Here is a 72,089-nt window from a genome sequence, read left to right on the forward strand (position 1 = left end):
TTTGACATGCAAATCAAAGTAGGAGGCAGTTGCTGAGTTGTTCATTTTTTTTTTTTTTTTTTAAATTTTTTTTTTTTCAACGTTTATTTATTTTTGGGACAGAGAGAGACAGAGCATGAACGGGGGAGGGGCAGAGAGAGAGGGAGACACAGAATCGGAAACAGGCTCCAGGCTCTGAGCCATCAGCCCAGAGCCTGACGCGGGGCTCGAACTCACGGACCGCGAGATCGTGACCTGGCTGAAGTCGGACGCTTAACCGACTGCGCCACCCAGGCGCCCCGAGTTGTTCATTTTTAATTTTTCTTGGCTTTGCTCTATCAGACCTACATGTTATAATGACTTTGACTTAAAATTTTTTTTTTTTAAGTTTGTTGAGAGAGAGAGAGAGAGAGCATGAGCACGTGGGGGAGGGGCAGGGAGAAAGAGCGAGAGAGGGAATCCCAAATAGGTTCCACACTGTCAGCGTGGAGCCAATTGTGGGGCTCAAACTCACAAACCATGAGATTAGGACTTGAGCTGAAACCAAGAGTCAGAGGCTTAACCAGCTGAGCCACCCAGGTGCCCCAGACTGACTTTTTTCCTTTTTTTTTTTTTTTTTTTTTTGGTTAAGAAAAAGAAAAGCATGAGCAATCTAATAAACAGATTGTGCTCCCTACTTGGGATTTTTTAAAAATAATTTTATCAGCTCATATTGTGTTTTGAATTAAAAATGAAGCAGTTAATTTATTTTATTTGTCTTACAATAAAATATGTCTTGTATGCTAAATTCTCCAAACTGTCTTTTTATAAACAAATTTGCTTTGGAGTTGACATGTAAGAGGAAATCATCACATACTAAATACTATGCTTTCAGGGTCCTCATAACATCCTTGAAAAGATTAGATAAGATGTTAGATGGTATTACATGCTGATTATCTTCACCCCATCCAAGTAGGTACTCCAAAATTCTTTGGGCCAGATTTTTTTAACACATGATACCAGGAATATTAAAAAAAAATAATGCTTTTTGAAAAAAAATAAATAATGCTTTTTGAATTCAATAGATACTTATATCTTGTTTCTCTTTTAATTGACTTCGAAATTGCATAAGTGATATTTAAGTGCTCTAAAAGAGCATGCAGTGAGGTTTTTGTTTTTTGTTTTTTTCTCCACTCCCCATGCCCCCACCCCTGCCCCAATCCTACTAGCTTTTTGTTTCTAATAAGAATGAGAAATAGATCAACTAATCCAACACACAAAACCATTTAGGGAAGTTAAAGAAAAAAATACTAGAAATGTCAATAAACTTGGACATGTTCATGTAAATAATGTACCTCTGAAAAAAATCATGGTAGACTACAATCCATTGAAAGGCATTTGTAAGATGGTCCTTGGGATATTTTCTTTAGTAACTAAAAAGTAAGCAAAGACAACTCAACTAGTTCTCACTCCACTGATTGTTTGTTCTGATCTACTGTAACTCAGATAATGGCTCCAATTCAAGTATTCTACATTGTTTTCTGAGTTTACTAATCTTGGTTGCATTAGCTTAAAAAAAATACTGAGAGGGATGCCTGGGTGCCTCGGTTGAATATCCGACTCTTGATTTTGGCTCAGGTCATGATCCCAGGGTCATGGGATCAAGCCCCTCGTGGAGCTCCATCCGCACTGTGCATGGAACCTGCTTAAGTCTCTCTCCCTCTCTCCCTCTCTCCCTCTCTCCCTCTCTCCCTCTCTCCCTCTCCCCCTCTCCCTCTCTCCCTCTCCCTCTACCTCCCTCTGGCCCTCTCCCCCACTCACATTCTCATGTGCTCTTTCTCTCCCTCTAAAATAAAATAAAAAACAAAACATAACATAACAAAACAACAAAACAAAAACCCCTGAGAATAAACATGTTCCCATACATGGTTTTTAACAGTCTTCCACCATGTCTGGTTCTCTTTGAGTCTTTATCTCTAAGTTTCTCCATCAGCTGTCTTTAGCCCTTATCTCTCAGTTTCAGTGTCTCCTACCCCACTCCTACTCCTTTTTTTTTTTTTTAATTTTTATTTTCTCTTTCTCAATCCATCTCTTCTCTTTCTCTCTCTCTGTAGCAAGCTATATTCAAATATCACAGTTCAGTGAATGTCTCCTAGTACCATTTATGACTCTCATTACCCACATACTCCTAAAAAAAAATCTGATCTAACTACCACTCTAATTAGCAACAATAAAAAAGAAGGAAATGTTTTTATGCCACAAAATCCAAGATTTCTTTGAAAAGCTCTTCAAATTAGTTTCTCTTTCCTTTTTCGTCAAATATGTATTGAAAATTAGAGTTCAAAGTGTTGTGAACTTCTTATTTATGTTTAAAAAAACTGCAGTGAAATACAGTTTCATTTCTCCTGTGTGACGTAGTAAAGAAGTTAAAAATGAATTACCAATGGGTTAAAGGTTATAATGAAATAATTTGGAGTTTTAGGAGTTCTGTTTGATTTAGCTTCTTGTTTTGCTAATGTATTTGATGGAGTGCGGGTTAAACTGATATCAACCAAAGACCCCAAAATATATCCTGTAAAAAGACAGACCTTTGTCTCTTTGTCATATTCCCAACCAGATATAAGCAGTCACAGTTGGTTGCATAATTTTGCTCACTTTGATGTGCTACTTCCATCTCTGTTCCAGTTCTCATTGGCTCGTGGGCAGCCAGAAGAGGGAAAGAGCCAAAATAGCAGATGTTTTCTCTCTTAGGACCTAGAGTTGGCACCTATATCTTTTGCTTGCCTCCCATTAGCCAGTACTTAGTCCCAAGGCCTATAGGCGTTCTGTTATGAACCAAAGGGAAGATGGACATTGGAGAACTGATAGCAGTTTCTGTCGCAGTTTGAAAAATTTAACTGAAGACAAATTATTTTAGTAAAATTCCCTCCATCCTTCAAATGCATTTAATTTTAAGATCTGGTTTATTTCAGCTTTATTATTGATCAGCTGGTGACAACTGAGAATTGTTTTGGAGGTTGGAGTTCAACCATGAGCCTTTTAGTGTACCATCGAATGAACATTTTTATAGGAAACAGAAGATGATTAAGATGTGTCTCCAGACATAACGAAGAAGTGGGTCACACCCTATGTCACTCGGTTCCAAAGAAAAAGTCCTTACTTTTTTCAAGGCTTTACTAGATCTGACATCTGGAACTTTTATATCGCCATCTCTCACTTCTTTCTTCCTCTCTAATGACACTCCATCCATATTGTCATTCTTGATTTTCCTCCTAAAAAGGAAAATTCTTCTAGGATTCCTTTTCCCCCCAAATTTATGTAAGGTGTGCCCCATTGTCTCCTTTAGGTCTTTATTTAAATGTCACCTAGTCAATAAGACCTATTTTAACTAACTTCCTCTTTAAAATTTCAAATCCATTCGTGGATTTTCTATTCCCCTTTCCTGTTTTATTTATTCTACTGGAGTTCTCATCCAAGATTCTAAAGATCTGCTTATTTATTTTGTAATTTGACCATCTTCCATAACCAACTAGAATGGATGCTTTCTGAGGACATTAATTTTTGTTTATTTTATGTTTGTTTCCCATGGCTGTAATAGTGCCTGGAACATAATATGATCATCAGTAAATATGCAATCACTAAATGAATGATGCACGAATGAATGGGTGATTGAGTAAATGAATCACAAACCTAGAGGGGCATTAAATCCAGTAGTCATTTTGGAAAAATTTAAATCATGCGTTGACATTTTTTGATATTCTGTCTTTACTTAGGCAATCATAGTATGTTTTGCCCCTTGAAAATAACTCAATTTAATTTTTATTAGTTTTATGCACCAAAAATATCCAAGGAAAATAAAGTCTTCTGTAGGAAAGAATATTGCCTAAAATTATGAATGCTTATCTTGCACAGAAGCTATACCTGTGGTTAAAAATATCCAAGCATTGATTTTAATCATCCCATCTACATTAAAATCTCCTTAAAAGCAATAAAACTATGTTTTTGCAGTATCATTGTAATACTAAAACTGTTATTTATGGTTTTCTTACATAATGAAGAGAATTCTTAAGGCTAATAGCAAAGCTCTAGATTTCATGACCTCTTATAGGCTTATTTTTCATGTAGTAAATATAGTTCAAATGATAATTTCAATCATTAGCATCATTCTGTATTGAAACATAAGCCATTGGAGCTAGTTATGTAGCAGAACTTATTTTTATATTAAATCATGCCATGCAATGTTCTTCAATATATATTATCTGAGTGCCAATTAATACTCAAGCAGTAGTTAAGCACCCAGATTAATGTTTCTACTTTACCACATGAAGTGATTCTAAAAATCCCTGTGGAGGTAATTGCAAATTTGTTTTAGGTACCAATGCGCTGATTTAGTTATATAGTCAGAAGAGTTGAATCTGAATATAGCCCAAACAAGGTGTGGTTGAACAAACTGTTCTGAGCATAATTGTCCAGAATGCTTCAAAGTGATAATTAGGATGATGACAAATGATATCTCCAGGGGAGGGAATTGTCAGGTAGCATATAATAAAATTGGAACTTTTTTTTGTGGAACTTAAGCAAGTACTTAGCATATATTTAAAACAACCTCACAGAAATCAAAGTGAAATTGTAAGATTTTTTTTGATGACCATAAACTTAAAAATTCCACTACATTTATAAAATGGAAAAGATTTATCATACACTATCAAAAGACATTTTGTAAGAGTAAAGATTTTTTTCAATCTTGATGAATAGAGATGCAAATATGCTATTTCAGAGTACTTCTCACACAGAGGAGAGACGGCCGCCATAGCATACTTGTAAGGAATGACCTCATCTTCTGTCAACACATAGGATCAAGCCTGTAAACTTTCAGGGACGAGTGCTAAAATTTCTGGTCTTGCAGTGGCAACTCAAGCTAGAGATAATAATAGCATTAATGATAATTACCATAATAAAAATTAGTATTTATTGAATCCTTACTATGTGTCAGATGTTTGCACTAACTAATTTAAATGCATAATTTAGTTTTCACACCAGTGTTGGGAGATGAGATTGTTATGTTTATTTGACAGTTGGGAAAATGAGTCAAAATTAGCCAATAATAGAGCATGGATGAAAACTCAAGTCTGTCTTAGTCTAGGGTTTTTATCTTAACTACAATATCATACTGGTATAGTTACATGTTGAGCTGATATCCTTTATTGGCATTCATATCCTATGTTTCCAAAATTCTGTGAATCACACAGCTCACATGCTCTTAGATGTGAGGCCTTCTGTGACCTGTATTTACTTAAAGGGATGGCCCTAACCATTGATACTTTGTCTTCATCATTCTGTATTACCTGAACTTGCTAAAGAATCAAGCTACTGAAAGTGCGCCCTTTAAAATGATCCTTATATAACTTGTTATCTCATAATGATGAGATCCTATTGGGACTGCTCATATAATTTCTTATTTGGACATTGGCATATCTAAACATTTTGGGCAAAACATATAACTATTGTTCATTCAGTTTTCTTCTCTGTAAAATGGGTATAATATGACATACTTCCATTGCTGTGTTTATTATTAAATGAGAAAGTATATTTCAAGGTCATGGCCCAGTAGTGGGGAAACCTGGGTGGTTCAGGTTACAGTGGGGAGAAGGGAGAAATTTGTTAAGAAGTTTTTTTTTATATAATAGACATTTAATGAAAAGAGCTCTATTAAAATAGGGTGTTGTTTATAAAAGGCAACTTTGACCCTGGGCCAGGTACTGACTATACTAGGTATTGATACAATGGTGAAGAAAATAGATTTTTTTTCCTTAATGTTTGTGAACGACTGAGTGGAAAAAGACAAATTATGACAAAGAAGGACCAAACCAGGAAGTGATGAGGGGTGGTGGTGGGCTGAGGGCCTAATTTGGATCCACATTTGGAGAAGTCTTCTCTTGAAAAGGGTTATGTTTATGATGAGACTCAATTGGTGAGAAGGAGCCAGGCCAAGGAAGGCAATAGGAACAATGTATGCTCAAGCTTTGAAATGGAAAGTCTGGCAAGCTGAAGGAATTGAGAAGACAGTCACAAAGTGCGGGCACTGGCCCCCGTGGATGGGAATGAGAAAAATATGTAGAGAGAGGATGTGGCCTAGAAGGGGTGGCAGAGATCACTGAATAGGTGCCCAAAGGTGCCAAAGAGTAGGGGGAACAGTGCTGAAGACAACTTAGCAGCACTCCCAGTTCTTCTCATATGTAGTGCCTTGTGGGGCCATGTTGACCTGTGGCCCAAGAAGCATTTGCAGGAGAGAAGCCTGCACTAGCCCACAGCTCCAAATCGCCCACCTACCCCCTTCCCAGTCCCTCCTGTTTCCAGTGAACCCCGGGCAAGCATTTCTATTCTCCAGCCACCAAAGCAGACACCAAGAAAACAGCTTTGTGAAGTGCTCTCTCTTGGAACATTTTCCCCTCACAGGCTGTTGCTGCCTGACAAGCTTATCTGTTCTTGGCCTTGCAGCCCTCCAAGGTTGCTTTGCTCAGTCAGTTTTGGTTTAAGTCTCTTAAAATGGATCAGCCAGGTCAATGGAAAGTCATATTTGTAGTCTTTGGTGTTTAGAGGTGAAAGTAAACATGCTGATAGCTAGGGAAAGAGCATTTTCGGCTGTATGTTGAACTATGTGCTGACTTGGAGGAACTTGGACAATTAAGGTAATTAGGCAGAGCCAAATGAAGGCCCCTAATGAAAGCCCCACAGAGTTGATTCTGTCATCCTTCTGACCTCTGCTAGTGACAGAATTTAAAACATTTGTTGTTCCATTTTGCCTGAATAACACAGTATCATGACCCAGATAAGTACTTTGGCTCCTTGTTTATCTTCTGGGAGATGCAAGGGTGCTGAGTGTGGGGGGGAGGGGGTGTTGGAGGGGTAGAGGGAGAAGGTGAGTGGGAAGTGGGAAGGGGAGGGAGGGGAAAAGTAGAAGGGGGGAGAGGGAGAGGAAGAGATAGGGTATACATGAGTATATAAAAACAAATCTACCGGTAGTTTTCAGAATAAAAGTACCGTATTTTTCTCATTACATTTGCAACTAAGTATTTTTCATTTCAGTGATTCTATATGGTGTTATATTTCAATTTGTTTCCATGTGTTCATTGCTAGTGGAAATAAATACAATTAATGTTGTTGTTAAAAAAAAAAAATCAAGATGATTCAACAGATTACAGATGTGGTTTTCTATTTCCTAAGATGCTACTGGTCCTTGCTACCTATAACCAAACTGAACGCCAGAAATTTATTTTAAACAAATGCCGTTAATTGGGAAGATATCTAGCTGCCAGCCTGTAAAAAAGCTGCCAATGAAATGGTGCTAACCGCTGTGGTTTCGACAAGTGATAGTGGAAGATGCATCTCGCTGGAAGGGCTGTATCAACGCGAAAAGGAACTACCTTTGATCTGAAGCATTGTTTCTGTGTCCTTTACCCAGAGCTTCTAGAAATGTCTTATTTGTATTCAGCCACGTGGCAGCCTGCTTTGCGGAATCACAGACACCCTGATTGCCTCAGGCACACCACGCGGCACTGGACAGTTTCATGTGCTGTCCTCTGTGGCCACAAGGGGCAGAACGTGCTCACGATGGCCATTGAGATACTTTGCCTCAGACTCCTTGTGTGGGAGGAGTCACAAAGCTCCTAGGTTTTAACACCCCAGCCAAGTGAGTCCGTCAGAATGATGGAAATTCCCATAGAGGCTCTTAACCAGACTTGTCTTTCCCTGTGCGATAGGCAGGTCTGACAGATGGAAAAATAGCCATGGTTTATCAGAATGCCTGAGTAGGATAAGGTACGATGTTTTATAAAACAGAGTCAAAGGCCTACAGATATTTAAATGGTTGGAGAAAATGAGGTACAGTGACCAAGAAGGCTGACTAGAGATAGTTCAAACCCTCCTTGGAGAAAAGGCAGCATCGAACGTTGAGTGCCAGCACGGGAACAGACATGGAATCATTACTGTGTTTACACCCGGGGTGTTGGTTAATAGTGAAGATAAATAGGATTGACTCTCTCGGTATAATTTGAGGCCTCCTGCCATATTTGCATTTACAAAACATCTACTGGCTACGATGTGCCTTACATTTCTGAAAACAAGATCAAATTGCTTTCCCAAACGCTAGATGTTTTTTTTCCTCGTATTTTTCTGATTTCTCTTCTGCCTACCTTAACTCATTATTCCTCCTGCATTCTCTGCACCTGCATCTCTGCAGCTGAACGAGGCTGGAGGAAAACACAGAGCCACGTCGCTTGCTTTGGCTTTAAATTCACAGCTATTAGCTTTGTGGGTCTTTCGTGCTGCGGCATAACATCCTGCCTCTCTCTGCTCTCCACTCTCCCAGATGCGTGGTGAATACATTCTTTTTCTCCTCAATCCTGTGACAACTTTACCACTACTTTTTACTTTCAACTGATGACCTCGCTTGCTTATTTATTTGGGAAGTGGAAGCAGTCAGAAGAGAGCTTGCACAAGCTCTCACCACCACATCCATTTGCTTGCATGTTTGCTTGTGGAGGATTTCATTAGCTTTACATTGGATGAATGTACACGGTCTCCACTTGAGCTCTGTGTGCTCAGCCAAGGACATGGCTCCGTTAATCTCACACTCTTCTGCATCACCACGGTCCTCCTCTTTCACTGGATAGTTTCCTTAACATAAGACATCTTTGAAATATCTTCCAGTCCATAAAAGGTTAAACAACTGTGGTACTTCCATACCACGGAGCACTACTCAGAAATAAAATGGAACGACTGATTGAACTATGTAGAAACTTGGATGGGTCTCAAGGGTATTATGTTGGGTGAAAACAAAAAAGCCAATATCAAGAGGTCATATACTATATAATTCCATTTATATAACATTCTAGAAAATACAATATTAGAGAAGTGGAGAACAAACTAGTGGTTGCCAGTGGCTAGGAATGGTAGTAAGGAGGAGAAAGGGACTATAAAAATGTGGCAAAAGGGAGATCTTTGTGGTGATGGAATAGTTCTGTATTTTGAATATGGTAGTGGTTTCATGAACGTACACGAGTGATAACATGATGGAGAATTGTATACACACATTACACCAGTCACTTTCCTGGTTTTGATATTGTACAATAGTTGCACACAGGAAAAGTTTTACATAGGAAAAAGCTAGGTAAAAAGTATAAGGACCCCTCTGCACTATTTTTGCAATTTTATGTAAATTTAGAATCATTTCAAAATAAAAAGTTAAAAACATACACACAATAAATGTCATATGTCAAACTTTAACATATCAACGACCACCAAATATATTCTTGTAATTCCAGGCTAACAAAAACAACAAAAACAAAACCCCACAAAACAAAACAAAATAAACAATAAAAACAAAATAAAAATAAAAATACCTCTCTTGATTTTGCATCCTTCTCCAACTACCAATTCATTTCTCTGCATTCCTTCACAGAAAATCTGGAAAGATTCATGTATACTGCCTGTCTCCAAACTCCTTTCTCCCCATTCTCTGTTGAACATACCTAATAAATAGTTAATGCTCATTATTCCAATTTTATTGATCTTATCAAAGCCACCATTGGCTATATTGCTAACTTGAATGTCTCACCTTCTCTTTTTGTATTAGTAAACCTACCCGCACCATCTGAGGGGGTGTATTACTCCCTCCTCCTTTAAATAGTCTTTAAAAAGTGTTCTCCAGGATATCACACTCTCCTGTCTTTCCTCCTTGTGCCTCGCTATTCCTTCTCAATCCGTGTGGCTTGTTCTTTCTTATCTGTTACACATATCCATGGATAGTCCTAGAACTCAGAGTTTAGACTACATCTTTTCTATTCCTACATTCACTTCCATATCGAAACACCATCTGTTTACTAATAACTTCCCAAGATTTTATATCCAGCCCTGACCTCTCAGTTCGGGTCTGGACTTACACATTCAACAGCCTTCTTAACGTCTCCCCCCTGCACATTTATCAGTTAGCTCAATATTAACATATCTCAACCAACCTCTGATCTCTCCTTCCTCTAGTCTGTTCCTCCTGATTCTTTACCTGTTTCAGTTAATAGCGGCTGCATTTTTCCAATTACTTAGGCTAACTGCCTAGAAGACATCCTTGATACGTCTCCATTTCCTACAGCATACATCCAGTGTATCAGGAAATACACTGATGTCTCCCAAAAGTTTATATAGCTCTGCCTACTTGTCATTACTTTATCAACACACCATACTGGTGAAACCACGATCATCCCAATCCACATTGTTGTAATAGCTTACTAATTGGTCTCCCTCCTTCTGCTCTTCACATTTCTGGAGTCTAGTCCACATTCAGCATTCAGAAAGATCGCTTTGAAACATAAGCCATATCACATGTCACATAAAAGTTCTATGAACATTCACGTGCATGTCTTTCTAGGGACATATGCTTTTATTTAACTTGGATAAATGCCGATGAGTAAAATGTCTAGGTTGCAGTGTAGGTGTGTGTTTAATTTTTGAAGTAACTGCCAAACTATTTTCCAAAGTGTGTGTACCATTTTACATTCCTACCAGCAGTGTATGAGAATTCTAGTTCCTTCACATTTTAATCTATAGTAAAGAAAGATCAGTGGTTGCCTGATAGGAAGAAAGAAGTTAGAGGAGAGGTGGGAAGGGAGGGATGGATTACACATGAGTGCTAGGAAACTTTGGTGGATGATAGATGGGTGTCCATTATCTTTATTCTGGTGATGGTTTCACAGGTACATACGTAAGTCAAAATGTATTAAAATTTATGCTTTAAATGTATAGTTTGTTGCATATAAATTATACCTCATAAAATAGGGTTATGGGAATGATACTGTTTCATCTAGTTACCATGAGTATTAAATGAGGTAATACATATACTAAGCATAAGCCTAGCTTTTGTTAAGTGGTCAATAAATGGTGACTATTACAACTTTATTGGTAATAAAAGAACTAATCTTGTACTTTGCTATTCTGTAGAAATATGGCATCAATTCAGAGTAGGAGAAGAAAATAATCTTTATTCAAGTATAGTTGACATAATTGCACTTTTAAGGAAAATGCTTGGCGTTTCTTAATGGATATGGAGTTCTAAAGCATTTCCTCCAATATGAATGAACACCTTTAACCCATCAAAAGGAAAATGTGAAATTAGAGTAAATTTTACAAAACATGATAAATATGTATGCAACTTCCTTGCTCAATCCTCTAATCTGGCCCATAGGTTAGAATCATGGAACGTTAACCAGGATATGAAGCAATGGCCATAGAACAGTGAAACTAAGTGGTCAGCTCTGATCTTCCTTAATAGGTAGTTTGCACTAAATCGATGCTGTTTCATTTAATAACACTACTGAAAAAAAAAAAAACCTCTTATTTTTCTTTACTTGATGCCCTTCTCTTATTGCCTTCTTGTTAAATTTCATTGTCATTCCATGATTCAGAATACACTGTGATTAAATTATTGTTTGGCACTTTGGGTTTCCATTTTGAGGAAAAGCATCTCTGGCCTCTGTGTTTGTCATATTGCTTCATTTATAAAAACATGGTTAATTTAAGGGAAAAAATTAAAAAGAAAAAAAGCCAAAACAACAAAAATCTGGGTCTGAATTCTTCTGACCCTTTCCTTAGCAGCTAGATCAGATAATGCTACATTTAATGGAAATAAATGTGTTAAAAATAATCAAGGTTGCTCTGGTGCAACGGAGAAAAATACGATTAGACTTCACATGATAGAAATGGAACATCATTAAAGATGTTGATTTTCAAAGAATTAAAAAGGTATTTTTTTTTTTTTCTTTAAATTTGTCATTCCGGTTTTTTATGGCTAAGTTACCTAGTTAAACTTCTCCCACCTCCTTTTTGAACTTACAAATGAAACAAGGAAAACAGATATAGCACACAGTCCTTACACTGACTATAATAATGACCACTGAGTTTATTAAGAACCTTTGCTGTGGTGGTTTCTTAAGGAGGTTTTCTTTCTGCAAGAGCACAACAGTTTGTGCTATAACTGTCTACTACTGACAACTATATTAATGGCATTTGGGGTGCTAAATATGAGGACAATTTTGGGAAGTATCTGCTTATTATCAGGGTTGGGTTGGCCAATCTCTATGTCTAGGCAAGATCCCTTTTAATTTAAGAATTTCACGGATATATAGTTTACCTAGCAGGGTATTTGTTGCTATTGTTGCTTTTAATTCTCCAAATATTTATAGGATAGTCTGTAGGTGTTGACTGCAAGAATTTTTGCTGCTAGAGCCAGAATTATAAAACTTCAATCTAGTCTGCTTAGTAACGAAGAGATAAATCTAGTGAACACCATACAAATTCATAGAAGGTATCTAAGAGCATGGCTATCATACTGAAAACAAACATCCAAGCTTCCTTATCCAGACCAAATGAGAGGTTTCTCATATATTATAAATGTGAACTCACCTCAATGGCTGCTCAGACCAATGGATTTGTGTCTTCCTGTAGTGAAATCATGAATACTAATTGACAGGACACATGTGGCAAGGCACTGGTGGGCTGTATGAGTAACAGAGAGGAGACACAGTGTATTAATTGCATTTCTTAGTGTGTAGTTTGCCTTTGATGCTTCACAGCTTTGGCCAAATGGAAAGATAATGCCAGATGCGCCTATTAAAAAGTGCTTTGGGTTGCCTGACATGATCAACTTTCACATGGCCTCTGCCTGAAGAGAAACTCAGTGTGGTGAAAGTGTTTGGCTAGATTACATAGTAAGCAATCTTTATTGGCCTATTTGAGATTGAAACAGTGAATATAAATGATATATTTCTATCTTAGTGGTACTGTTTGGATTCAGCATAGGAGTAAGAAAGGCAAAGAGAATTATAGTTCCAGGACAGATATTTTGTGATGCGGTAATTCATCGTGCAACTTTTACCTCGGAATTTGTAGTGGACAATACTGAGGGATCAAATTGTAAATATCTTGCAATGAGTTTGCACTAATGGTATTACTGTTATCTTCACTTTTGGGGAAATAACAACAATTCTTGGACTAATCTGCTTTAGTACAAACATATTTTTGGAGAACAATAGAAACAAACTTGGGCTAATGGAATCCACACATTTTGTGTGTGTGTGTGTCTCTCCTTTATAGTTGTAATTTCTTTAGGAAGCAGAAAGTATAGGCAATGACCAGGCCAAATCTTTAGTATACTTTATTACTTCTACCTTCCAAACTTCCCATATGCTTCTTCTTCCTTAGCCACTCTCTATTGTAGTGATGATTGTTGGTGACACTGAGATTACTTTCAGGTATTCTATGCTTTCTATTCATTGGAGAATGATGTTAATGTTTTCAGTGTGTGTGTGTGTGTGTGTGTGTGTGTGTGTGTGTGTTTCCCTTGGGGAAGGGGGAGGGGAGTGTATTTAATTTGCACAAAAGAAAAAAGGTTTTATTATTTTAAAATCAGATTTTAACTTCTAGTTCTGTCATGAAGTAGGGATATTTTCTTGCTCGGAGGGAGGATTTTTTTCTATTTCTTCTAAGCCATAAAGTACCATAAGGAAAGAGAATAGATCATTTCATCTTTTGTATTCCTAGAGCTTGGCATAGAAGTTGTCAGTCTATGCTTATTGATTAAAAGGAAGGAAGAAAGGAAGGATAGTAATAATTTTATTATTGGCTTCTAAAATCAGTTGGTTACATATTTCTTAAGTGGTTTATAGATCATAAATTTGAGAACTGTGTTCTACTTTTTGTGAAAAATATAAATAAAATGAGGGACAAGTCTTTGAACAAGGACAGTTTTATCTCTCTATTCTCTAGTATTCACTGAAAAAGAACTGTGTGGTGGACCCTAAGTGCTTAATTGCCATAGAATTTTCTTTGGTCAGTGAAATGTGAACGCAAGTGGAGTGTATCACATTTCCTGTGATTGTATGCTTTTCCGCTTTTCTTCTGTCATGTTATCCTGTGATGTTCCATAGGAGGGAGGCTAGGTCTCTAAATGAGAGTGACACGGAGCTGTTCTGTCATGTATCATAGTAGCCACCTATCACAGACATATCACAAGAAATAATTCTTTTATTTTAAGTCGCTGAACTGTATTTTTGGCTACCAAGAGAGTTCATTTTCTAGTCACTGCTCTTATTTACCTTATTATTTTTCTGCCATTAATTTTGCAAGCGTATTTTTATACCTAATACTCTAGGAGTTTTCCTGTGGCAAAAAGTATTATAAAATACATTTCTTTTGGTTTCACAGAGAATACAGCCTTTTTGATAAAAATGTGAGATAACTTTTTAGCACTATCCCCAAAATTTATAATTTCACTTTTCAAAGTAAACCAGTGTTAAAATTTATGTATTTAGAGAGGCCTGGGTGACTCAGTCTGTTGAGTGTTTGACTTCGGCTCAGTTCATGATCTCACAGTTCGTGAGTTCAAGCCCTGTATTGGGCTTACGACTGTCAGTGCAGATTTCGCTTTGTATCCTCTGCCCCCCTCTCTGTCTGCCTCTTCCCTGCTTGTGCTCTCTCTCTCTCTCTCAAAAATAAACAAACATAAAAAAAAACTTGTTTATTTATTTTTGAGCCTTATTTCTAAAAAAAACATTCTTAAATAATGTATTTTTATTGTATGTATATGTATATATATGTATACTTTTTATATGTATATACCCACATATTTTACTACATAAAGTAATTTTAAAAGTACATAATGGAAATCAGTGGAACAAATAGTCACACATATTAAATTCTAACTTTAGCAACATTTTTTTCCTCCTAGGAACATATCAGGCTCCTGTGTCAAATGATAGCTATATTCCATTTTTAGGACGATGATGTGGAATGGCATTCTATTTTATTTTGTAATTTACCACATTTTGTTTCTCTTACAGTGACATATGTATAAAAGAAAAACTCATAAAACACTCATGTTTGTCAGGGAGCTTTTGCTTTTTATCTCATTTGAGCCCCAAAGCGTACCTGTGCAATCGAGGTGGCTTGCATTTTCTCGGTTTCATATACGTGAAGATATGATTTGGCAAGTCTGATAGCTGGTGCTGAGGAAATCTAACGGAAAGCCCCAGTGCTCTTGTACTCATTTTATTTGTCCTGACAGTGTAAGATTTTCCGTAAAAGAAGCTAATGATTTTCACTTGCCTCGGTGGAGAGTGATAGACATGAAAACTGGGATATCCCGTATTCCACCATTTTGCAAACAAAGACATTCATGGTACATCCCTACCATTCCAGGTGAAAGCAACCTGAGAGTGTACCTGAGCCTCAGTACACCTCACAAAGTGTGCCTACCATGGTTAGAGACCGGAGCGAGCCATTTAATGAATCTTAAAAAAAAAAAAATAGTTATTCTGCATGGCTCAAAGGATGTAGTGAAGAGCACTGGACTAGGAGTCAGAAAATTTGGTTTCCAGAACCACTGAGCTTCTAACTAATTTCAAAGTAGTCATTTCATCTTTTTGTTTCCATATCTCATGGGTAGAATGGGGATAAGAGTAAATACCTTGTAAAATTTTTTCAGAACACAGACAAGCACAAACACATATGCTTAGACATAAGACTCAGTGATTGGCAAATGGTATACATTATTTTTATTATTTGTAAGCAGGACTTCCATTTTATTTTATTTTATTTTATTTATTTTTTTTTAATTTTTTTTTTCAACGTTTATTTATCTTTGGGACAGAGAGAGACAGAGCATGAACGGGGGAGGGGCAGAGAGAGAGGGAGACACAGAATCGGAAACAGGCTCCAGGCTCTGAGCCATCAGCCCAGAGCCCGACGCGGGGCTCGAACTCACGGACCGCGAGATCGTGACCTGGCTGAAGTCGGACGCTTAACCGACTGAGCCACCCAGGCGCCCCAGGACTTCCATTTTAAAGCAACAAGCAGTTGTTTGTTTGTTTTCAATTTCTCTAGTGTTGGAAGATTGAGTTCAGGTATATGGAAAGACTATTCCTTTGTTCTGGGAAAAAAAAATCACTCTATGGTTAAAAGTAAAGAAAAAAGTCACATTTTAAAAAATGGAAATGGTCACTACTCTGCAATAATAAAGTGGAAGTTTATCTTTATGGGCAGAGTTCAATATCTATGGATTGTTTCTTCTGGGAAGAAATATTTCTTTTCTAAATAGATGTTTGGACTGCATCATCTTGGAGAATTCTTTTCTAAAGCAGTTTTGGAATAGTGGTTGAGAGAGAAGGTTCTGAAGTCATTCTACCTGGGCATGAATCACAGATTTCTCAATTACTGTTTGACTTTGGGCAAGCTATATAATCTGTCTGTATCTATAGGTATAATAATGGAACCCATCTCATAGAGTTGTCAGAAGTGGAGACCTAAAGATGGCAGCCAGGATATGGGGACATATATTCACACCATGTAATTAGAGAGATGCTTAAAGGGTACAATTTGAGATTCGGAAGCTTATTCTGGACTGTCAAAGTGGTCTTTGAGATGGTATTTTAGAATGAATTATCCTGGCTAGAGAAACAATATAAGAATGTTAGATTCTGATGAATTCTCCTCATAGCAAATTCAGGCAAGGACAGTCCTTATAGTTTAAAGGTATGGGGAAATGCACATTCATATTGTCAAGCATCCAGGGAAGAAGGTTATCCTAGGGCAGAAATGAGCTACAAGCCTTAGTATGGGGGTAATAGAGGAACTTATTTCCTTTTTCTAGCATTCAGGTAGTTAGGACTTGGATCCCAAGGGGAGGGAGACATACTTCTGTGCACTTACCCTAGGGAAGGTACATAAGATGACACCAGGTCACAGGGGAATGCCACACAGGAAGAAATAAATAATGGAGGGGTTTAAGGCTGGAGATCTGAGGATGCAACAGGTCACAGGTTTAAGCCTTCAGCTTTATAATTCTTTGGCATTACCACCAAGTCTCTGGAAAATCCTTATATGTGTTGGAGCCTGGTCACCTGTCACTCTGGAGAATCAAAGAAGGGCTAGTGCCAATATGAGGGACAATGTGTTACTGGGAAAGTAACCCTGGTTTGTGGGTCCCTTGTCTCAAGAAGATAGAGGTGGACTGTGGGAGGGGTGGTGGTGATCACAAGCCTGACAGCTGGCTAAGATGGCTCATAAAAAGCAGAATAAATCTGAAGAACACCTAAATATTCCTTAGATATCCTCAGGAACACTTAGGAATGGGAATCTATTAGAATACTGGAAATCTGGGTGAAGATGAGATTATCATAATTTAAATGTTAAAAGAAAAGGTGAGCTTTGGAATGTTTGCTTGGTGAAGTCTGAAATGTTTGTTTAATACCACCACCACCTCCTGTCATCTCATCATTAACATCATCACCGGTATGTTTATATCTGAATTCCTGCTTTACCCCAACTAGGCCTCCAGATGGCAGAAGCTCACCCACTTGCCCCACACGGATGAGATTCTTCAAAAACATCACTGTATCTCACTATGTAGGTCCCATCCCTGTCTTCAGCCTCTATGCTCCTGCCTTCCCAACTCAACAGAAAAAAGATCTTCTTCTGTGTCACAAATTGGTTCATGTCTGTCTTGTCTCAGGATTAAACATGTTCTAACATGATGGACAGTGAGAACATCCACTCCCTTCAGAAGGAAATCCCTGTTCTAGCACTAGACGTGTGGCGGGAACAAGACAGTCACAATAGTTGATGATAGTTTTTTTGGTATTCTGGTGTATTAAATCTTAAATAACATTACATGAAGGATGCCAAATATCCAGGACTGGTTATCCAGTCATGCCCCTTCTCAAAGTCTATTCTTTAGAGTAAAGTAGAGAGAGGGCCAGTTTTGTTTTGTTTTTTTAAATTTTTAGTTTATTTATTTATTTTTGAGAAAGAGAGAAAGTATGGGTGGGGGAGGGGCAGAGAGAGCAGGAGAAAGAGAGAATCCCAAGCAGGCTCCACGCTGTCAGTGCAGAGCCCATGTGGGGCTTGAACCCACGAACCATGGTGGTCATGACCTGAACTGAAGTCAGACTCTTAACCGACTGAGTCACCCAGGCGCCCCAAGAGAGGGTCAGTTCTGCCTGCCAAATTAATAATCTGGTCTTGGGGAAAAGTAAAAACATATATACCCCAAACTAATATTGTTTCTCTTGTTTGTAGGTTAGTATTTTGAAGCATTGCTAAGCTTTGATGTAACTTCTCACCGAATGTCTCCACAACCTGTAAGACTCCCCAAATAGTCCTCAGTGCAAAGGAAAGTCTGCTCCAAAGACAAATACCAATTTCTCCCCAAGAAGACATAAATTGCTACCGATCCCTCAAATTTCTTGTTTCAAGTGTTAAGAGCTAGACTCTGCCAGGTGGGCTTGGTCCCAGTCCCGATTTGTCTAGGAATAATAGTTGGTTTCTGAATGGAACATTGACCAATTTCTATTCCTGTTGAATGCAAAATGTGCAAAGCTTAGTGTTCCACAGTGTTCCATAGTTAGAATAAAATCATATTCTTAACTCATTTATTTGTGTATTCTTTAGTAGACCTAGACAGTCTTAATTTATGTTAATATAGACTTCTGTAACGGATTCTTAAATACCCTTGGTCTCTACAAGGATATTCAGGAATTCTGAAATATTAAAAATGATTCATTGAGAATGACTTCCCCAAATCCTGGAATGGAAATTTCTGTTTTTGCCTTACTAACTTTAGGTAACAATTCTAAATCAGTGTGATTAGGGAGACAATCTTGATCCCAGGCCAGTTTGATTTCCTTCTTATTGCATTTCCACAGTTCTGTTATCAGTTTTATTGTGTTTTTCAACTCTTATCTCACAGTATTCTGACATGGGATGTCTTCTTTCAGAGCCTTTAGTACTAAGGCAGATGTTTCTAGGTCTTTTCATTTGCAAATGTCCAAAGAGTACTTTCTGAAAGCTCTGTGAATACATTTTAAAAGTCTGCTTTGTTCCAATGTGCACTGCTAAATGGTTTTGTAGAGAGGTTAAGAGTTGCTGCTTTGAAGCCAAGATTGCCTGGATGTGTATCTTGACTCTGCCACTTACAAGCTACATGACCTTGCAAAGTTTTTTAACCTTTCTGTGTCTCAGTTTCCTTACCTGTAAAATGGTGATAATAATCATAGCTACTCATAATAATCATAGCTACTTCATATTATGAAGATTAAATAAGAGAGAGAGTATAAAACTTGTGTGCATTAGATAGATGTTATTTACAATTTTGATCACAAAACATTTTTCCAACATACTCGAAAAAATATTGGTTGACTGGTTTATTTCTGCTCGTCACTTCAACTCTGTCTTTAATTTATTCTGTCTCGTGTCTTTGCACTATAGGCCATACCTGATGTTCTGTTCAAACATTCTAAACTAGGAAATGTCAATAACAACCTGGAGCCTAAGTTGAAATCAGATCCCACTCTCCATTTTCATGACACTGTAATAACATGAATCACCACTCCCTCCTCCCCTGACAGGATGTAGCAGTCCCAAGAAAATTATTCCTTAATCACTCATGGCCAATAGTCTTGGGCTACAACTGCATTCTGCAACAAAGAGTACTGTCCTTTTAGTAGAAAGTTCTGGTAACTCACTAATTTTGTATCTCTAATTATTTTTTGAAACAATAAATTATAAAGGTCAACATTGTGGCATAAAACATGGAAAAAATAAAGGTCTTTACCTAAGAGTCTTCTATTTAAGACCACTCATGAAATCTGACATGTCTAACTTCCTGTAATTATGCTGTCAGTTGCAGACTACTTTTTCTAATTATAATATTTGGCAGTTTTTCATCTCCTTGGCTTTGACTAGATTTTATGAAAAAGATAAGGATAAGATACAATTTCTGACTGATCTTATTTCATGGATTATGATTTTTGGTCCTGAGTTTTGATGCAGAAATTTAAAAGAATAAAGTACTGTGTAAATGTTGTAACAGTCTTAGGATAAAGCAGTTTTTGTGAGTATCACACCTGAAAATAGCAATGTATTGTCTTTCCTATAGAAATGGCAAGGGGCTGTATGTGCGGCGGGTAAAGGCATATTCCCTGGAACCAGACCACCTGGTTTTCAACCCTGGAGCATCGTCACCTACTAGTTGTGTGGCTTTAGTCTATTCACTTAACCTCTATCGGCCTCAGGTTTTAGCTAAGAAATGTTATAATAGTATTTAACTCACAATAGCATTATTATGAGGAATAAATGAGTTAATAAATGTGACAGAAGACTATCTGGCACATAGTATCTGCTGGATAAGAGCTAGCTTTTACTAATAACTTCTATCAAAGGTCATCATATCTAAGTTGACTTATTCACATGGCACCTTATGAAAAAATAGTCATCTTTAATTCCTTTCTTTCCCTTCATATCTAATTAGTTATTAAAGTTATTGATTTTTCAAAATAACTCTTCTGAAATTTTCATTTTGATGGACACTAACCTTTTTTAGTTCCTTATGATATCTTCCTCAGATGAACAAAGTAGTTTTCCGTCTGATTTCCATGTCTTTAGTCTTTCTTCATTTCACTGCATCTAAGCATCACTGGCAGATCAATCTTCCTAAAAGTTAGATTAAGTCCATCACTGTTCAGCTTTGGATCTTTAGTAGTGCTCTATTTCTTACAGTATAAACTCCAGACCCTTAATCTTTATATCGAAACTCCTTAGGTGTAGCTAGCCTCAACCTTGACAAACCTTCAATTGTGCTGGTCTGCTCAGTATTCTGAAAGCATGTTTTCCTTTATTTATATTGTAAGTTTGTTCATTCCTCTCCTTCTTTTGAAATATTTTCTTCATTTCTTGTCACTTGCTGTTCAATTTTATGGGGACATCTCAAGGTAAATTATTACGTGTTTTTAAAGCAAAGAGATATTGGTGACAATTCTCTCATACAAAGCTATACAAAAGGTAATAGCTCTGTAAATATTCACCAAGACTTTCCACCTTGTGGTTGGTGAAGTTCTCCTTCTTGAAGGAAGATGGATTTGGTTCAGATTTCATTAAATTGCCACAAGAGCTGATTGGGAAACTATTCCTTTGGGAACTGTTTGAACTGTTATTACATTATGTTAAGTAACTTCATTCTAAAGAACGCAGTTTTTTTTTTTAAATAATATTTTGGGATGTTACATTTTACATCTATTAAAATCTATTTTTAGTTAATTAATAATAATATGTCCCTAGTCTATGCCAGGTATTGTAGTAATTAGTCTATATACAATATCTCACTTAATACCAAAAGCAACCTTGTGAATCAAGACAATCTATTACCATAATCTTTATTTAGGTAACCGAAGGCTCAGAAAGTTAAGTTACTTTCCCAGGGTCTGTTAGCTATATAAATCAGAATTTCTTAACTCTCAAATCATTGTGCTTCAAGCTAATGAAAGTAAACAGCAAGTAAATTTCCATTATTAATGGTTTTAGAATTTACTTTTCAAGAGCTGATTATGTTGGGAACATTAGTTGGGAACAAGCATTAGCCTGGAAGCAGAGAAACTGATCTGGAACTATCTATAGCACTCCATGTCTGATTTCTAGAAGTTTAGTGTGTTCACTTTTGCAACATGATCAAGATTCAGCATTAAAATATAAGGAGTGTTTAAAGAGCAAGTATAATGTGACAAGCAGATGGCAGGTAACATACAGTTGGCAGAGATATCTAAAGGTAGAATAATGTTCCCTGGTAGATGATATTCTAAGAACTGAGGAAACAGTAGGTACCAACAACCTAATTTGATCTCCAAATAACCTCAAGCAAAAGGAGACACATCAACAGAGTGTATGTATGCAAGTTCATAAAACATTGCTGTCAAAAATGAGATATACGTAGCTTGACATGTGCCACAGTTTTGAAAGAGAAATTTCTTCTCTGTAAATCAGAACAATTATCTCTGCTTGAAGAGAAAATTTAAAACACCTGCATGTCTTCTAAAAGGGAAAATGTATGTATGTGTGGGTAGGAAGAAGCTTTCTAATTTTCTCTTCTCCATCACCATATGAATATGTTATTTTTATTTTTTAAGCCCCAACTGTATGCTGTGTCAAATATTACTTTCTCACCAAAAGTATGTAGTTTAGTTGAGACAACCTATGTTGTTCAGATGTGTATGTGTCCAATTTGTGTGTGTGTGTGTGCGTGTGCGTGTGTGTGTGTGTGTGTGTGTATAAATTCTGGGTATGGGTTTATAGATACAGAGGAATGAAGAGCATTTCTTCAGAGAGACAACCAATAATAATTCTTATATTAGAATTTAATCTTTATTGTATGCTTTTGGGTAGACTGTTTTCCTCCCCAAAACTGTCAGATTAGTACAATGCTTTTTCTTTTGTGAATTTAAGAAATATATTGAAAAACAAGGTGTCTGATGCGTTAAATGGAGTTTAATTAAAAATGTGGAGTGGATTTTATATGTAAATATGAATAGTTAGCTTTCTTATAAAAGATGTCTTCTATGCTGCCTTAGAGGAGTTTACAGTTGTAAGTACACTTTTTGTTTTAAACAGTGACTCAAAAGGCATAGATGTGCTACAGAGCAGTGGTTTTCACCCCTTTTGGGTGGGCTAGCCTGAGCAGGTGGACCTTCAGTCTGCATTAAAGTTCAAATGTTTTGTGCTTTTGCCACATCAGTTTGGAGAAGTTTTAAATTCTCTCTCTAATAAGTTGCTCAGCACATATTTTCTGAAAATTTAAATTTAATTGTAATTGTTTCCAATTCTTTACAGAGAATCCTGGTGGCCAAACATGAAGCCTAAATAAAGTTTGAGCTTCTTGGCCTGAAATTTGGTATTCAAAACTCTCATACTGATCCTGGTCCGTGATTTCAGCCTGAACTTTTACTATACTCTTACAAATCCCTCTGAGACTCCCCTAAGCTACGTCTTCCAACCAAATAGCAAATTCATGTAATTCTCTGAATGGGAAATAGTGCTCTCTTTGTATATAATAAGAGGACTTTCCCTCATGGTCTAGTTTGAGTTTCCTTTTGCATACAAAGCTTTTTTTGATCACTCTAGCTAATAACATTGTTTCTTTTTCTAAACTCCTTTGCCCCTTGCTGTATATTTCATTAATTTAATTTTTTTTATTAATATATGAAATTTATTGTCAAATTGGTTTCCATACAACACCCAGTGCTCATCCCAAAAGGTGCCCTCCTCAATACCCATCACCCACCCTCCCCTCCCTCCCACCCCCCACATTAATTTAATTTTTAATGCTTTTAAAAATGATGTAGTTCTCATTTATGTAACTCTTCTGTATCCATGTGTGATATCTTAGGACTACCATAGTTCCTGTAGTAGACATAGAGGAAAGTAACCAGTTTAGCAAGCATTATTATCAAGACCTTTTCCTGTCCTAACAGAAGAAAAGGCAGCATGTCTCCGAATTTGGCCTTTTACTATCAGTTCTTTTTTTTTTCTTTTTTTTCAGTTTTCTTTATTTTTGAGAGGCAGAGAGACAGAGTGCGTGTGGGGGAGGGGCAGAGGGAGAGGGAGACAAAGAATCAGAAGCAGGCTCCAGGCTGTCAGCACAGAGCCCGATGCGGGGCCCGAACTCCCGAACCGTGAGATCAAGACCTGAGCGAAGTCAGTCGCTCAACCAACTGAGCCACCAGGCGCCCCTTTTTACTGTCAGCTCTCACTGTTCTGGGGGCTTCATTAACAATTTAACCTTCAGGCATGCCTTCCTCAGTTAGTAGAGTGGTATAGGAGAGTTCTTCCTTGTTTTCCTATGTCATAGGATGCTTGTTTGCAGATTGAGTCGAAAACCAACATGAATACATTCGTACCAAAGTAGACCACTCTTTTGGTGTTACCTAATCTAATATCTGTCTGTATCATTTTGAATCACAAGCATGGAATATGGAGATTCATATATCAATATGAAAGTCAAGTTTTACTAAGTGGTTTTTATTCATTAGGAAAGTTTTTATGGTCGTTTGTGCTCCTACAACTGAAGGTTATGCCTCACAATGAAGGTTCAGGGAGGGAGGAATGCCTAAAGACAGATGTAAAATACCCTTAGAAAAGGAATAGGCTAATGCCTATTCAAGTAGCTCGAAATTGGTTTTCTAGTATCCTGCTCACTCTGTTCCTGAAGTTTTAGTTGCTTCTCCTCCAGGAAGAAGAGCATGCTGGGGTAAATTGGGAAGGAAGGAAAAAGAGGTAATACCTGAAGAATGAGGGGTTGAAAGGAGAGAAGAACGGGAAGAGGGAGGCTGAGATTGACAACTAGGATTTCCTCTTCTTAATGCTCTGTGCATTCTCCAGGCCAGAGGTGCAAACCTCATGCTTGTGGACCGTATTTAGATTTCCTTCAGCTGCAAGTATGTTTTGCTTAGTTCTCAGGATATTGTTCTGTCTGGTGTTTTGCAAACCTTGAGGTAGATGCTAACATTTCAAAACTGAGAAATTTTACCCCCAAATCTAAGTTGTGCTTCTTGAGGAAAAATTCTTAAATTCCTATACAGGAATAAGTTGCTTGAGTTTGGGTAGTGGGTTTCCCTTTAAGCCACAGCAAGAGCCTTTCAGGTTTGGAAAAGTCCTACTAGCACACATCCGCTTCCTCCCTTTACCTATTAGCCCTGAGGCACCAACTTCCTAAACCCATTCACCCCAAACTCAAGGTGATGATAAAGGACTAAATATCAGACATACTGGGACTGTGTCTTGAGTAATGTAGGTCATGTTTTTGATGTACACTGATGAATAATATTACTGAAAAACAAACAAAGCAAAGCCCTATATGGGTACTAGCCAAATAAACATGAAATTTATAGATTTCCATGTTTTTAAGCTGTCAAATGTATGAATTTTTCCCTACTTTTATAAAACTACTTGTTGAAAATGTCTAAACATAAATATTTACCAATGTAATTCACAAAAAAATTGGGTTCATTTTAAAAGAATAGAGTTAGCATTTACTTTTAGTAATTTGGGAAGTAATCTAATATACTTACTAGTTTTTTTTTTAATTTTTTAATGTAATTTATTATAAAATTGGCTTACATACAACACCCAGTGCTTATCGCAACAAGTGTCTACCTCAATGCCCATCACCCATTTTCCTCTCTCTCCACCCCCCTCAACCTTCAGTTTGTTCTCTGTATTTAAGATCCTCTTGTACTTAATAGTTTAATTCCAAATATATATCTGCTCTTTGAAAGCCAAAGGTATCATCTGTTGTGCTTGTCAAGGAATAGTTCTTGAATATTTTCCTTAATTTCATAAAAAGGATGATAAAGTTTCCAGGAAATTGTTTTCAAAACGAGGACTATTCCCCCAGGAAGTTAGCTCACGTGAGTTCAAGAGGACAGGTTTTTTGGTTTTGTTTTTTCTTTTTTCGTTTTTGTTTCTTAGATCTGTCCTGTTGAAAACAAAGAGGATTTGTTATAAATGATCTCAGATAATTCATTTCTTGTAAAATGTGAAGTCTTTAAAGCTTCCTTGAAAAATTACCAGTAGGGTTGTTCGGAAAGATAAGATCTATCAGTTTATTTCATACAGGCTGTTAGAAAGCTTCCAGAGAATAATGCTTTTTGGGCATTCCACAGAAGTTTAGCAAGAGGCAGCTATAACTTTATAAAAACAATGTAACTGTGAAAAAAACTTGGTGGTACACAGATTTTTAGGGAAATTCCTTTACATTTATAGATATGAACTCCAGGATACCTTTGGTGGATTTTAAAGATCTCTAAAGAGGTACAAATAATTTGCAGATATTTTAGGTAAAAGACTTTCTGTAGATACTGCTTGATGTAGGAAATATGTATGATGATTTACTTTTAGTTTATTCCAATGGGATAAACTATCCAATGGGATAATTTTCAGTTTTTGTTTTTGTTTTTCTTGTTTATTTTTTCCTCGAGGCTAAGGGAGATATGCTGTAGAAATTCCATTCCAAATTGGTTGGTCATAGCTGGAAAAATCAGACAATGGCCTGTGACTTTGTAAAGTGAACACACTGTTGAAATAAACATTATCCACTCCTAATCTCGGTTTTATCCTTCTGAGTAACAGAGTGAATGACTCTGGAGACACCCTAGTCTTAAACCGATGAAATAGATAAAGCTCTTTAAAAACGCTGTAATTAACCAATATTGTCATTGCAGTTAATGAGCACAGTATGGCATTTCGTGAGTTGATACTAACTTACATAAAACTTCTTCTTAGTGGAAATAATGCATGTTCTCTGTGTCCTTAGGAATCATAAAATGTAGGAAATCTCTCATGAACTAGAAAAACAGAGATCATTTAAAGTTGACATTTTCTTTCTTTTTCTCTGAAACTATGTTGTTGTAGAATTGCAGCATCTTTAGGGAAATAAGCATTAAAATAAACTAGTTCTACAGAGTGGTGAAATCTAGCTTACTTCATATTAACCTATAAACACTGACATTAAAATGATTATGAAAATTATCTTGTTCAACTATCATCACATGTTTGCATCTTTTCTATATTATCTCTGAAGAGTCAAAATCCTACTTCTGCTTGAACTCACCCTGGTGATGAGAAAGCTTTCTGCCCTGAGGCAGCCTCTTTCTTTCCTGAATATCTATGACTATTACAAAAGCCGTCTTGGTATAGTGTTGAAATTTGTGTTTCTGTTTTTCGATCATTTTATTGTAGTTATTCCCTCTAAACAAGTTGTATATTCTTCAATATGACAGCACTTCAGACATCTGAAAGCCGCAAACAAATTCTTAAGCTCTTTTCTCATGATTAAGCAGCCACAATTTCTTCAATGACTCCAAATTTGATGGAGTTTTGAGTTCCTTCATTGATTTGTTCATTCTTTTCCAGATTGATTCTCATTTTTTGATATTCCTCTTCAACTGTGATTCCCATAACTTTCCATACATTCCAAGAGTGGTCTCACTTATATAAATTAAAATATCATTGTAGGTTTTTTATATCTATTTGAAAATCTAACATTGTTCTGTCTTGTTGGATGGCCTCAATGCATTGTCGATTGATTGTGTTTCCTGTTAACTATAACCCCCTAATATTGTATAGGAGCTAGTACTAATCTTTATCTACCTGGTCCTATATTTATATAATTACTCCTTTTAAATCCCAACCCAGGTCCTTAGGACTTATATCTTACATACTGGTTTTTAAATTTCTATTTGACAAACATTTACATTGTTAAACTTGAACTATTATTCCAACTCATTATTAACATTTTGAACCTTGTTTGTGTTATCTAACATACTGCCTTTCTTTATAAGCTTTATGACTACACTGAATGTGTTTTAAAATCATTACAAACATTTTGAACAACACAGAGCAAAAATCTAATGAATATTCAAGACTTCATTAGTATATTTCATGGCGTTTTTTTCCCCCAGGATTCATTCCAACTTCCCCTTGACCTATAGCAACAGTGAGGTTGGGGAGGGATTGATCCACCATCATCTCCAGACTTGGGCCCTGATTGGTTGCAGCTAATCAGCATAATTTAACTATCTATGTCACAGTGGTTGATTCATGGACAGCCCGTTCAGGGTAAAAGATAGAATATTAGGCTGAAAAAGAAAAAAAAAGTAATCTCTTTCTCTTGCTCTGGATAATAAGATGCACAGATGTGAGGACTGGACCTGCTTATAGCCACTTGGCAACTATGTGGAAGACCAGCCTGAGGATGAAACCAAAATACACGGTTGAGGGGCGCCTGGGTGGCTCAGTCGGTTGAGTGTCCGGCTTCGGCTCAGGTCATGATCTCACAGTCCGTGAGTTCGAGCCCGGCGTCGGGCTCTGTGCTGACAGCTCAGAGCCTGGAGCCTGTTTCCGATTCTGTGTCGCCCTCTCTCTGACCCTCCCCTGTTCATGCTCTGTCTCTCCCTGTCTCAAAAATAAATAAAACGTTAAAAAAATACATGGTTGATAAAAAGTTCCTGTAAATGAAATTAAAATACTACTTTAACAATAGCCAAGGCTTTTTTTAATCTCTAAACTTTTTAGTTAGATGAGTAATTATAATGTGAGAGGAGGGAAATTAATGCTAGCTACCCTACGGTGTCATGAAATACAAGTAGGTTCACACAACAGAAGTCGATATTTTATTCACATAAATTCTGATACGAATTGTCCAAGGTTATCCTCTCTCTAATGATTCAGGGAACCAGCCTCTTTCTGTCTTATGATGTCACCGCCTCCTTCTGTGGCAGGGAAAAAGAGAGCTAGAGGAGGAATCTGGCTTTTAAACTCTCTTGGTCTAGAAATAAAACATATTGCTTCCACTCATAATTCATTAGCCTGAACTTGTCACATAGTTCCAAATTAAATGCTAAGGAGCCTAGGGATTATAGAACAATATTTTGAATATTTGATAAGCATTAGTGGCATCTGCAACTCAACATCCTCCCATCAAGGAACTTAGGTTTTCACAAAAGATTGGAGGAGCCACTGATCATACCTCTGCTTTCTACTTGTCACCATCTCAAAGGGGAAGATGTATGTATTCATGGCCTTGCTCTTGGTTTAGAACAGTGAGAACACACACAAATTATAACAAGAAATTCGTCCAAGATACTATCCTTCTCTTTCCTTTTGAAAGGACCAAGTGTTTCTAACTCTGGATTCCTGGTCACATCTCCTATTTCCCCCAGTGGCTGGAAGATAAGAAATTTCGATTCTGCAGTTCACTATCTCATCTGCAGTTTTTTTTTTTTTTTTTTTTAACCATACTCTGGTATGTAATCTTCTTAGGCCTGGAGACTTGAAATCATTTAGAGAAGCTAAATGCTATCTTATCATCTCTTTACATATCTTGAGGTTCAATTGCTTTTACCAATATTTATTCTGCCTTCTTCAGGCTAAAAATTATTCTACTGGTCAGAGACCACGGAAGTAAAAGAAAATTTTCAGAATCCCATTTTGTGTCACATGTTCAATTTACAAAATCTTGCTAGACATATTACAGGTAAACTCTCTTTGTTCTTGCTCTGGCTATAACTGTAACTTTAAAAGGTTTTATTTTTCCTTATGTAGTTTATTCACAAACCTCAATCCATTCTGGTTTTCTGGCACTGTTCTTCCAAGTGCATGTTCCTTTCATATTTGTGCTTTGTTAAATGCCTCTGAAACCCATTTCTGCATGTAAATTTAAAAGTTAAAACCATCCAAGTTGTCTTTATGGAGCCACTGTGAATCTTCAGATACTCTCCTTGATGAATTTGTGTGTGTGTGTGTGTGTGTGTGTGTGTAATTTCAAAGGTGGAAATTCAATTTCAAGTGATTTCCAAACTCTCTGAACTTTCCTATTTAGAGTGTGAAACTACATGACCATTTACATCTTTCATTTAAATTCTTTGACATTTTTCTATCTGAAGTTGAGGGTAGATTCACCCCCTGCATATCATGGTCACCATGTGTTTGGAATACTCTGATGCTTAATATGTGATTTTCAAATGAATGCATTTGAACTAAGCAAGGACAAGATTCCTTTTTCCATGAGAATCCTATCTCATCTTTCTTTCTTTTTCTTTCTTTCTTTCTTTCTTTCTTTCTTTCTTTCTTTCTTTCTTTCTTTCTTTCTTTCTTATATCTGAATCTTTTAGTCAGTTGTTAGATGATGTTAATGGTTTAGTGTGATAGCTTTTATTTTATGTGTGTGTAAACAGTAATTTTTTTTATAACTTCTGACAAGCTATCTATTCACAGTGATTAAAACTTTTACATAGTCTACTAAACTCTTTTGAGTGACTATAACACTATCCATGTCAAAGTTACAGGTTTGATATCCATACAGATGTTATCATTCTATAGATAATTATAGATGATCTTGTATTCTTATCAATAGGCTACACTGATCATCAGAGAGATAGGTCAAGAGAATAAAAATAATTCAGTATAATTCCAATATCATCACTAAAGGCAGACAACCTTGGATATCTCTTTCACATCTGTTTTCCTAAGATTTTATGAAACAAACTAGTTTATATTCAATATTCCATAACTTTATAAAAGTTTTACTCAATCTTATTGTTCTTTAATATTGTTTCTGAATAAAGGGAAAATATATGCTAAATTTAAATGCAAGTCATTATTATCAATGAAAAAAGCAGACATCCATTTATCGTACTCATAGAACTATTATACATATACACTTATACCTCAATACATCTGTAAGTGTGTGTTTTTGAAGATTCAATATTAAAATAAGGAAGAAGAAAAAGGAATAGGTAAAAGTAATAAGCCATCAACAGAAGGATTTTGAAGAAAATCTGGAATCTTTGCATATGGAAGGACTTACCTAGATAACTTGGTGAAATTGCTGCATTGGGATGAAAAAAAACTTATTTAATTATGGTAGATAACTAATGATATGGTCTTGGGAAAATTTATCTTTAATTAGTGTTGTTAATTATGAAAGATTGAAAATAAATGAGTCAAGGTTTAACATTAGTAATTAGAAAGCAAACAACAATGAGCCATAGAATATAGCTATCAGATGTGTATACATTTTATGTCTTATTTTCTGACATTGTTACTAATTATTTCACTTTTTTTATCTGTGACATATGCTAGAATTACTTCAAAATACTGAAATATACAGTGATAGTGACTTCCTTATTGTCTATAATTTTAGCAAATTATTTTAAATATCATAAAATTGGTTTGAGGTAGTCATCATACCAAAAGTTTTTTCTGTTCTTACCATAGAGTTTTAGAGTTTTTATTAGGCATGCTTCCTGAATTTTGTCAAATACTGTTCAGCATTACTTATATGACCTTTTTCTCCTGATATGGATATTATACTGATAGATTGGCTGTTTTGGATCATCCTTGATTTCCTGGAATTAAACTCCTAAGGTGCTTGGGTGCTTGTGGCTCAGTTGGTAGAGCACACAACTCAATCTCAGGATTGAGAATTCAAGCCCCATGGTAGGTGTAGAGTCACTTAAAAAAAATAAAACAAGGGTGCCTGGGTGGCTCAGTTGGCTCAGTGTTGGGCTTTTGATTTCCACTCATGTCATGATCTCATGGTTCATGAGATCAAACCCCGTGTTTGAGATTCTCTCTCTCCCCCTCTCTCTGCCCCTCACCACACATGTGCTGTCTCTCTCAAAATAAATAGGTAAACTTAAAATAAATCCATGGTCTTTAGCTAGAATCCCAAATTCTATTTATTAAACTACACTTTTATCTTTGCAGTTATATGCACAAGAAAGATTTATGTTTTTGCTGTATTTTAGTGTCTTAATATTAAAATTGTGGTAATTCATGAATATATATTTTTAAATGTTTATTTATTTTTGGAGAGAAAGACAGGATGTGAGCAGGGGAGAGAGAGAGGGAAACACAGAATCCGAAGCAGGCTCCAGGCTCTGAGTTATGAGCACAGAGCCCGACAGGGGACTCGAACCCACGAACTGCAAGATTATGACCTGAGCCAAAGTTGGATGCTTAACCAGCTGAGCCACCCAAGAATTCCATGAATATTTCTATCTTTTCACATGTTCCAGAATATTTTTTTAAGTGTATTTATTTATTTTGAGAGAGAGAGAGTGAGTGAGCAGGAGAGAGATAGAAAGAGAGGGAGAGAATCCTAAGAAGGCTCTGCACTGTCAGCATGGAGCCCCAAGCAGGGCTCTAACTCCTAAACTGTGAGATGATGATCTGAGCTGAAATCAAGAGCCAGATGCTTGAACTGACTGAGCAACCCAGGCACCCTATGTTCCAGAATATTTTAAATAGTAATAATAGAATTGTCTGATCTTTTAAAGTTAGATAGAATTTGGTTGTGAACTTATTCCTAATTGGAGCCTTTATTAATGCTAAATTTTAGAGTCCTTTTTTATTCATATTTTTCTCTCCTGTCTCAAGTTAACTTTGGTAATCTGTAGTTAAATTAAAAACTCTTTAGCTTTCTCCATAATTTTTATTTTTGTCAGTATGTATATAATAAGCTCATAGTTATTAAAATATGTATATTTGGTTACTTTTCTATTTTAATCCTAACTACTTTATGTTGTTTCTTCCCTTTTTCACCCATAATTAAGCATACCAGGATATCTGTTTTATTGCCTTATCCTTCCTATATTTTTCTTTCAGTTATTTCAGGTTTTAGCTTTATTAATTCCCAGAAACTATATATTATATATAGTTATTGAGGTATAAGTGATGCATAAAAATGTACATATTTAATGTATGCAATTTGATGAGTTTAGACAATATGCATGCAATATTAAATATTCATTTTTAACCTTCAAATCTCTTACCTTTTCATTCATCATGCCTACGTCTTTGAGGTGTTTTTTTTTAATGTATTTATTTATTTTGAGAGAGAGAGAGAAAAAGAAAGCATTAGCAGGGAAGGGGAAGAGAGAAAGAGGGAAAGAGAGAATCCCAAGCAGGCTCCACGCTGTCAGGGCAGAGCCTGACGTGGGTATTGATCTCGTAAACCATGAGATCATGACCTGAGCTGAAATCAAAAGTCAGAGACTTAAATGACTGAGCCACCCAGGTGCCCCATTTTTAAAAAATGTTTATTTATTTATTTTTGAGAGAGAGAGAGCAGGGGAGGAGCAGAGAGAGAGGGAAAAAGAAAATCCTAAACTGTTAGTGCAGAGCCCAAGGTGGTGCCCAACCCCATGAACCACAGGATCATGACCTGAGCCAAGATCAAGAGTTGGTTGCTTAACGAACTGAGCCACCCAGGCACCCCTGAGGTTTTTGATCAAGAATCTGAGATAGCTTATTGTTAAAGTGGAACAACTTATATCTCAGTTGTAACCATTTTGTATTTTACTTTATTGTTATTTTAGTTTTAGTAAGCTTATAGTGAAGTTTAGTGAAAATTGTTAAATTTCTTCAATAAGAGCAATTCTACTTATTTAACTTTTCCTTCTCTTAAGTTAATAGCTTCCTCTAAATAACTGGAAATTTTTCTTTGCTTTATTGTTGGGAGACAATTTCCCGTAAACATCTCACATTTCCTCTGCATAGTATGGATCCTCTGAGTGAAGGGATTTATAGCCAAGTTAAGGAATATTTATATAAGGAAATTTTCTAACATAGTAAAATTAGAGGTGTTTTCAGATTAATGATGAAGTCTCTTTTTTCTGTCCAAAAGAGTATAGAAAAGCAACCAGCCACACTGTATAAGATTAGAATATCCTAAACTCAGAATTCCTCTATAATGCATCTCACTGTATGTGTGTGTATATAAGAATAAATATAAATATAAATGTATATAAATATAAGCCCAGTGTCTCCATAAGTTTAGAGATGCATCAAAGAAATAAGCATCAGGTGAGTGGTTAGAATTTATAGGACAAAGTACCAGAGATGAGAAAGCTACAAAGGGAAAGAACTTAGCCAGTCCAATATGGCAAAAACAAAAATGAAGGGAATTCATATTTGAAAAGTAAAATTCTAATTATCTGTGAGTGACATGATTGAAAATTTAATGGAATCTACACAAAAACTACTAGAAATAATGAGTGAATTTGGCAAGATTGCGGGATAGAAAATCAATATATATAAAACTTTTGGATTGTTATATATTTTAACATTCAGAAGTCAGAATTTAAAAAATTCCATGTATATTTACATCAGAAAATATGAAATCACTAGGGATAAATGTAACTAAAGACGCACAAGACTTACACACTGAAAACTACAGAACACTACTGGGATACATTTAAAAAGACCAACTTAAATGGAGGGACATGCTGTTTCATGGGTCAGAACACTCAATATTGTTAAGATGTCAATTCTTCCCAACTGATCTATAGATTCAACTAAATCCTAATTAAAAAAAAAAAAAAACAAGCAGACTGTTTTCTGTTTTTAGTAGAAATTGACAAGGTGATTCTAAAAGTCATATGAAAATATAAAGGACCTAGAATAGCCTGCAACAACTTTGAAAAAGGAGAAAGTTTGGCAAATAGTCATATCTGATTTTAAGAAATTATAAGATTTATGAAGCTCCAATAATGTTTTGATTGGCATTGCATAAATATAGATATATGAGTCAATGGAAAAGAATAGAGAGACCTACTCATATACTGACAGTTTAGACAAAGGTGCTAACACAGTTCTGTTGAGAAAGGATAGATAGCCCTTTTAACAAAGGGTGTTGCAACAATTGGAAACATATGCAGAACAATGAATTTCAACCATCTAACCAATCTACACAGTTTAACTCAAGATAGATCATCAGCCTAAATGGAAACCCTAAAACTGTTAAAACTTCGAAATGAAAACCTTAGAGGAAAGCCTTTGTGATCCCGTGATACAACACTGAAAACATGATCCATAATGTGCAAATTGTTAAGTTAAACTCGTCAAAATAAAACAATTCTGTTTTTTTTTGAAAGATACTGTTAAAGGACAAGCCAAGACTGGAAGAAAATATTTATAAATCATATATCTGATAAAGGAATGATATCCAGAATGTATAAGGAACTCTCAAAACTGAGTAATAAGATGACAAAACTCCAATTTAAAAATGTCAAAAGATTTGAACAGACACAAAAAAGATGTATGGACGACAAATAAGCACAGGAAATGATGCCCAACTTCATTAGGGAAATGCAAATTAAAATTACAATGTGGTACCTCCACAAAACTGTAAGAATGTCTAAAACTAAAAAGACTGACCAGACCAAGTGTTGTTGAGGATATGAATAAACTGCAAGTCTCACGTACTGCTGGTGGGAATGTAAAATCGTGTCACAATTTTGTAGAAAGTCTGACAGTTTCTTAAAAAGTTTAATGACCATGTGATGTAGACACTCTACTCCACATTCCACACATCAAAAGAAACGAAATCATACATCCACAGCATGACTTGAATGCAAATGTTTGTAGCAACTTTATTTGTAATATTAAGAAAACTGGAAACAGCCCGAATATCCATTCATAGGTGAATGAGTAAACCGTGGTATTCATATAATGGAACAGTGCTCTGATCAGAAGGAATGAAATACTGATATCTGGAACAAAAGGAGTGATTCTGTATATACTTATCCTGAGTGAGAGAAGTCAGGCCCAAACGACTATGTATTGTATGATTCCATTTACATAACATTTTAGAAAATGCAAAGTAATCTGTAGTGATGGAAAACAGAATATTAGTTGCCTGAAAATGAGGGGTAGGGTGAGGAATGGGGTGAATGGGATGGCACAAAGGGGTGATAAAAGGTATGAGAAAACTTTTGGGGGTGTTCCATATGTCCAGTCTTGCTTGTTTTATAGGTAGATAAATATGCTAAATCTTGTTAAATGTGCACTTTAAATATGTGCAGTTTATTATACTTTACTAAAGCTGATAAAACTAATAAGAGGATGTGCTAATGTAGTTTTATTAATATAACAAATAATAATAGCTTTTTTGACACTGGAAATAAAGATCTAATAATGGAAAGTGGAGACAAATTATACTGGCATGATTACCCAAACTATGGAATCTTTAGGAATAACCTTACTAAGAATGCTGTGGAACTCAAGGAAAATAGATTTTCAACTTAATAGGATATAAGATAGGATCTGACAAAGGAAATACAAATCATGTTCTTATATGAGAAGACTTAATATCATATGAAATCATGTGAGAGTTACATTTCCTATAACTAATATTTTATAACCAAAGCTTTGTTTTGGGGAGATAAAGATCTTATCAAATAACCTCAAAATGTTATGCAATACTATATGCTCTGGAATAGGCAAGAAATTTTATTATCAATAAATATACTGAGTTGGGACTTGCCAGATTTCAGAATATACTACAAATCTACTGTACTCAAATCTATATGGTATTAGTATAGGATTAGATAGATCAATGGAAGACAATCTATAGGTAGATCCCAGTACATATGATAATTTTATGTATATCTAAGATGGTATATACATTCAGTGAGAAAAAATAGTTTACTTAATGTGAAAACAACTAGAAAAAATTAGATTGGATTTCTATTTCTTATACAAAATCAATTTCAGAATCTATACCAACAATAACTTGATAAAGTCAGATGTTGTGGGTTCCCAACATTTCTGTATTATTTCACCTTTCTAGTACATGCAAAAACCAGATGGATCAGGTAGATTATTATAAACTAAGCAGGTGATCACTTTAATCACTGCTGCTGGGAGTAGCCTGAATATTATTAGATCTACGGAGTCATAAGTTCCAGTATGACTATGACAACCCTTTGTTGTAGTAATAGAAATTATACATTTGATTTTGAACCAAATGAGATCTAGAATGCACAAGCAACTTACATGAATAAATCCTAGAATCCTATGGCATTTACCATTCTTTCACTTCAACTCCTATCTCTACGGTCGTTCCCTATACTAACTGAAATGGGAGTAAAGCACTTGGATCTGATTCCTAAGATGCCAGCACAAGATGGTATGATGGACTCATAAATAGAGCAGCCATGGTAGCAGGCATGGGGGCTATACATGGATTCAATAGCCGAGTCTCCCTTTTACCAAGGTTTACTAGCTGCTGCTTTTTTCTGAATGCCTGATCTGTCAACTGCAGAGATTGACGCTAAGCTCATCATATGACACCATTCCTTGAGAAGACCAACTAGCTACTGATCACAGTAGCCACATTGACTACATTGGACCTCTTCCCTCTTGGATAAGGCAGCAATTTTCCTTGTTATAATCAACATTTATCTAGATATGGGCTGTTTTGTTTTGTTTTGTTTTGTTTTAAATCTAGAGTACCTCCATTGCAACCACCATCGAAGTGCTTATAGAATGTCTGAATTATAAACATGTTAACCCATAGGATGTTGCCTCAGCCCCAGGGGCCCATCTGATGGCAAAGGAGGTATAAAAATAAAAATAAATAAATAAATAAAAAAACAGCCATAGATTTCACTGTAGCAAATGACTCTCTAGAATGATGGAATAGACTGCTAAAGGCTCAGCTAAGGCACTAGGATATGGACAAAATCCTCTGGGGGTAGGACATGGATATCCAAGAGGTTATGTATGTACTCAACTAAGAGTTTATTTTCTGTTGGAATGTTTCCCAAAGCTAGAATACATAGTTCCAGGCAATAAATGTTGGAAAAAAGATTGGTTCTTATCAACATCCTTACACTCTCTGCAAATTTAGGTTTTATTGAAGATCATGGTTTTCAGGGAGCTAACACTGTAGTTGGTCAGGGGACATGGAATTTCACTGAATTGGGTGCTTATATAGCATCAAACTGCTTTGAGCTCCTCCTGACAGTGGACCAACAAGCAAAAACAGGAACTCCTGTACTACCAGAAGTAATTAACAAAAATTACCATTAAGCATTAGGGTTGGTGCTACACAACAGGAGCAAGCAGTGTCTAGAGCCAGAGTTCTAGTTAAGGTAGCTCTTTGTGCTTCTGTGCTACCATGCATTGTATTAATTGTAAATGGCCAATTTATGGACAGTTAAACACTCAGGACCTTTGGGGAAGAATACTGGAAATCGCCATGTCAATTGATTTTAAAAATATACCAAAAAAATATTTTTATATCTTGAGAGTTCACATATGACATGTATTTGTTTTACATCTATTGGCTTCCTTAATACTCCTTTACTTTGCTTCCTTCTGTTCCCGTTTCTGCTTTATAACATCTTAAGTATATTTTTACATTTCCTTTTCTTTTTAAAGTTTATTTATTTATTTTGAGAGAGAGAGTGGGCAGGCACACGTGAGTGGGGAGGGGCAGAGAGAGAGGGAGAGAGAATCCCAAGCAGGCTCCATGCTCTTCACAAAGCCCAATGTAGGGCTTGATCTCATGACCATGAGATCAAGACCTGAGCTAAAATTAAGAGTCAGATGCTTAACTGACTGAGCCACCCAGGTGACCCTATTTTTACATTTCTTAATAAAAGTGATTTTAAATCCTTTCATTTGAAACCCCTGGAGTTTTATTTACTAACAAAAGCATAGTAAGTTTATCTTTTCTTCCTGATTTCACCAAGTCAGAGTCATCAAAAAATAAAAACATACTCTTTACATTTCTTTAAAAATTAAAAAAAAATATTTTTCTAAACATTTTCCTAAGAAATGGGGCCTTTATATTGTTTCCATGTATTTTTTATTTCTGTGTGAAGGCTCCTGAAGCAAAAAAATGTCCTATAGTTGATTAAATGAGCACCTTTCTTGGGGCGCCTGGATGGCTCAGTCAGTTAAGCATCTGACTTCAGCTCAGGTCATGATCTCGTGGTTTGTGAGTTTGAGCCCCACGTGGGGCTCTGTGCTGACAGCTCAGAGCCTGGAGCCTGCTTCAGATTCTGTGTCTCCCTCTCTCTCTACCCCTTCCCCACTCATGCTATGTCTTTCTCTGTCTCTCAAAAATAAATAAAAACATTAAAAAAGTGAGCACATTCCTCCTCAATATCGATTTCTTTCAAATAGGGATAATAACACTAGAACAATATGGAAGAAACTGTGGAATATTATAGCTATGTTACAAATAATCATGGGGCATATCTTTATATTTGTTGACCGTAGATTTATACAGAAGAATGAAAGAGAAGGAAGAAAATGTGTTATATCTACTTTTATGGCCATTAAAATCACAGCTGGTTGTATAAGGAAGCATCAAAAAATAGGTGACAGTTTCAAAGGTAGTCTAGATCTGGTTTGGGAAATTTTAGAATTTATAAACACGGATTCATAGTAATATATTGAGAGACTTGAAAAAGTGTCTTTTTTTTAATGTTTATTTTTGAGAGAGAGAGCATGTGTGAGAGCACAAGTGGGGGAGGGGAAGAGAGAGGGAGAGAGAGAGAGAATCCCAAGCAGCTTCTGCACTGTCAGCGCAGAACCTAACAGAAGGCTTGATCTCACAAACTGTGAAATCATGACCCGAACCAAAATCAAGAGTCAGATGCCTAACCAACTGAGCCACCCAGGTGTCCTGAAAAATCTTCCTAATATGTATTAATGTGTTTTACATAGAATAAAATAATCATTTAATACAATATACCCATATGCAAATTGTCTATGCAATTTGGAAATATATAATATTTTATTATTTGAGAGGGCATATTTAACTGGTACAGAAACACGTGAGAATCCCATGTTAATAATTTCAATATTTCTATTTTTTTTGAATAGTTTATCCTCTGCATCTGTCCAGCCAAATAAGATCTTAGAATTTAAATCCTATAGCATTTTATTCTTGCCCCTGGAAACAGAATGATCTGAGGTCTTATTATGTCCATATGCCCACCACAGTGAAATTCATGGGTACCCTGCATTAAATGGCCTAAGAATATTACTTTCAGCCTTATGAATAATCTGGTATAAGTTTATGATGCATGTATCAGTTTGATGACTTTTAGAAGAACCACATTATAAAATGAAATCACTTATTAAAGTCTTTAAGTCCAATTTTTGATGATTGGAAGTATTTTAAGTAATTTTTTTCTTCAGGCAAATTTGTAGGACCTGATGCTAAGAACTCTGACGAATCTGATTTGGTGTTCTTAAGATCTGAAGATGTTTCTAGTTCATCCAAACTCCTAACCACAGAGTACATTAAGTCTACATTAATCAAATTCAGAACCGATTTTTAGCTGCAAATTCATTAGACACTTTTACAAACTCTCATTTATTTTTTCACTTACTATTATTGTGTTACTGTTATTGTAACTTTTGGAGCAGTGGTTAAGCTTTTCTCAAATTACAATGCTGGATAACAGTAGGAGTGCCAAAGTACCTTCCCGAGAAGGTAAAAGGGCCAGGGAAACCAGGTACAAATGATCTCTAACATTGCAGGTAAAGATTATCTGCTATTGTATATATAAGTCCTAGGGATTTGTGTTGAGCTCTAAGGCTAGAGAGTACTTTGGCTGTTCTTACCCAAAGGAGAACAGTGCTGGGATTTAACAATTTGGCAGAGCTCCGTGCTTCGTGTGTACCTGTGAATGCATGTACTGGAGGGAGTTAGGATTTAATTGCTTGTGCAATAGAGATTACCTCATAGCAGCATCCAGTCAGTCTTTACCAGGTCGTAAGAGGTTCAAGGGCAGGAACAGACTGTGTACTCTCTCTTATGTTCCTCCCTTGCCCAGCTGCATATCCTATACTATATATATGCACAGTTCAAGCCAAATAATTTTTGTAAATGAATGAAGGAATTCTAAGTTGCCATATAACAGACTATAAGAATGTCCTGTCTGATCCTTAATTAAGAGTATGGTGAAAGTGAATTTAAAAGGGCACAATGATAGCCTTCCCCTGTGCTTAATGTAAGCTTTTTTATGAAACAAAGAAAGGACATCTCTGTTGGATTCATGTGACGGGATATTTTCAAACAATCTGTGTATGAACAGATATAGTCCTCTTTAAGTGGTCTTGATAATATTTCTTAATATTTTTTGACTTTTAACTGCTTAAAAAATATGTTTTCTTATCATAGTAAATGCATATTTCTGGTCCATGTTATTATGGCCTTTGACAGAGAGGTCTTATATCTTTTAATAGCCAGAGAAAGAAATTAAGTCAATTATAATATTATTAATTACAGGAAAAAAATGCTAAGATGCACTGATGTTGGCCTAGGCCTTGATAAAAATTACTTAGTGATTTAAACACTATGTAATTGGTCTGTCATGATTGCAGGGCTTTTGAAATGATCTTGAGCTCAATAACCTTGACATGACCCTGCAATTGCCCTAAGGATCTAATGAGAAGCCCAAACTCAATGTTAAATTGGGCTTATACAATTTTATACAGTGTTATACAATTTTATACAATGTTAAATTGTGCTAATACCTTTTAAGTTACAAATCTTTTCCTGGCAATTTTTGTCGTTTGTATTTTACCAGTCCACTCTATCATTAACTTCCCAACTTTGTTCTAAGTTCCGTGCCAGCAGACCCATGGGGGCCATTTCCCTTTCCTACAGTGTAGAGAGGCACTTTCATACAAAAGGGTTTTCCTTTCCTGCTTGTAGGCCCATGTCTGAGTGGGGGTGTAGAGCAATAGACATATACCTCATCTACCTCTAGGCACTAACTAGATCCATCCATGATAAGGCCCACATCTTTTCCTCTTTTATTAACTACTCATAGGGAACTTTCCATGAGACCAAAGATGTAGGTTGAGAGCAACACAGTGAAACAGTAGGAACCGGTGCTATGAAAGTCTTAATTATCTGCAGATGTAGTTCACACGTCTTTAGGAACTTTATCTTCTATATCTCATCACTACTTCATAAGGGAATGCTGCTGGGCAGACCAATGCTAAAGTTTGTTATATTGGGAAATATATCATCATAATGGGCCGTTTGGTTTATGGTCATTAGATACCTCATGTTGAGGCATTTAGTCCATACAAGGGCCCAGTCACAAGCCAGGAGCTGCTTTTCAAATGTGGACCAATTGGCAAAAGAGAAGGACATAATCTTATTTTGCTGATTTTTTTCTAGGGTTTTACCAAAAACTTCATGCACCATCCATATGCTACAGGCAATTCCAAAACCATTTGAACTACTGAGTCATCATGCACGATAGTAGCAAGATTGCGCTACAACCTCAACCTGAGAAAATGACATTTCACGTTCCAGACCACACGCGAAACGGGCCGTGTTAGGTACCTGGCAACCAGGTACAAGAAGGTCACTAAATGGATAATTTGTCTCTGAAATCCAAACACATCTGCAGAACAATGTGCCTCTTCTTTTGGTGTTGGTTTTATCTTTCAGTTTAGAAAGAATATTCTGACATGGCCTAAGTCATTGGACTCCTGGAAACACCACCAGTATAACAGATTCATGAGGAGTGTTGGTTTATCGCCTACCTTCGGGCACAGGTTTATCTTACTAAGGTGTCCAGAGTACTGGATAATTAGCAAACTAAGAAACTATGTATTATGAAAGAAAGCTAGAGTTGACATAGCCCTGTGGAAGACAGTGAAGTTACATGGTTTACATGTCTCTGACATGTAAATGAAATTGTTTATGATTTTGCTCACTGACTTTAATAGAAAACTATTTACTGCATAGCAGGTGCTGAAGTCTGCATTGAGTTGTGCCTGTAGAGATACCTAACCTGGAGCCATAGCTGCAGTGGGCATCAACACTTGATCAAGTTTTTGATAATCTACTGTCATTTTCCATGACCCAATAGGTTTTTGCGCCACCCGAACATAGTAATTAATTGACGCTGTGTTGGTAATCACAGCCCTTGCACATCACAAGTCGTTGATGGTAGCACTAACCTCTGTAATTCCCCCAGAGATGATATTTTGGTTTACTGTTTTCAAGGAGGGAAGAGATACAGAGACTTTTCTTTGGTTCTTCCTATAATAATAGCTCTGTTCTAAGTATTAGGGAACTAATATAAGAATTCTGCCTATTAAGTATATTTGGTTTCCATTATATGTTCTAGGATCACTGCTAGAACAGCACAAGGGTTATTCTGTCTAGTAGAACGTGATGGTACTTGGGTCTCTGAGGATACACATGAATTCAGAGCCAGTACCTAATAAATTCTGGTGTATGGGTATTTCCCTTTCTAAAAGCATTCTGGTAAACAGTTGTGGGTCTATTTTGGAACCTAATGAAGGCTTCTTTGTCAAATTGATCATCCTCAACCTTTATCATGACCTAGGTTTTGTCTTCAACTGACTTAGGCATAATAACTAAGCTATGAATCTCCAAAGTGCCAATGTAGGTCAATTTTTTGCCCATAAAACCTAGAATTTATCATCCTATGTATGATAAGAAGCATGTAAGTTGACTCCTAAAGATTGATTTATTTCATTTCTGAGGCTATGAATAATTAGCAATAGCCATAGGTTACTGAGTCAAAACACTAGTTTATTGTAGGGCAGATACCTTTTCTCTAGTAGTTGAATGCCTCCATCTGTATGCCATTAATCTAGAATCCCATTACCACTGAGATCACAGAGGCAACTTTTATTGTAGCATCTCACACTGACATCTCTGGCCTACAGAATGTAACCCCTAGCGACATCATTAAGAATGAACATGCCTCCCTCATGAAGGCATTTCTTTAGAAATTTTTTTTTTAATTTTTTTAATGTTTATTTTTGAGAGAGAGGCAGAGACAGAGCACATGCAGGGGATGGGCAGAGAGAGGGAGACACAGAATTTAAAGCAGGATCCAGGCTCTGAGCTGTCAGCACAAAGCCTGATTCGGGGCTCAAACTCACAAACTGTGAGGTCATGACCTGAGCTGAAGTTGGACGATTAACTGACTGAGCCACCCAGGTGCCCCATGAAGGCATATCTTAATATCTTGTTGAGAGAATGTCCTCCCACATATCCCAGGGAGATGTGGCTAGGCAGCGGTTGAGAAGATTCTACTTAATAGATTTATTCCAACAAGTCTATTTTCTTAAGAATTAAGATTTTCCTTTAGAGTATGACAGGAAGTTTTCTTGCCTTTCAATATCATTAACTATAGCTCTTTGTTGAGAGAAGGCTTAGATTAGTCACCCTAGTAGAGTACTAATGTCATGCACAGGTGCTCAAGCCTGCACAAATAATTCTGAAACCAGTGTGAATGCATTCATGCCATTAATTAGAACCTAATGAATCTTAAATTATATCTATGGTCTAACACACTTAGAGCCAATTACTACACAAGCTTCCCAGACTATCAACAATTCAGATCTGTGAATGATTTTAACTTACTTGATGTATACATTATTCTCCTACAACAGACCTTGTATCTTACTGTCTGAACTATGCCGAGATTTAAGCCTTGTTACATATCTGGAAGGAAGGACAGGAAGATACAATAGTTCTGGAAATGATTTCAGCTCCAGATTGGTCTCAAGTACAACCTGAGATTTCATCTCCAGTAATGATCTCAGGTGCCACCAGGTGCAGAGAATGGACTGATTTTTTTTTTTTTTCAGGTGGAAGAAGGCTTAGGAGAATTTAAAGTTTCAAGATCTTCAGACTCATCCATGTCTGTGTTGCAGGTCTTGGGACCCTGTTCCTTCTCCACTAGTGTCTTTAGCTAAAAGACCTGGTGTCATGAGCATTAATTGGTGCTGAAACTTAACACATGCAATAAATTCCTATGTATGGTCCTCAGGCAGGTATGTCCTGTGACCAAAGGAGATGTCTTCATGAAAGCTATCATAGAAACATTTTGTTTTTTCACCTATGTTCTTAGATTCACATTCATAATTATAAATTTCTCTTTGCCCTATGTTAATTCTCTAAGATCACCAGAAGAAGACACGTGACTCTTCTGAACTTTAAAATTACTGTCTTTTTCATAGCATAGTATCAAATCACTTAATCTCACAATGATCTCTCCTCTATTTTACCCAATGTTACTACCAGTGATAATTTGGGTAATTATGGTGCCACCACATGCCATGAATGACTTGTGTCCCACTTTTCCCCCAAATGGAGGTTATCTGTGAGCTCCTGGATTATATGACCAATCAGATCTCATAATCCCATTTTGAGAGTAAGTTTCCTAGGACATTTCTGGCATCAATTGTTGAATATATTAGACAAAGAAAATTGATAGCACAAATAATTAGGATAATTTCTTATTTTATAAAAATAAAAATGTAATTTCTTAGGACAATCATCTGAAGATGATTCCTTTATAAAGTGCTGAATTCAAAAGCAATGGCTAGTGTCTTGGAAAACCACAAAGATTAGTGCAGAATCCCAGAACCCTGCTACTAGAAGCAAATGCTACCCTCCCTAGGCATAAAGGTCTAAAATGTGTGGTAGGAGAAGCTTTCAGGGCTAGAAGGAAATATGGAATGGGCCATCGTGAGTGCAATAGTGCTGTCTTTTCAAGGGGCACAGCTAGCCTGAGGTGACTTCAAAGGAAGGGAACCAGGAGAATTAAAGCTCTTAACTTGCTCTCATCCCTTCTTCCAAAATTCACCTGGGTTTCCCTAGCTGGAAAGAAAGGGCACAGGAGATCTGATGATGTATTTCAACAGATCAGCCTCTCGAGGCCTAGAGTAAGACAAAATGGAGGAGAGAGTGGATTTGTGTGTGTGTGTGTGGGGGGGGGGGGGGGGGGGAGAATGGAGATGTCAAGCATACTTTATCTATTTTCATTGAGTTTTTCTGAAATTCTGAATATAGCCAGAAATTTCATGTTTTTCCCTGATTGGATTGATCCATAATTTGTAAAATGCAACAGTTAACAAATTTCCTAAGGAGGCTATCTATACGCCCAAGAAATCTGGTAGCACATGTGTATTTGACATGGTAATTACATAGTTCAGGAAAATAGCATGAATAAGAGATTCAGTCCTGAAGACTGTATTCGGGTTTATGAAGCTCAAATTTACCAATTGATCCAACTTTCCTAGTACAAACATGAAATTCAGACATTGAGATGCTATGATTTAGTCCTATAAGTGATCTGCAGCTATGTCACAGTGTGTAGGTAATTTCCTCAGATTAAAGAATAATGTGATCTTTATAATCATCTCTTATTTCTTCTTTGAAAATATAAATGTGGGCTGAGAGCATATATTGCAGCAAAGCTACATACATAAGTTAATTTGAAATAAGCTTGATTTGCAATTGAGTGATACTGTATAAGATTTATAAAATAGTATTATTTTATAAGATAAGTTAATTTAGGTTATAAGACAACATGTGTACATCTAGGGTCAGATATTTTCGACAGCTCAGCATAAATCCTTTTCACTACAAGCACCAACATAATTTATAATTTCCTCATTCTTTTTATCTACTGTGCAGCCACTTAAAAGTCAAGGAAACGAGAAATCTGGGATCTGCTTTGGGGGGAAATTTTCAACTTTCATAGCTGTGTTATAAGCAATAATGTTAAATATATTGCTCAGATAAAATTTGTAGTAGAAACATTTCCAACATCTCCATCTGCTGTTACCTTTTAGTTTAATATGTAAGTTTAAACAGGATGTTCAACCTGCAAGCCACATTTACTTCACAGTAATAAATACCACTGATCTGGAACATTTAAAATTCAGCATCATTGTAGAACTGATGAAAGAAGACAGGAAGAGAATGTCTATTTAAACTGGTGCTGTATTAGTAACAAAAGGACCAGTAACAACAACGAGGGCTCATAGTATTTTTTTCTTCATTTTTTGATGCAATATAAGACTTATGAATCATGAATGCTTACATGGAAATAAAAATGTCTTTACAGAAAACAATCCATTAGTGAATAATCCACATCCATGTTTATGACTTAGTTTTAATTCTTTCTTATTTGTACTTTGATTTAAGGCTGAAAATAAAATTTCTCAACCTTTGTGTCCATCTGGAAGGGAATGTGATTATCTGATGTTAAAAGAGCAAACAGATGAACAAAATATGCCATTGAAAAGAATAATTATGGATTGTTCCTAATAAATAGGATTTAAGTCAAATATAAGGTAGATTAAATCACTAGGAGCAGGGGTGCCTGGGTGGCTCAGTCAGTTGGGCGTCTGACTTGGGCTCAGGTCACAATCTTGCAGTCTGTGAGCTCGAGCCCCGTGTCAGGCTCTGGGCTGACGGCTCAGAGCCTGGAGCCTGCTTCCAATTCTGTGTCTCCCCCTCTCTCTGCCAATCTCCTGCTCTCTCTCTCTCTCTCTCTCTCTCTCAAAAATAAAATAAGAATGTAAAAAAAAATCAGTAGGAGCAAAGCCAGAATTTTCAAGTTTACCTGGTATGTTATTTTGGTTATTGAATTCAGGCTTCACAAGACCAGGCCATAGAAGACCTAGAAAGAAATTACTAGTCTCTGATATTAGAAGTCCTAAGTAATTATGCTTCTTTGTAATTCTAATAATAGCCAAAGAAATTATGCTAGGGTTCTTAGCATTTTGACCTCCGAGAAACTTCACTGAAGATTTGTTCCTATTTATTCAGACCATGGAATAAACTGTTGTGTTCTGATATGCTTCATACAAAGCAAACACAAATTACTTAAATGTTTCAAAAGCCCAAATAAATTGAAACTATTATTTACAAATAATTAATTTTATTTCAATCTTAATTGCTACCCTAACAGACTGAATATTTTAAAACATTAATGGTTTCTAATTGATTGGAGGGAAAAAGGGATAAAGCGACAGTAATCATGTTGTTTCCTAGGTAGACTAGAGAAATCAAGATTTATTTCAGGTTTTAGACCTCTGGTTGATTATTCTATCAGACATCAAGAGGAATAAGAAAAATATAATATTGATGACAGAGTTTATTGTTGTTGTTTTGAGTGTGGTTGACACACAATGATACATTAGTTTCAGGTATATGACATAGTGTTTCAACATCAACAACAATATGCTTCCCACAAGCATAGCCACCATCTGTCACCATGCAATACTATTACAGTATCATTGCCTATATTCCCTAGGCCAGTGCCTGTTACTCCTGTGACTTATTCCATGACAGGAAGCCTGGACTTCTCTCCCTTTTACCCGTTTTGCCCATCCTCCCACCCCCTCTTCCTTCTGGAAACCATCAGTTTGTTCTCTGTATTTATACATATAATTATGCTTTTTGTTCATTCGTTTTGTTTAGATTCCATATGTAAGTAAAATCGTATGGTATTTGTCTTTCTCTGTCTGACTTATTTCACTTAGCAAAATACCCTCTAGGTCTATCCATGTTTTCACCAATGGCAAGATCTCATCCTTTTTTTTATGGCTGAGTAATATTCTGTTATATAAATATATGCAAATATGTGTAATATATAATATATGTATACACACACACCTTATGTGTATACACACACATAGACATACAATCCACACTTTTGTATCTATTCATCTACTGATAGACACTTGGGATGCTTTCATACCGTAGGTATTGTAAATAATTCTGCAATAAACAAAGGGGTACATATATCTTTTTGAATTAGTGTTTTCTGTTTCTTCAGATAGATACCCCATGGTGGAATTATTGGATCCTACATATAGTTTTTATAGTTTTAGTTTTTTGAGGGAACTATATACCATTTTCCACCATGGCTGCACCAGTTTACAGTCTCACCAATAGTGCACAAGATTTCCTTTTTCTCGACATTCTCTCCAATTCTTATTGTTTCCTGTTTTTTTTTTTTTTTTTTTATTCCAGCCATTCTGACAGGTGTAAAGTGATATCTTATTTTGTTTTAATTTTCGTTTCCCTGATGGTTAGTAATGTTGATGTAATGTGCCTGTTGGCCATCTCTGTGTCTTTTTTTTAGAAATAAAATGTCTATTCACCCATTTTTAGTTGAATGATGGTGAATGATGATGATGATGATGATGATGATGACAATTATTATTTTAAGGTGTATAAGTTCTTTACATATTTTGGGTATGAACATATTATCACATATATTATTTACAAATATCTTCTCTCATTCAGTAGGTTGTCTTTTTGTTTTGTTGATGGTTTCCTTTGCTGTGCAAAGCCTTTTATTCTGGTGTGGTTCCAATAGTTTAATTTTACTTTTGTTTCCCTTGCCTCAAGAGACATATCTAGAAAAAATGTTGCTATGGCTGATGTCAAAGAAATTACTGCCTGTGTTCACTTTTAGGAGTGGTTCAAGGTCTCGTGTTTAGGTCTCTAATCCATTTTGAAGTTGTGTGTGTGTGTGTGTGTGTGTGTGGTGTTAGAAAGTGGTCAAGTTTCATTCTTTTGCCTGTAGCTGTCCAGTTTTCCAGTTTTCCCAGTACCATTTATTGAAGAGAATGCCTTCTCTCCATTGCATATTCTTGCCTCCTTTGTTATAGACGAATAGACTATATAGGTGTGAGTTTATTTCTGGGTTCTCTATTCTGTTCCATTGAACTATGTGCCTAGCAAATGGCATTGAACTATACATTAAGAGGGTCATTAACCATGATCAAGTTGGATTTATTCCAAGGATTCAAGGATGGTTCAATATTTACAAATCAATGTAAAATACCACATTAATAAAACAAAGGATATAAATCATATGGTCATCTCAATCGATGTAGAAAAAGCATTTGACAAAATTCAATATTTATTCATGATAAAAAACTGAACAAAGTTGGTTTAGAGGGAACATACCTCAACATAATAAAGGTTGTATATGATAAACACACAGCTAACATCACACTCAATAGTGAAAAACCAAGAACTTTTTCTCTAAGATCAGGAACAAGACAAAGATGTCCACTGTCACCACCTCTAGTCAGTACAGTACTAGCAGTCTTAAACACAACAATCAGACAAGAAAAAAAAAAAGGCATCCATATTGGAAAGGAAGACGTTAAACTGTCACTATTTGCAGATAACATGATACTATACATAGAAAATGCTAAAGACTCCACCAAAAAACTATTAGAAATAATACATGATTTCAGTAAAGTTGCAGCATATAAAATTAATACCTCAAAGTCCATTGTGTTTCTATACACTAATAATGGAGTAGGAGAAAGAGAAATTAAGAAAACAATTCAATTTACAATTGCACTGAAAAGAAAATAACTGGGAATAAACTTAATCAATAAAGGTGAAAGACCTGTATTCTGAAAACTGTAAAACAGTGATGAAAGAAATTAAAGATGATACAAATAAATAAAAATATATTCTATGGTCATAGATTAGGAGAATTAATATTGTTAAAATGTCCGTACTACCTAAAGAAATCTATTGAGTCAATGCAATCGCTATCGAAATAGCAAGTGTTTTTCATCAAACTAGAACAAATACTAAGATTTGTATGGAACCGCAAAAGACGCCAAAAGCCAAAGCAATCTTGAGAAAGACAAACAAAGCTGATGTATCCTAATCCTAGATTTGATGATGTACTACAAAGCTGTAGTAACCAAATCAGTATGATGATGGCAGAATTTTAATGAGTCCAGATTTACTACATATTAAAAGGTAGAAATTATAGAATCACGTAGATTGGATAGTGTATTTTAACAATATTATAAACTATTCAAAGTGTAAAACTTCAACAAAAAGGACACAGGCTCTCATTTAATTGTTATTGTGGTCATTCCTATTCATTAATTCACCAAAAATGTATGAATCCCTTTAAAAGTCACAGACTAGACTAGTTTCTGGAGATTTAAAAAAAATTTTTTTTAATATTTATTTTTGAAGGAGAGAGAGACAGAGTGTGAGTGGGGGAGGGGCAGAGAGAGAGGGAGACACAGAATCTGAAGCAGGCTCCGGGCTCTGAGCTGTCAGCACAGTGCCCGACGCGGGGCTTGAGCTCACAAACCGTGAGATCATGACCTGAGCCGAAGTCAGGTGCTTAACCAACTGAGCCACCCAGGTGCCCCATGGAGATTTCATAACAGTAAAAAGTGCTTACCTTCTAATGCCGTGATATTTAATTTAAAAAATTCAATGAGTGAGTTTATTAAATCTACTATATTGTGTTCAAAAACGTTGCTTTGTACTTTCAGAATATTTTTAAGCATACTTCTTTGTAGTGATTGTTGTCATAATTTGTTTGCATTTCTATTAGACAGTGGTTGATTAGGGAGTTGAAGGATGTTTTTTTCTACTTCATATGTTTTTAGTATGTACTAACACAATGCTAAACTCAGAGATTGTATCCAGTCAGTCACTCAGTCTTCCTTCAGTGGATGAATTAAAGTTGTGTAGTCACATAGCAGTCTTATTTATCTTTGAAAATGAAAAAAAAAAAAAACAACAAAGAGATATATTAATAATCATTAAAAGTTTTGTTTAGGTTTGACTGAATCAATCCATGCTAACTTACACTAAAATAAAATAAATGAACAAAAATAAATAGAGCAAAGAAACCAGAAGCTGAAAACCTCACAATTTCAGGATAGTCAATTTGCTTCTCATCAATATGTTAGTTCTTGGAGAGATGAAAATGCTTTACAAATGATTTGGGGAAGACAGTTATCAAAATGAAATCAGTGGCATGGATGTAATTCAGTTGTACAAAACATTTACCAGTATAAAGGCAGAATTCTTACTTCTTATTAAAGAAGTCTGTTAAAGCTTCTAAATATGGTTGATTGTTCAAAAAAAAAAAGCGGTAAATGCTCTGTATCAACAAAGTGCCACTTTGAAGGGAAGCTCAAAAAGCAACTTAGATTTGTATTTCTGGACATTTTCTGATACTGATCTTATCTCTTTCACGGATTTTAATCATACTTTCTGAATCTACAGCATAAATTTTTTATTTATGTATTCATTTTGAACAGCATTTATTAAGCATCCATTTTGTGTACATTAGGGATATAAAATTAATATGAAAATGTTATCTTCTGTCATGAAACTTATATGAGAAAGAAGCATTATCTAGAAAATCTTCAAAATATTTAAATAAATGGATCATATAAAGTGATCACTATGTGATAATACAAATAAAGTATAAAAGTTAATTTTTCAAAATTAGTTCATTTGTTGAAAGGAGAAGCCCAGAGACAGGAAAACAAGGGATCATTTTAACAATTGAGGCTAAAGAAAATGTAATCAATGAATAGAGAAAGGGCATAGAGTATACAGGAGCCTGTCCATGTTGCCGAAATCTTGGGTACACATGCAAACATTTTCTTCTCTGGTTTCTAATTATATTTAGATTTTTCCCTCCCACGACACATCTCAAATTTCTTTTTACTTCAGCCAATGTGACAGTTGGTAGGATTCTTTATTGTACCATGATGGACCTGAACCTTTGTAGTTCTGTCTGTGTAGGGTCAATATAGCCTTCCATTAAACTGTAAAACTGTATATATTGGTACAAGGAGAAATCCTAGGGGTCAGCTGGGTTCCACCTGTATCGCTTTCTGTCCCTATTTTATGAAAACACGTATTTCCTTTTATGATCAAAAGGAATTATCAGACAAAATACAGAAACCTATATTTCCCCTCCTGTTTTATTCAATGGCGTGAAGAACCCTAAAAAGTCCAGATGAGTCTTTGCTTCCAATTCTCTGGAATCACTGATGTGTTTTTTGGTGGAAGCATACCCTTCTTGGGCATCAGACTTCTTAAGCGCAGATTTGAGAATAGTAACATTGAGAGGAAGTATTTCAGTAAGCGTTTAGGTGTATAATGAAAATTATTATTCCTACTTACACCACTTGGTTCTTTTAGAATTGTCGGAGAAACAGCACCGCATATTGGCCATTGGCTTAGAGCTTACAGCGCTCTGTACCGTAGCACTATAATGGTTGATACTTTAAGTAATAGTACATCATTCCTTCTTTCCTTAAGGTCAGTCACTTTTGTGTGATGTGGTAGATGGTGAGACCTTAGACATAAAAGTGTTGCTTAACTGCTTGCTACTCATTAAGTTGCTTAATTAGAATCAATGTTGTATGTGACACTATAATTGCATATAAGGCATTTAGTTGGTCTAGAGTTAGTAGTGATAAAAGAAAGACTGATAAGAAATGCAATTCCACAGCTACAATAAATATCTATTTGAGTGAAAAAAAATGTCAATCCAAGTTTAATGGGTGGGGAGCCAGTATAATCAACCTGCCATCAAATAACTATTGGCTCTTTTAACACCACCGTTTGAGGAACCCATTAGGTCTGAATTTTTGATGTCTGCTAAGGAAAAATCATACATTAATTATTAGTGATTGATTGGGCTAATGGGGGAAAGCTCTTTGTGTGGGCCCATGCTTAAGCTATCTCCATTGCTAGGGATGCTTTTTCATGAGATTAATGAACATGCTACTATCGTGACTAAAAAAGGTTGGTGGCAAAGCATGCAGAGAATGGTTCATCTTTCCATTTGATTATTAAGATCCTTATACCAAACACCATCTATTGAATGTGAGCACCAACAGATGACCTAAATACTTTTTTAAAATGGGCCCACTTGAGAGGTCCGCATACAGTCTCCTTTTCTAAGCCCCAATGTCAACAGTCTTCTAATATTCTTTCTTGAAAATGACTGAACATCTAGCCTAAACATCAGTCACTGCCTATGAACCAATAAATATCATAACTGCAGGCCTCTTCTTCTTATAAGCAAAGTGGATAATCAGAAGGCCAGCTTGAAGCTCTTCCTAATATGGTTAATTACCTTTAGTGGAGTCTACCATTAGTGGAGCTATAATGTCCTAGCAATCCACATCTGGGCAATGCCGGCATTTTGTGCAGAGCCATCAGGTTTAATGAACTTATTTCTTCTCTGGGAAACTGATGGCAGAGAATCCTCATTAGTTCACTCGTTTATGTTGATGGAAAATTGAGTTATAGCTGGGATACATGCCTTGGAAATATGAGGGCATTTCCAGCATGAACCATCTGTACTTTCTGTATAAGGCTGGGCCTTCTTCCATATGTACTACTTTTACTTTATAATTAAGTGATAGTTTGCTCTGCTAAAATATTTGTCTGGATATAATAACATGCAATTCATGACTTGAGACAGGTTAAGTGGTCACTTATGATTCCATGGGAAATTGCTCAGGCTCTATCAAGTTTCTTAGGGTTTCTCAACAAGTCCTTTTGCCAGGAGAGTTAGTTGATAAAGAAGACATACAACAAAACCCTTAGAGTCCCCACTGGTCTTATTCCAGATATCATACAACTGTCTTAGACACAAGAGATCTCTGAGCACAATTGACTTCTGTAAAGTCTTAATAGCCTAGAGGAAGAGCTATTTGCCCAGTGGCCTGTATCAAACATCTTCTTTTTGATGGTGGTTTTGGGGAGGGTGGTGGGGGTGGTGGTGGTGAGGATCTGATTCAAAGACTGTAGGTTTTTAGGACATGTGTAAATAGATCTCACTGGGTCACCAAATGTAGTTTATTTATAACTACAAAGATGCTTTCCAACTACTGCCTCTTTCTTAATCATGGAAAATGAGGGTGTAAAAACTTCCCCTTCATTTTCAGGTGGATGTCCTGATATGCTTAGGACTTGAAACATATATTTTTTTGTGGGATTTGTTTCAAACCTTTTCTCATTCATAGATCTTTCTAAAATATAGAGGAGATTCATGAATTGAATTGAATTGTTCTGGTAATTGGACCACATCTGGAACAGTAATTATAATTTGGAGTCACTCTCTGATTAAGCTTGTAAAAATTTACTCTCCTTTTCAAATACTCATCCAGCTGTTTTGGTGAAGCAGTCAAGATATATTCATCTTTCAAGTCTCCGTAGTTCCCAGTTAAGTGGTATACCATCTGATTTATTATTTTGCTGGAAAGCAGGAGTTCAGAGGACTTTATCTTTGTTATTTCTACCATAATAATTCTTCTTCACAGGACAAGAAGACATGTAGGAATTTTTCCAGTTGGTGAGTATCTTCTTCAAGAATTGGAAATGTAAACAAGCGTGAGTTCAGAATCCCCTGACACTGTAAGAGCTACAGAGAACAGTCACTAAATGCTTTTCAAATATGTTGCTAGAGAACCCCTTTATTTCTCATATCTCTCATAAATTTCTTGACAAAATTAACAAGTTTGAGTTAAGTTAGTGCATAATCCATTTATTCATGATGTGATCTTGCTAGGCTACCCAATTCCATCCCAGTCATGCTGGAATCTTATTCTAGTTACACCCCTGGAGTCAATAAGAGATGGGAAGAAGAGGGGAGCATTAAGATCCTTTTTTTTTCCTGATAAGATTTTAAAACAAAGGGAAAAAAGACTTTCAGAGAAGGGGCTGCTTTGACTGCTGGGGAAATATCAGAGAGTATTCCATGCCATTCAGATGTTCAAATATATTGTTTCTAGTTTTTAGGATCCTAGTTTTTCCAAAACAGTACCATATCTTATAGAAAAGATAGAGCTTGGCTGCAAATGCAACAGTCATTATAGATCAGCAAGCTATAGGATTAATCTCTGCATTTGGTTTTCTTTTTTTTTTTTAATTAATATATGAAATTTATTGTCAAATTGGTTTCCATACAACACCCAGTGCTCATCCCAAAAGGTGCCCTCCTCAATACCCATCACCCACCCTCAGTTTGTTCTCAGTTTTTCCCAGTTTGTTTCTCAGTTTGTTCCCACCCCCCATCAACCCTCAGTTTGTTCTCAATTTTTAACAGTCTCTTATGCTTTGGCTCTCTCCCACTCTAACCTCTTTTTTTTTTCCTTCCCCTCCCCCATGGGTTTCTGTTAAGTTTCACAGCATCCACATAAGAGTGAAACCATATGGTATCTGTCTTTCTCTGTATGGCTTATTTCACTTAGCATCACACTCTCCAGTTCCATCCACGTTGCTACAAAAGGCCATATTTCATTTTTTCTCATTGCCACGTAGTATTCCATTGTGTATATAAACCACAATTCCTTTATCCATTCATCAGTTGACGGACATTTAGGCTCTTTCCAAAATTTGGCTATTGTTGAGAGTTCTGCTATAAACATTGGGGTACAAGTGCCCCTATGCATCAGTACTCCTGTATCCCTTGGATAAATTCCTAGCAGTGCTATTGCTGGGTCATAGGGTAGGTCTATTTTTAATTTTCTGAGGAACCTCCACACTGCTTTCCAGAGAGGCTGCACCAATTTGCATTCCCACCAACAGTGCAAGAAGGTTCCGTTTCTCCACATCCTCTCCAGCATCTATAGTCCTGATTTGTTCATTTTGGCCACTCTGACTGGCGTGAGGTGATATCTGAGTGTAGTTTTGATTTGTATTTCCCTGATAAGGAGCGACGTTGAACATCTTTTCATGTGCCTGTTGGCCATCCGGATGTCTTCTTTAGAGAAGTGTCTATTCATGTTTTCTGCCCATTTCTTCACTGGGTTATTTGTTTTTCGGGTGTGGAGTTTGGTGAGCTCTTTATAGATTTTGGATACTAGCCCTTTGTCCGATATGTCATTTGCAAATATCTTTTCCCATTCCGTTGGTTGCCTTTTAGTTTTGTTGGTTGTTTCCTTTGCTGTGCAGAAGCTTTTTATCTTCATAAGGTCCCAGTAATTCGCTTTTGCTTTTAATTCCCTTGCCTTTGGGGATGTGTCGAGTAAGAGATTGCTATGGCTGAGGTCAGAGAGGTCTTTTCCTGCTTTCTCCTCTAAGGTTTTGATGGTTTCCTGTCTCACATTCAGGTCCTTTATCCATTTTGAGTTTATTTTTGTGAATGGTGTGAGAAAGTGGTCTAGTTTCAACCTTCTGCATGTTGCTGTCCAGTTCTCCCAGCACCATTTGTTAAAGAGGCTGTCTTTTTTCCATTGGATGTTCTTTCCTGCTTTGTCAAAGATGAGTTGGCCATACGTTTGTGGGTCTAGTTCTGGGGTTTCTATTCTATTCCATTGTTCTATGTGTCTGTTTTTTGTGCCAATACCATGCTGTCTTGATGATGACAGCTTTGTAGTAGAGGCTAAAGTCTGGGATTGTGATGCCTCCTGCTTTGGTCTTCTTCTTCAAAATTACTTTGGCTATTCAGGGCCTTTTGTGGTTCCATATGAATTTTAGGATTGCTTGTTCTAATTTCGAGAAGAATGCTGGTGCAATTTTGATTGGGATTGCATTGAATGTGTAGATAGCTTTGGGTAGTATTGACATTTTGACAATATTTATTCTTCCAATCCATGAGCAGGGAATGTCTTTCCATATCTTTAAATCTTCTTCAATTACCTTCATAAGCTTTCTATAGTTTTCAGCATACAGATCTTTGACATCTTTGGTTAGATTTATTCCTAGGTATTTTATGCTTCTTGGTGCAATTGTGAATGGGATCAGTTTCTTTATTTGTCTTTCTGTTGCTTCATTGTTAGTGTATAAGATGCAACTGATTTCTGTACATTGATTTTGTATCCTGCAACTTTGCTGAATTCATGTATCAGTCCTAGCAGACTTTTGGTGGAGTCTATCGGATTTTCCATGTATAATATCATGTCATCTGCAAAAAGCGAAAGCTTGACTTCATCTTTGCCAATTTTGATGCCTTTGATTTCCTTTTGTTGTCTGATTGCTGATACTAGAACTTCCAGCACTATGTTAAACAACAGCGGTGAGAGTGGGCATCCCTGTCGTGTTCCTGATCTCAGGGAAAAAGCTCTCAGTTTTTTCCCCTTGAGGATGATGTTAGCTGTGGGCTTTTCATAAATGGCTTTTATGATCTTTAAGTATGTTCCTTCTATCCCGACTTTCTCAAGGGTTTTATTAAGAATGGGTGCTGGATTTTGTCAAAGGCCTTTTCTGCATCGATTGACAGGATCATATGGTTCTTCTCTTTTTTTTTTGTTAATGGGATGTATCACGTTGATTGATTTGCGAATGTTGAACCAGCCCTGCATCCCAGGAATGAATCCCACTTGATCATGGTGAATAATTCTTTTTATATGCCGTTGAATTCGATTTGCTAGTATCTTATTGAGAATTTTTGCATCCATATTCATCAGGGATATTGGCCTGTAGTTCTCTTTTTTTACTGGGTCTCTGTCTGGTTTAGGAATCAAAGTAATACTGGCTTCAAAGAATGAGTCTGGAAGTTTTCCATCCCTTTCTATTTCTTGGAATAGCTTGAGAAGGATAGGTATTATCTCTGCTTTAAACGTCTGGTAGAACTCCCCTGGGAAGCCGTCTGGTCCTGGACTCTTATTTGTTGGGAGATTTTTGACACCGATTCAATTTCTTCGCTGGTTATGGGTCTGTTCAAGCTTTCTATTTCCTCCTGATTGAGTTTTGGAAGAGTGTGGGTGTTTAGGAATTTGTCCATTTCTTCCAGGTTGTCCAATTTGTTGGCATATAATTTTTCATAGTATTCCCTGATAATTGTTTGTATCTCTGAGGGATTGGTTGTAATAATTCCATTTTCATTCATGATTTTATCTATTTGGGTCATCTCCCTTTTCTTTTTGAGAAGCCTGGCTAGAGGTTTGTCAATTTTGTTTACTTTTTCAAAAAACCAACTCTTGGTTTCGTTGATCTGCTCTACAGTTTTTTTCGATTCTATATTGTTTATTTCTGCTCTGATTTTTATTACTTCTCTTCTTCTGCTGGGTTTAGGCTGCCTTTGCTGTTCTGCTTCTATTTCCTTTAGGTGTGCTGTTAGATTTTGTATTTGGGATTTTTCTTGTTTCTTGAGATAGGTCTGGATTGCAATGTATTTTCCTCTCAGGACTGCCTTCGCTGCATCCCAGAGCGTTTGGATTGTTGTATTTTCATTTTCGTTTGTTTCCATATATTTTTTAATTTCTTCTCTAATTGCCTGGTTGACCCACTCATTCGTTAGTAGGGTGTTCTTTAACCTCCATGCTTTTGGAGGTTTTCCAGACTTTTTTCTGTGGTTGATTTCAAGCTTCATAGCATTGTGGTCTGAAAGTATGCATGGTATAATTTCAATTCTTGTAAACTTATGAAGGGCTGTTTTGTGACCCAATATATGATCTATCTTGGAGAATGTTCCATGTGCACTCGAGAAGAAAGTATATTCTGTTGCTTTGGGATGCAGAGTTCTAAATATATCTGTCAAGTCCATCTGATCCAATGTCTCATTCAGGGCCCTTGTTTCTTTATTGACCGTGTGTCAATAAATGGTCTATCCATTTCTGTAAGTGGGGTGTTAAAGTCCCCTGCAATGACCACATTCTTATCAATAAGGTTGCTTATGTTTGTGAGTAATTGTTTTATATATTTGGGGGCTCCGGTATTCGGCGCAGGGACATTTATAATTGTTAGCTCTTCCTGGTGGATAGACCCTGTAATTATTATATAATGCCCTTCTTCATCTCTTGTTACAGCCTTTAATTTAAAGTCTAGTTTGTCTGATATAAGTATGGCTACTCCAGCTTTCTTTTGGCTTCCAGTAGCATGATAAATAGTTCTCCATCCCCTCACTCTCAATCTAAAGGTGTCCTCAGGTCTAAAATGAGTCTCTTATAGACAGCAAATAGATGGGTCTTGTTTTTTTTATCCATTCTGATACCCTATGTCTTTTGGTTGGCGCATTTAATCCATTTACATTCAGTGTTATTATAGAAAGATACGGGTTTAGAGTCATTGTGATGTCTGTATGTTTTATGCTTGTAGTGATGTCTCTGGTACTTTGTCTCACAGGATCCCCCTTAGGATCTCTTGTAGGGCTGGTTTAGTGGTGACAAATTCCTTCAGTTTTTGTTTGTTTGGGAAGACCTTTATCTCTCCTTCTATTCTAAATGACAGACTTGCTGGATAAAGGATTCTCGGCTGCATATTTTTCCTGTTTAGCACACTGAAGATATCGTGCCAATCCTTTCTGGCCTGCCAAGTTTCATAAGAGAGATCAGTCACGAGTCTTATAGGTCTCCCTTTATATGTGAGGGCATGTTTATCCCTTGCTGCTTTCAGAATTTTATCTTTATCCTTGTATTTTGCCAGTTTCACTATGATATGTCGTGCAGAAGATCGATTCAAGTTCCGTCTGAAGGGAGTTCTCTGTGCCTCTTGGATTTCAATGCCTTTTTCCTTCCCCAGTTCAGGGAAGTTCTCAGCTATTATTTCTTCAAGTACCCCTTCAGCACCTTTCCCTCTCTCTTCCTCCTCTGGGATACCAATTATGCGTATATTATTTCTTTTTAGCGTATCACTTAGTTCTCTAATTTTCCCCTCATACTCCTGGATTTTTTTATCTCTCTTTTTCTCAGCTTCCTCTTTTTCCATAACTTTATCTTCTAGTTCACCTATTCTCTCCTCTGCCTCTTCAATCCGAGCCGTGGTGGTTTCCATTTTGTTTTGCATTTCATTTAAAGCGTTTTTCAGCTCCTCGTGACTGTTCCTTAGTCCCTTGCTCTCTGTAGCAAGAGATTCTCTGCTGTCCTCTATACTGTTCTCAAGCCCAGTGATTAATTTTATGACTATTATTCTAAATTCACTTTCTGTTATATTATTTAAATCCTTTTTGATCAGCTCATTAGCTGTTGTTATTTCCTGGAGATTCTTCTGAGGGGAATTCTTCCGTTTGGTCATTTTGGATAGTCCCTGGAGTGGTGAGGACCTGCAGGGCACTTCCCCTGTGCTGTGGTGTATAACTGGAGTTGGTGTGTGGGGCCGAAGTCAGTCCTGATGTCTGCCCCCAGCCCACCGCTGGGGCCACAGCCAGACTGTGTGTGCCTTCTCTTCCCCTCTCCTAGGGGCGGGATTCACTGTGGGGTGGCGTGGCCCGTCTGGGCTACTTGCACACTGCCAGGCTTGTGGTGCTGGGGATCTGGCGTATTAGCTGGGGTGGGTAGGCAAGGTGCACAGGGGCAGGAGGGGCAGGCTTAGCTCGCTTCTCCTTAGGTGATCTGCTTCAGGAGGGGCTCTGTGGCAGCGGGAGGGAGTCAGATCCGCTACCGGAGGTTTGGCTCCTCCGCAGAAGCACAGAGTTGGGTGTTTGCGCGGAGCGAGCAAGTTCCCTGGCAGGAACTAGTTCCCTTTGGGATTTTGGCTGGGGGATGGGCGGGGGAGATGGCGCTGGCGAGCGCCTTTGTTCCCCACCAAACCGAGCTCTGTCGTCCGGGAGGTCAGCAGCTCTCCCTCCCTTTGTCCTCCAGCCTTCCTGCTTTCTGAGCAGAGCTGTTCACTTATGACCTCCCAGATGCTAAGTCGCGCTTGCTGTGGGAACACAGTCCGTCAGGCCCCTCCGCTTTTGCCAGCCAGACTCGGGGGCTCTGCTTGGCCGGCGTGCCGCCCCTCCGCCCCAGCTCCCTCCCACCAGTCCGTGGAGCGCGCAGCCGCCCTTCCTACCCTCTTCTGTGGGCCTCTCGTCTGCGCTTGGCTCCGGTGACTCCGTTCTGCTAATCCTCTGGCGCTTTTCTGGGTTATTTAGGCAGGTGTAGGTGGAATCTAAGTGATCAGCAGGATGCGCGGTGAGCCCAGCATCCTCCTATGCCGCCATCTTCCCTCTGCATTTGGTTTTCAAGCATCTGTCTGTAACTACAGGTGATAATAGATATTTTAACACCATCATAGAAAGTCTCTAGATTGAAGTCCATTACTTGAGCTAAAAACTTAGGAATGTGATTTTGTGCTCTTCTAAATCTGTCAAACAGTGTTAAAAGCAATCACAGTGCTCCACATTTCTTGAGTTTCTCATTTAAAAAAAAAATCCTTTATTAGTTTCTTAGGGATACAATAACAAAATATACCACAAAGCCAAAGAGGCTAAAAAGTACAGAAATTGGTTGTATCACCTTTCTGGAGAATAGAAGTCTTAAATCAAGTTGTTGCCCGGGCAAACTTCCTCTGAATCTGTGAGAGAATACCTTCGTTGCATCTTCTTAGCTTCTGATGGTTTGTAAACAGTCTTCAGTGTTCTCTGGTTCACAGCTGTAGAAGTCTAATCTTTGCTTTCACTGACATATGGCATTCTCCCTTTGTGCATCTCTGTCTTTCCATGGCTGTATTCTCATAAGGGCACTAGGCCTATTGGACTAGAATCCCACCGTCATCCAGTATGACCTCATTTGACTTAACTAATTCCATACAAATTGGCCCTATTTCCAAAAAAAGTTCACTTTGTGAGGTACTGGAGGTGAAGACTTTAGTGTATCTTTTTCAGGGTAACACAGTTCAATCAATAACATATTCTTATCTCCAGCTACATCTACAACCCCATAGGTCTTGTTTCCAGGTAAACTCAAGTTATAATTCAGTTTATGGTGTTTCCTTTGTATGCGTAAGATTCTAATTTCTGAATACTCATACATCATCACTATTTTTAGATTCATTTAAGTTAGATAATGCATTTAAGATAGCTTCCATTTCTCCAAGGGTCTGGGTCCTGAATCCCACTCATGGTACCGGTTTTGTGACAGATTTCTTTATTACAAACAATTGGGGCTAATTTGGACTTTTTAAAAAGAGAAGGGATATATTGTTAAGGTACCTGGAAGCCCACTGTACACATGGGAAGGCTGGATAACAATGCTTGATAGCATGTCAGAGGCAAAAGGATGACTAAGAATCTGGCTAAGATTATACCAGAACAAAATCTCAAAGAGTGAACACTAATATAAAACCATGGACTTTAGTTAATAATAAGATATCAATATTGGCTCATCAATTGCACAAAAAATGTACCACACTTCTGTACAATGTTAATAATAGGAGACATTATGTAGAGAGTGTTGAGGACCCTGTACTTTCCACTAATTTTTTTTCCCCATAAACCTAAAGCTGCTTTTAAAAAACTAAGCCCATGAGGGACACCTGGGTGGCTGAGTCAGTTAAGCGACCAATTCTTGATTTTGTCTCAGGTCATGATCTCATGGGTCATGAGTTCAAGCCCTGTGTTGGGCTCCACACTGACAGTGCAGAGCCTGCTTGGGATCGTCTCTCTCCCTCCCTCTGTGCTTCTCTCTCTGTCTCTCTCTCTGCCCCCCCCCCCAAATAAATAAATAAACTTAAAAACAGAACAAAACAGACCCCTAAGTGTGTTAAAAATATATGTATACTGATATAAAGAACAAGAACATGCTGAGGTAGTAAACTAGCTTGGAAGTTCACAGGCAGAATACACTTTGGTGACGGCTTTGGCTGAAATATTGGCTCTGTTGGAGCCAAGTGAAGGGCAAGTTTTGGGAGCCGAACTAGACTGAGCAGTCTTAATGTGAAGCTAAAGGATCTTTGAGCAGAGGAGTAGAGTACTGCGTATGGACTTTAGAAAGATGTAGTTTCGGACAGCCTTAGGGATTTCTGAAACGTACAAAAATTTGATGTTTTAAGATAATAAGCAGGGAGTAAGAGAGCCTGGACCGGAGCATGGCAATAATGAATAAAAAGCAATCTCTATCAAGAAGTCTCCTGTGGAAATGTGTCAAAAAAAATTGTGGGTGGTTTCATACTTCCTTTCTGTTCATTTCCACTGTTCGTCTTAAATTTATATATTTCTTACATCATCTTCATCTATGAACAAGACATTTCCTTTTATTCTTACCCAAGCAATGTCTTAACTCCTCCATTTTGCTACAACATACTTCTTGAAAGAGTAATTACCCCCATTGTATTCACATTCTCACAGACCATTTTCTTTTTAGCAATTTTTTTTTCTTTCCTGTTTCTTCTCACTGCCTTCTCAGTGAAAGTGTAAGAGAGTTCTGAACTCCGACTTATTTTATTTACAGCATATACCTCCTCTGTAAACAATTTCATACATAGTGAGACTTCTACCCCACATTCGCTATTTCAGATACCCCTTCTCCTTCCGTTTTCTACTTTCAGGTTCCACAGTCAACTCAAACACAGTATGTTTAAAAGCAAACATTTCTGTTTTCCCTATGAGCTTCCCACTCATTATCCTCTAATATGGAAATGTCGTAATTATATTTAACACTTCTTCCTGACAATTCATTCCTCCTTATCCAGACAATTTATCATCAAGTTTAGTAAATTGCACTCTGAAATGACTTTTCAAATCTACGCCTCCCCCCTTTTTTTTTTCTATCTGCATTTCTTCAAGGATTCACTGTCACTTACCTGAATCACTGTAATGACTTTCTAACAGGTTGGCTGCTACCAGTATCTTTTTCCTTTGTTACCACCATTACATATATAGCTGCTGGAATTCTCTACCATATAAATATGTGTGTATTCTAATTTTTAAAACTTTTATAGGATAAAATTCAAATAATTCAGAATGCCATGCAGCCTATTTTACATTCCAGCTTCAACATTATAATCTAGGCCAGAACTTCTTGAACTATCTGTAGAGAAGTGTTTTTTTTTTTTCTTCTTTGAATCTACAGTGGGCAATACTTTTCTAAACTTCAATAAAATATTTTTAGTAGAACAATTATCATTTTCTGGGAGTTGTAGCAATGTCAGATTACTATAAAAGTGTTTAAACAGTCCATCAAATTTTCTCCAGTGTCACAACCTGTTTGTGATCTGCAGTCCAGCGCTAACAGCATTCAGTATTTTGGCTTTTCCCATAATTCTTTTTGTCACTTTTGTGGTAACCATATTATTTGAGTAGTCTGATACAAGTTAAAGGATGTTTGCTGAATAATTCATTAGAGTATTAGCTACTATCATCTGTGCAAAAATGACACACAAATAAAGAAATTGAATGTAACTTTGAGTTCCTGTATTTGTAATTTTAGAGTTTTGCTGTCATTGATAGTAATGGAAGAGTAAAAAAGTAGACATTTAAAAAATATTAGCTCTACAAACACAAGAAACACAATTGGATAGAATTAGAAATTAGTTTGACTTCTTTGGAAAAGTATTTGGTAGTACTTATTAAAGGGAAATGTGGCCCAGGAGTTCCATTACTACATGTAGTAAAATGACAGAAATGTATACTTGACAGGCATGAACAAAAACCCACACTAGTCATGGTAGTCCCAAACTGGAAACTGCCCAAGCGTCCATTCACCAGAAAATAGATTTTAAAAGGTATGTATACTCAGGGCGCCTGGGTGGTTCAGTTGTTAAGCATCTCATTTTGGCTCAGGTCATCATCTCATGGTTCATGGGTTCGAGCCCCACATCAGGCTCTGTGCTGATAGCTCAGAGCCTAGAGTCTGCCTCTGATTCTGTGTCTCTCTCTCTCTGCCTCTCCCCCATTTACGCTTTCTCTGTCTCTCTCTTTCTCTCAAAAGTAAACATTTTTTAAGTTAGTATATTCATACAATGAAATTTTACTCAGCAAGGAATAAAAACAAGTTGCAACGATACTCAACAATATAAAGAATATCTTAAATATAATGGTTAGTGAAAGGAGCCACTTGCATAAGAGTATATAGTTTGTGATTCCACTTACAACAAATACAAATAAAGGCAAAATTATTTTATCATGTGAGAAGTCAGGATAATGACTATTCTTAAAGGGATAGAAGCTAATACAGAACACAACAGGGAGTTCTTAGACGCTACTGATATACTGTATCTTGATATGTGTGCCCCACAGATCCTCATGGTCCATTTATGAAAATTCATTAAATTATGAACTTATTGTTGTATATTTTATTTTGTATTTATGTTGTACTTTAGTACAAATTTCACTTTAAAATGTTAGTTCCAAACTGAGTCTCTGCTGATAACACATCTACGAGGAGATTACCTATAGGCAGGTAATAATAAAGGACCAAAGAAAGAATAAGAACTTAGATACTAAAGTCAGAAGGAAATGGGTGACTGCCGAGATCATTTGTATGGAGGAACTGTCATTTTAGATGACTACGTGTAGAGCCAGAAGCTGGAAGTCAAGTTGTCAACTTTCAGGTGCCTATCATTTGCACGTCAGAAGGAAAAAATGGCAACAAAGAGTCAAAGAAAGAGGAGAGAGGAAAAATAAGAGGAAATTTTTATGGGGGTTGAAGGAGTTAAGAATCTATTTTGAGACTATACCAATTATTCAGTGATAGCAGAAGAAAAAACAAACAGGGCAAAAATTAGTGAATGAATAGTGGATAATCTTACAAGGAATCACTGGTCTTTTTGGCAAAATGTCCGTGGTTTGGCCATAACAAATCAAGAGTTGTGGTGAGTGATAACATAGGTAGTGAAGAATGGAGGCAGTAATCATTGCTACATTTTGAATAATTCCACTGGTAGATGTGAGGAGAAAATGATGGCTTTGTAAAGAGCACTTACAAAGTCCCCTATAGCAAAAAAATATACCTCCTCACAGTAGCAACTAATTATCTACCTTCAACTTCATTTCTCTGATTGACCTGGATACCAGAAACCATAAAATTGAAACATCTATAAAACACTTTTGTCACCTGTATAATTCTCTTTTAAGTTATATATTTTAGATATATCTAGGAACTTCTGTAGTCCTTATCGTGGCTAAAAATAATAAATATTACATAAAGATACCAAAAATTCATTTTAATTGCTTATTAAAATTATGAACACATGTAAGCATTTTCAAAATAGACAAATAAAAGCTGAAATATGTAATTAACTATGAATTGAGTTAACGATGCTCAGACAGCATAACTGATTCAATGAAACATGGCTCCATGCACTTCACATTTGTGAGTTTATTGCACTTATTACAAACTAATTAGCATTGCGATGTAATAGGACAACCTAAGGCCTAAGGGGCTGGCTTGCCTTCAGCAGTTCTGAAAGTAATGGAGGTTGAAAGCTTGTCTATTCTGGTAAATAGTCCTCCTCACTCATGAAGTATCTTAATATAATATATGAAGTAAGAACATGATGCAGTGTATACTTGAACACTTGGAAAAATGTGAGGTGAAAATGTTGAAAGGAGGTTTTAGGAGCACAGCTTAGACATCTCTTAAGACTTAGCAGATGATGTGTCAAGTCATGTGTCTATCAGTGAGGTGAATAAATAACTAGAAACACAAAACTAAACAATCCCTGTCCCCACCCCATGCCACTACAGGAGGTGATCTCCTTTCTTTTGGAATCTACAGCCTTCCAATTACGGAGGTGTTATTATATGGTAGTTGACTGAAACCGTATTATCTGGATTCAAATCCCAGTTGCACTACTTCCTCGCTGTGTGACTTAGCTAAATTCTTCAATTTCTCTGTGCTACAATTCCCCCAAGAGTATAAAGGAGTGTAGTGATAGTTCTTTTATCATAGGTGAGTGGTGAGGATCGATGCTGTAATGCATGTAAAAACATTTAAAATAGAGTCTGGCATACAATAAGTGCTAAATAATAGCTCCTATTTATATTACTTGACCTGAGTCCTTGGAAATTAAAATAGAGGTCTGAGCTTACAGTTAAGGACTGTACAAAGTATATTCTTCATGATAATCTAAGTGTTTCTGTATTGTTATTGTTACTGAGAGAAAGAGAGAAGAGAGAAAAGTCGTAGCAAAGAAAAGGAGAGAAAAATAAGTCAAAAAACATGTGAGCAGACTATAACTCAAAGGGGAGAGTATTTGAGATATCTGTTATTTTATTAAACTATATTTTACAGAAGAAAAGTAAGAACTTTTTAGTATAAGATTTTTCAAATATACAAAGAGAAAATAGTATGATGAACATCCCTCCCATCATTGCCAACACACCTATCTCTCTGCTTCACGTGTTGCTAATTGTTTCATCAATGTTCTTTCTGTTCCTCCCTCCCTCTAATTAGATTATTTTAAACCAAATCCCAGCATCAAATTGTTTCCTTACCTAAAGATAACATCTCTTGATATTATATATAGTAACATCAATTTAATCACCACAATGCAACAAAACATAATTCCTTGGCATCATCAAGTATTTAGTCAGTGTTCACATTTCTTGTTTCTCATACGAGTATGGAAATTTTGCATGCAATTTAAAATTGGTTACCATGTTAAGATGTAAATCATATTTTCTCTCGGGCTTTAAGGAAAGTTAGTTATATACATAAACTTACTTTGCATGTGTATGTGTGTGGGGGGTAGGGAAAGTTGGTCTAGACTGATATGGGATAAAGTGGAAAGCACAGTGTATTCAAGGAATGATAACAGTTGGGTGTTAACTGAATTAATCCTTCAAAAGATTAATCTGGTTTAAAATCAGAGATGAATGAGGGGCGCCTGGGTGGCGCAGTCGGTTAAGCGTCCGACTTCAGCCAGGTCACGATCTCGCGGTCCGTGAGTTCGAGCCCCGAGTCGGGCTCTGGGCTGATGGCTCAGAGCCTGGAGCCTGTTTCCGATTCTGTGTCTCCCTCTCTCTCTGCCCCTCCCCCGTTCATGCTCTGTCTCTCTCTGTCCCAAAAATAAATAAACGTTGAAAAAAAAAATTAAAAAAAAAAAAATAAAATCAGAGATGAATGATTCATTCATTCAGTGGTTATATATTGAGCCTTTTGTATATATCAAGTCTATGTGTGGGCACTAGGAATCCAGCAATTTGGGGAGAGTATAAGTCATGACAAAACCCTTTGAAATAAGATTCAAACATATCTTAATGGACAAAATTTCCCTAACTGGCATATGGATTGCACATGCTCTTGAAAAAAAGTGACATTAGACTTGTTGAAGGAGCACCAACACAAGAGAGGAGAAAAGACCACCAGCATAAATTTGTAAAACACTTGTAAGAATGCCCTGGTCACCCACAGTGACTGTAAGAATGGAGAACTGTATAAAAGCTTTGACAAATCTACAGCCATACAGGACTAAGATTCAAACTAAGTAAGGTATCTGAACTTATTTGAATAAATCTCTCATCTTCTTAGTTGAATGCATTCTTTTCTTAGATACAAATAAATGACAGAAGCAAAATTTATATTTTGTAAATATATAGTCATTCTTTTTGCATGTAGAGCTCTAGCATATGTGTGAATAAAGCCATATCAAATAAACTTTGAATCTATCTCTTTTAGAGAGAAATTTTATCACTGTCTTGTTATTAGATTTTATTTAAAAAATAATCCTCTGCTGTAGAATAGTCAACTATAACTTTTTCAATAGGAATTTACAGAGTATCTGGGGCCAGGAAGGCCTTGTGTTAGTTATTGTGTCAGATGTAAAGTTGTTTAAAATGCTGTTCCTGCCTCTGAGAACTAACTCTTGTGAAGAGATGAATTTAGATTTATATGATTGAAAACACCATGTACTAAGTATCATTTGATTCATAGAATTAAGATTTATAAGAATAGGGAAGAATAATCTGAAAGAAAATGTTAAAGATTGAAAAAATTGAGATCCTAGTTGGCAGGAATGGCATACTTTACTCTTGCTGCCGTAACAAATTATTATAAACTTTGTGACTGAAAACCACACAAATTTATTATTTTATAGTTTTGAAATCCAAAATGGGTCTAATTGGGCTAAAATCAATTTGTCAGCAAGACTGCATTCCTTTTGGAGGCTCTAGGATAGGAATTATTCCCATTGGAATAATCTCTTCTCCTTAAGTGTAGATGGAACCTGTGATTTGCTTCTAATTGAAGAAAAACAGGAAAGAATTCATTTCCAAGATCATTCTCCCTGTTGGCAGAATTCAGTTCTATCAGTTGTTGGGCTGAGGTTCTCATTTCCCTGCTTGCTATCAGCCAGAGCCTGCTCTTTGCTCCTAGAGGCTGGCTTCATTTTTTTTTCATGGCCTGGTCCAAACCACCAATGGCTTGTTGAAGGCCCTTCTTGTGCTTCCACCTCACTTCTTTTTCTACTATTAGAGAGAATTCTTTGTTTTTAACAGGGCCTATGTGATTTAAATTAGATAAACAAGGATAATCTTCCCATCTTGAAGTATATGCATGATGTATAACATAACACTCATGGTGGGGTGCCAGTTGGCTAAACACCCAACTTTTGATTTTGGCGCAGGTCTTAATCTCATGCTTTGTGAGATTGAGCTCCACATCACGCTCTGAGCTGACAGCATGGAGCCTGCTTGGGATTCTCTCTCTCTCTCTCTCTCTCTCTCTCTCTCTGCCTATCCCAATGTCTCTCACAATAAATGAATAAACGTTAAAAAAAATAACACTCATGGAATTGATATCTCCGAATATTCACCAATGCAGCTCATGGAATCTTGGGAGCCATTCTTAGAATTCTGGCTCTAAATTCTAAATTTATTTATTTAATCTATTATTATCATTATTTTTTGAGAAAAAGCAGGGGAGAGGCAGAGGGAAAGAGAGAGAAAATTTTTTAATGTTTATTTATTTTGAGAAAGAGAGAGAGAGAGTGGGTGCAAGGGGCAGAGAAGCAGGGGAAGGACAGAGTGGGGGGGGGCAGCAGGGAGAGAGAGAAAGTCCCAAGCTAGCTCCATGCTGTCAGTGCAGAGCCCAACAAAGGGCTTGATCTCACTAACCTTGAGATCATTACCTGAGTTGAAATCAAGAGTCAGCCACTTAACTGACTGAACCACCCAGGCACCCTGAGAGAGAGAGAGAGAGAGAGAGAGAGAGAGAGAATCTTAAGCAGGGGAGAAGAAGAAAGAGAGGGAGAAATAATCTTAAGCAGATTCCATGTTCAGCATGGAGCCTGACCTGGGGCTTGATCTCACCACCGTGAGATCATGATCTGAGCCAAAATCAAGAGTTGGATGCTTAACCAACTGAGGCACCTAGGTGCCCCTAAATTTATAATTTAAACTCTCTTAGCAGACTGGTGAGAGAGAGAGCCTCTTGCTGGCCTTGAAGAAGCAAACAGCCATGTTGTGAACTGCCTACAGTGAGGGACATATGGCAGAGAACCACAGGCACCCTCTAGGAACTAGAGGTAGCCTTCAGTCAACAGTCATTAATAAGTTAGGGCTCTCAGCCCTACAACTAGAACCTCAAGAGTACAAATTCTGCCAACAACAATACAAGCTTGGAAGAGGATCCTGAGCTTCAGAAAGGTAGATGGCCTGGTTAAACACTTTGATTTCAGTTTTGTAAGATCCTGAGCAGAGGACCCAACTACTCCTGACCCACAGAAACTGTGAGATGGTATGAGATAATAAATGTGTTTTGTTTTGAGCCATTATGTTGTGGTGATTTGTTACCCAGCAATAGAAAACTTATACATGGGACTCGCCTTTGTAGATCTTGAGTCAGAAAGTCTGGAATCAGAATCAAAAGTCTGTAATTTATCAAATAATACAGGGGAATTTGATGCAGATAGTCTCTTAACTAGTTTGAGAAAGCCTGAATTACTTCTCACAATTTCCATCTTTCATTAAGATGCAGGGAAAGCTCTTCATTGTGATTTTGTGCCCAGGAGAACTGCATGTAGCCAGAGTGTTCATTCCTTCATTTCCTTCGGGAGAACATTACTCAGTGCAAGTAGCTTAAAATCTGTAATAACCTGAGAAAGACCCCAGAGCTAGAGAATCTACAAAATCCATGGCACTCAAGACATAAAACAGCTTGTTCTTTCCAAAGATTGGGTAATTCAATCATCTTCCAGAAGGCCACCAGCAGGAGAATGATAGAAATGACATATTTGCTGTTCATGGAAGAAAAAAATGTAATTGGAAGGAAATAAGACAAGATGTTCACAGATAAAGGAGGAAATATCTGCTGGTTTAAAAAATTGTGTGCTAGTTTACTCATCTGCCAACAATAAATTTCTATTTTCGTCTTCACAATTGAAGTTGGGTTAGAATTAAATGCGAAAAGTTTTTGCATTCAGCAGGACAGATTTTTTGTTTTTTAATGCCTAGAGATGGATCTGTAAAGAATAAAGGTTAGTCACTTTAGCAGAACAAGGACCTGTTTATCACTTCACAAACCTACAAACCTAATAACTGATTTCCTAAGAAATAGTAGTGAGCGCTGGGGCTGCACTTATAACTCCAGCACATACATTTTAGCATTTAGGAATAAATTCGATTTTGTGATTAGCAAGCAAACTGCCTTGCCTGTGCCTATTGGACTATATATTTCTGAAGTGGCTTTGGGGCTTTGGTCTGTAAAGTCTTTTACAGGCTATATTAATCACATTTTTTTTTTACCCAAAGTATACTTTGACATCACTGAGGAATCAATATAGCTAATTCTGCACTGAGGGCAGTGTTAGTGCTATGTTGATACTAAACTGTTAAATCATGGTGTATTTGGGCAGGGAGGATCCAGCTGTCAAATTTACATGTTCATTGAAACACGTACGTGAAAAGTTTTCCATCTGTCAGGAATATCACTTGAAATTAGAACCTACTATTTAAGTATTTCTTTAAAAAGTACAATTTCATGGTTGATAAAAAGTAGAGAAAAGAACTTAAGGTCCTCCTACAGCTTTTGAGGGGTAAAGAGAAGGGGGTTGGTTGGTTGAAAAATAACTTTTTTTATCAAAAATAACTGAGAAACTTTAATTGAAATAGATTTGTACTATTTGTAAAATGCATTTGAGTGGCATTTTAGGATTTACCAAAAAAGATCCTAAAAACCTTCCCTGTGACATGAGACACTGCTCTGGGGGTTGGCAAACTGCAGCCCACAGCCCAGTTTTGCGTAGTCAACTAGCTAAGGATGATTTTTACACTTTTAAAAGATTAAAATAGAATATTGCAGCAGAAACTGCATGTGGCCTACAAAGCCTAAAGTCCAGCCTTTTACAGAACAATAGTTTGCTGATCTCTGCTCTAGAACTAGGCAGGGCAATTTACTGAGAACCACATGGTTAGGTATAAAACTTGTCAAGGTCTCTGTTACCAAGACTACTCTCAGGATATCCACAGTAAAGTAGTACAAGCTAGGTGGGTTAAACAGCAGAAATTTATTTTCTCACAGTTCTGGAGGCTAGAAGTGCAAAGTCAATGGTGTCGACAGGGTTGACTGTTTCTGAGGTCTGTGAAGAAAGGGTCTGTTCTAAGGCTCTCTCCTTGGCTTATATGGCAATGTTCTCCCTATATCTTTTCACCTCGTCTCCCCTCCCTCTGTACTTCTCTGTGTCAAAATTTCCCACTTCCTGCCAATCATCCTGGATTAAGGACCCACCCTAATTACCTCATTTTAACTGGATTGCC

This window comes from Leopardus geoffroyi, chromosome C2 (assembly GCF_018350155.1).
Source record: "Leopardus geoffroyi isolate Oge1 chromosome C2, O.geoffroyi_Oge1_pat1.0, whole genome shotgun sequence".
Lineage (NCBI taxonomy): Eukaryota > Metazoa > Chordata > Mammalia > Carnivora > Felidae > Leopardus > Leopardus geoffroyi.